This window comes from Rutidosis leptorrhynchoides, unplaced genomic scaffold (assembly GCF_046630445.1).
Source record: "Rutidosis leptorrhynchoides isolate AG116_Rl617_1_P2 unplaced genomic scaffold, CSIRO_AGI_Rlap_v1 contig130, whole genome shotgun sequence".
In the NCBI taxonomy this organism is placed as follows: Eukaryota; Viridiplantae; Streptophyta; class Magnoliopsida; order Asterales; family Asteraceae; genus Rutidosis; species Rutidosis leptorrhynchoides.
Window position 1 is genome coordinate 20,171 of NW_027266383.1, and position 72,089 is coordinate 92,259.

General features: G+C 33.8%; 6 protein-coding genes and 3 pseudogenes across 6 annotated transcripts in view; 6 read left to right on the forward strand and 3 right to left on the reverse strand.

Annotated features, from left to right (window-relative positions):
* Positions 1-5,449: 5,449 nt before the first annotated feature.
* On the reverse strand, positions 5,450-11,612 carry LOC139881205 (uncharacterized). The gene is made up of 14 exons (XM_071865722.1): positions 11,094-11,612; positions 10,390-10,476; positions 9,862-9,962; positions 9,654-9,704; positions 9,288-9,459; positions 8,864-9,184; positions 8,318-8,521; positions 7,712-8,215; positions 7,364-7,573; positions 6,832-7,020; positions 6,566-6,726; positions 6,318-6,470; positions 5,932-6,013; positions 5,450-5,848 (listed from the first exon to the last, which is right to left on the reverse strand). Exons 1-14 carry the CDS (start codon positions 11,610-11,612, stop codon positions 5,450-5,452), a joined length of 3,153 nt encoding a protein of 1,050 aa, XP_071721823.1.
* A 7,167-nt stretch (positions 11,613-18,779) lies between these two features.
* Positions 18,780-23,385, reverse strand: LOC139881207 (phosphoglucan phosphatase DSP4, amyloplastic). The gene is made up of 14 exons (XM_071865723.1): positions 23,360-23,385; positions 23,196-23,274; positions 23,048-23,092; positions 22,173-22,275; positions 21,941-22,017; positions 21,755-21,831; positions 21,515-21,595; positions 20,916-21,048; positions 20,663-20,722; positions 20,140-20,196; positions 19,953-20,045; positions 19,747-19,806; positions 19,408-19,515; positions 18,780-18,917 (listed from the first exon to the last, which is right to left on the reverse strand). The coding sequence occupies exons 1-14, from the start codon at positions 23,383-23,385 to the stop codon at positions 18,780-18,782; spliced, it is 1,137 nt and encodes a 378-aa protein (XP_071721824.1).
* Positions 23,386-27,332: 3,947 nt separating this feature from the next.
* LOC139881208 (uncharacterized) lies at positions 27,333-29,972 on the forward strand (annotated as a pseudogene).
* Positions 29,973-31,325: 1,353 nt separating this feature from the next.
* LOC139881209 (SEC12-like protein 1) lies at positions 31,326-33,421 on the reverse strand. Its single transcript, XM_071865724.1, is given in 12 exon segments — positions 31,326-31,510; positions 31,599-31,669; positions 31,759-31,878; positions 31,978-32,011; positions 32,014-32,088; positions 32,180-32,204; positions 32,206-32,253; positions 32,331-32,430; positions 32,556-32,647; positions 32,760-32,892; positions 33,051-33,151; positions 33,254-33,421. Coding segments are annotated over 12 exon segments (1,152 nt in total).
* An 11,308-nt stretch (positions 33,422-44,729) lies between these two features.
* On the forward strand, positions 44,730-47,771 carry LOC139881210 (probable U3 small nucleolar RNA-associated protein 7; annotated as a pseudogene).
* Positions 47,772-48,985: 1,214 nt separating this feature from the next.
* LOC139881211 (probable phytol kinase 1, chloroplastic) lies at positions 48,986-51,766 on the forward strand. Its single transcript, XM_071865726.1, has 6 exons — positions 48,986-49,297; positions 50,803-50,870; positions 50,959-51,090; positions 51,205-51,320; positions 51,402-51,516; positions 51,586-51,766. The coding sequence occupies exons 1-6, from the start codon at positions 48,986-48,988 to the stop codon at positions 51,764-51,766; spliced, it is 924 nt and encodes a 307-aa protein (XP_071721827.1).
* A 2,269-nt stretch (positions 51,767-54,035) lies between these two features.
* LOC139881212 (general transcription and DNA repair factor IIH helicase/translocase subunit XPB1-like) lies at positions 54,036-61,015 on the forward strand (annotated as a pseudogene).
* Positions 61,016-65,304: 4,289 nt separating this feature from the next.
* LOC139881213 (glucosamine inositolphosphorylceramide transferase 1-like) lies at positions 65,305-68,783 on the forward strand. The gene is given in 5 exon segments (XM_071865727.1): positions 65,305-65,613; positions 65,846-65,968; positions 66,837-66,911; positions 66,913-67,005; positions 67,101-68,783. Coding segments are annotated over 5 exon segments (2,283 nt in total).
* Positions 68,784-70,888: 2,105 nt separating this feature from the next.
* Positions 70,889-72,089, forward strand: part of LOC139881214 (3-phosphoinositide-dependent protein kinase 2-like) — a 3,119-nt gene continuing 1,918 nt past the window's right edge. Inside the window, 6 exon segments of the mRNA XM_071865728.1 lie at positions 70,889-71,035; positions 71,709-71,735; positions 71,737-71,788; positions 71,791-71,889; positions 72,065-72,079; positions 72,082-72,089. The exon segment at positions 72,082-72,089 is cut by the window's right edge and continues 27 nt beyond it. Coding sequence (XP_071721829.1) covers positions 70,889-71,035; positions 71,709-71,735; positions 71,737-71,788; positions 71,791-71,889; positions 72,065-72,079; positions 72,082-72,089 — 348 coding nt within the window.

The window sequence follows — 72,089 nt, forward strand, 5'->3', positions numbered from 1 at the left end:
TTGATCTTTGTTGTCTTTATTACGTAACAACTATAGCTTTTTACCTCAATAAGTAGTATATTTTCTAGTACTTAATTAGTAGCTATGTTTTTTTTTCCTACATATCACATCCACTGACTTGTTGATTAGAGTATACTCCTATATGTTAATTAAAAAATACAGTAATTGTTTTGTTATCCATCTAGACTTTTTCAAGCATAAATTAAGATATGTTGTTTGACTTTATTAATATCTGTATCATCGAAGATAGATTAATTATTTTGTCATTGTCAATCGAAAGTTTTTTATGTCTTTTATTTATTTATTTCCTTTGAAAGAGTAGGTAATTATATATGTAGACGATCGATAAAATGTTGATTGTTTGTTTGAAATCCTAATCCAGATCGATCAATCAAATATATATACTCTTTATTTCCGTCTCAAAATAAATATAAATTTGATGAATTAAGGGTCTGGTTTTTTAATTTGGATGATGTGCTGTACTGTAGGTAATTAAAATTAAAAAGCTTTATTCATTGATTGAATCTGGGAGAAGAGAAGAAGTACTTTTGCTTTTACACGGAAAATCATGTGGATTGTGGAACGTAAAGCTTACGTTTTTCAGACAAAAAGGTTCCTCCCCTATGCCACCGTCGCACGCGCTATTACAGCGCTTGTACTACACTACTAGTTCCATCCTTTTTATTTTTTTTACACCTACTGTGTAATAAATATTGTTTTTATTTTTCAAGTCAATCGGTTTATCTATCAGGAAGGATTGCCTTCAAATAATTTAATGTTAGGTTGGAGAAGTTACACTTACAGTCTTATTACAGCTTTCATGTAATCATAATAAACCAGATGATAACCTCAAAATAATAATAATAATAAACCAGGTGAGTTTTTCCTTTTTAACCAGAGAAAACTGTCGATTTTAATTCGAGGGGTTTAAGTCATTTTAAATTTCAATCAATTCAAACATCTTTTTCAATTCGCAGAGCTTGAATCTAATCTAATTGTAGTACAATTTTAATGCTTTCATCATTAACAAATCATAATGATATGTCTCTGTCATCTATAGAGTAGTCCAGTGTGGTGATGGACACTGTGAGAGATAAGTGAGGTTTAGTGTCCTATTAAATTTATTATTTTTTGAAAAACTTCTTAATCATTAGCTCATTCTTTTCAAAATTCAAAATAATAAAAAAACCTGTCTATTTATCATGAAGAATACGCCCTTTTTTTTTCTCCAGAAGAATAAAAAAATAAAATATTCAGGGGTAAAAAAAAAAGTTTAAATAAATGAAAAATATAATGTATCTATATAAAAATTATGTCCACATACAATTAATTATCAATGAACATAAATATGATGTTGAACGTCTTAATTCTACACTCGTTTTGTTGTAGGGAAGTGAAAGAAGGGGTTTTTTTTTTTTTTTTGATGATATAAGGGTTTTTTTTTGGGATATTAATCTGTAGTGTGATATATACTACATATATATGTCGAATATCGTACCGGGCACAAGACAACACAAAGAGAAGAGAAAAGGATGGTATATTGCATTGCATTAATATGTCTTTCTTTGTTCAGAGTTGTCTGCATTGGATACCTTTGCAGAGTAGAGATAGCAGTAGACAACGTTCGTTTTGAAAAAGAGACTTGAATAGTACACCTGTCCAATCACGTCTCCCTTTCTATCTCCCTCCTAAAAGAAGAAATTAAGTACATAAAAGTTGTCTGACCCACCCAAATTAGAAATACAATTATACAAAACCTAAATACAATATTATCAACAATTATACATTTATACGAGGCCTGCTCTAGTTATTAAACTTAATAATTCTTGAATTTATTGGACGAAAAATATGGATCCTATGGATAGTATTCATTTAATTTAATGAGTTAATGAATGAAATAATGTCTATTTATTATATATATACTAACTTTTTTTTTAAGAGGATATATATATACTAACTTGAGTGCATGATTATGTAGATTAAGTAATGTATGATTTTTATTATTATAATCAAATTAAATGAATCTTTTCATGTGAAAGTGTCCTCCAAACCAACTCCCATGCATCCGCAAAAACACCTCCGAGCCCGATCTATTCTACTACGTACTATTAATGTAGTTCGTAATCAACGCCGGCCATTTTCTCACTAATTAATCAGTTCTTTTCTTTTGCCATCAATCAATTCTAATATTAATTTGAAAACTGATTATAATCGATTCGATCACCATAATCAAACCGAACTATATTGAATATTATTGTCTGTCAGGGATCAGGTAACTATTATTTGATTAGTTTAATTGCTTAGTTAGGAGTAATTAATAATCATGGTTAATGATTAATGTCTACGCAAGGTATATATATATATATATATATATATCTCAAAGCAGATCTACTACTACTACAATAAGTACAGTACAACTTTCATTTATTCCTCCTGTCAATGGTAAGTTTTTGTTCAAGGAGTTTTGATTTTCTTGATATTTATATTCTCTTTCTTCCTTCATATATTAATTATACTGTGAATTAAGAAGAGTTCATTACAAGCTAGCTAGCCTTGGATTAGTTTTATTAATTATTTCTTTTGTTGTTATAAAGAAGGAACCCTACGTCAAGGACACAATCGATCGCATGCTTTTTGTTAATTCTGACTAATCTGCTTTTTGGTTATATATATATATGGTCTCTTTTCATTTGTTATTATTAATTAAAAGTATAAGTGCATGTAACATTGTTATTTTAAGTGGCATTTATTAAGAAATATACTACTCCCCGTGGATTTTATAGGATTTTTTTTTATTATTATTATAAATAGTTGATATTTTTAAAATTTTATTATATTTATTTTTATTTTTTAATCAACTTCTCTTTCACACCCATTTTTTTATAAACAATTAATAATTTATTAGAAAGAGAGAAGGGATGTGATCGTAAAGTAAGGATATATAGATTATGTGTTGAAATGGATGATTTTACTGCATGTGAAATGCTTCAAGATGATAACTATTCAAATACAGAGATAATAATGGATATATACTTTAATTTCGTCGATTAATCCTATATATATATATACACGAACATATATATTATCTAATTTTGTAATCTTAATTATACTGGTGATCATTCTGAGATTCTTGTACGAATAAACATCAATAGTATGGATCTTGTGGGGCAGCTACATTAACAATGTGTCATATATATAATGTATGTCATATATGCAAACAACATGTATTATTATAAATGTAGCATTTGATCGAGTGTCACTACTTATGCTAGTCCCTGTCCGTCGAAGGAAATGAATAGAAGAAAGATTTGAGGAATCAGGAATGTCTTGGGGCTATTAATTCTTTCTGGTTGAATATATCAGATTTAATTATTTATACGCTTTAAACTTATTTTTTTAAAAAAGGGTTAGGGTCCATTCGTTTTGCGGTTTACGGATTCTCGAGCATGCTTGAGCATGCTGAAGCTTGTTCCAAACTATCTCGAAAAACGTATTTTTTATTAAAAATGGCAAAAAAACACGTTTTTCGAGACAATTTGGAGCAAGCTTAAGCATGCTCGAGCATCCGTAAACCGCAAAACGAACGGACCCTTAGTGTTTATTTAAATTATTAATGGTATAGCACTAAGTATTCAGTCAGACCCAACAAGACCTCGAGAGCCTAATTGTACCCGAAAAGACTTGGAAGCCCATAAAGGCTTGGAGGAACAACGAAGCCCAAAGCTACACAAATAAACATCAAGTCAAAACACACGTGCGCATATGACCGTCTCATTTCAAACCCCTCGGACAACACGTCCTACATTACATACGTTACTTTCCGTCGGGGCATTAATTCCGAAGATCACGCTCTCAATTAACTCTACAACGACTCTCTTATTGCCATATAAATAGATGCGTGCCTGCAAATTAGAATTCAACTCACAATTATCTTACTACACTACACACACTCTAGCTAAATACTCCGTAATTTCTCTATTTCACCATATAATCATCTTTCTATTATCGAATAAAGTCTCTTGATATGTTCTGGATCATCGGTTAACTTTTCAATTCGATGGAATCGTTGACTTATAGTAGTATAACTAAATGAAATGACACCTAATCTATTAATTTGTAAATTTGCCGATCATCATGATCAAAATAATATGGGCAATATGTCCAGCTGTATCAAATACAGTTCTGTTTGGTATCTACTTATAACTATAGATTTTTATTATAACAAAAAATTCAAGAGATCTCTTTTTTCATTTTGGTCAAGCAATAACATGCAAGTAACATGCTTATTCCCCACACTAATTTAGATGATATATATATATATATATAAAACATGCATGAAAGACATTTTCACATGGATGATTTGGTAAGGAAGGACATATAATATAGTATCTAGCTAATTAATTAATATGCAACTACCATATATTACTACGAGTACTATTTAATTTAATTATAGCACAATCATATGTGGGGGTAAGAACAAACACATGGGGCATCCTATGATGCAGCAGTATATATCAGAACCAGTCCGTCTACTTAGATTCAAAATTTGATACTAACATATGCTAGCTTCTTATTAGTGTCATACATAATTGTCACTGTTCATACATCATCACATGTGGATTATTGGTAGATTAATTATTATATGGACCATAACAAATTTAGCGATGTAAGTCGAAAGTCCTAATTACTCGTTTAATCGAATAGCGTCCTTCATCTATTTCAACTGAACTAAGTTCGAATGTTCGATCGAGTTGTTAGAATGAATTCCAAATTTAGTTCACAATGCCAATTGTACCGATATATATCAGGTCAATTCAGGTTTGTATAATTTTTTCTGATTATACGTTAGCTTTGGATGCCTCATAATCACCGGCCGGGTAGCTTGGATATAAAATACCTTGCTTCCAAGTTGAAATAACACAATATCTTCTCCAAATCACCTTGTTTTAAATCAGCAACATAGAAGTTTTAAGTCAAAATTTAATAGTTACTGCATAACAAAAAGTATAATTTCCAGCAAAGCGAAGGTAATGTAGTAACTGAAGGCAGTCGCAAAATTTCCCGCCATTTCCAATAAGTAGTATATACAAAAGATTAAAAGAATATGTGATCAATCTACACTAAAAGAACTATATGTAAAAATCTATGATGAACGCTCTCTGAAGTGTGCAAAAATGAAAACTTTAATCGCTGGAAAAATTTAATACTCCACCTTTACTTTGCCAGGATGCTACGTATCCGACTATCCGTCTCCCGGCCACTTACCCCTGCATGAGAGTAATCCCAATCCGTCTTAAACTACGCCATTAAGCCTCCTCCTATGTGCAAGTCTATTCTCAATGTTGCCAAAGATAGCCAAATACCATATATTATCGTTAAAATAAAAGGTACTCGCAGCCGTGTTAGAGTCAAAGTAGTACCAAGTTAGAATTTTGGCAAAAATTGTCTTCTATGAGCTTCTACGTCCGAGTGACTTCTGCTTGTATCCATTCCTTAACCTTTCCAGTAATTTTTCTTTGGTTTTCCTCTTCTTGTCCATTTTTAGTCTATATCTTTCTTCTCTCTCCCTTTCGTAAATCCCTTGCCAATGCACTTCTCCGGTTAACGGCCACAACCACTTCTCGGTGGGATGGTCGCCGTCATCGGCCGCCTCAGCTAGATCTTCATCCATCGTTTTTAACAATGTGAAATTGAAGTATTTTGCCCAGATAAATCCTTTTCGGTTCTCAATTGGGTGCTGCTCTTCTAGTATGCCGGACTGGGGATTAATGTAAACCATCTTTCTTGCACTATGGTAAGCCCATACATTGACCAAAAGTTCCATCATCCGACAATAACAATGCTTGCTCTGATCATCGTAAATAAAAAAATAAAAAAATTGATGGATAGGGTAAATTTAACTAGAAATCTGAATCACACAAGGTTTTTTACCTCAAGCTTTGACGAACTCAACAAACACCTATCAACTTCTCCAGTTTTGGCATGCAATATATGCAGAGAATCAACAAACATCCTGCAGTTCATTGAAATATTTCCCACTCATGATTTCTCATCCAATAAAAATTTCATTCAGACTAACTATTCAATTTCAAGTGACGTCTAAGGTTTTTCCACACCCTTTCATGTAGTAGACATTCAACAAATCATTTTGACTAATTTACCCTTCTAATGAATCAGTAGAGGGATATCTTAGAAAATTATAGAGGCATTAAATATTCTTAAAGGGTATAGCAGGAAAAAAAAGAATAAGTATCCTTAGATTTCTAATGACAGTTAAATGTAAACGTGTACAAAACTACAAAATACAAACACCTTACCTTGAAAACATTATGAACTCCAGAAAGGAAGGAGTTGGCATAACCCAGCTATGCAGGGAAGACCAGCGACCCCCATCCTCTGGCATGGGAGGAAGTGCTTCTACAGAAGCTGGCAAGTCATACATACGGCGGAAGGCATCTTGAAATGCAGTCCTACATGTATTTTTGAACCAAAGCCACATTTATTTAAAAATTAAGGTATACAAGCAGAATCTTAAATGTAGCAATATCTGTGATTGACTCCATACCTACAATGCCCTCCATTTAAGATGTCACACATGGACCAAAATGTAAGCCGATCATTATTGCTCCCACCATCCAAGTCTAGTTGTGTCCAAAAGTAAATTACATCTTTACTATTTTGTATCCCGTCTTCGAGAAATTTTTCTGCATTTTTGGATAATGAAGCCTGCTCAAGGAAGGACCAAGAAACTAAGCACAAACTCTGAATATGGAAGATACTAAGATAAAATGGTAAGATTACTATTTCAGTAGCTCACTATTATTGAAATACCTTTTTACCAGTAGCTCGCCATGATTGAAACCCAATCCAAGGTCTCCTGTGAATTTTATCCACCTTATTTGCCACAGCAAACATTCCTCCAATCTCACAGAGGATATCCCGGTAGTAAGAGTCGTTCAAAAGAGGAAGCCTGCCGACTGCATCCACATCGTCCGATCTCAACCTCCTTGCATTTGTTGACTGACATACAGGAAGGAGATAAAAATATCACCATCAAGCATCAAGAACTAGTCACCCATAACCAGTTTTGCATACATAGGCAACGCAGGATCATAAAATCTCCAAAAACTGAAGTCTCGTATATTAGTTGAAAGTTGAAACGAACTAAGAAATGTAACAGTGATTTGAAAAGGAAAACGCAAAGACAAATTGTTATGACAATATAAAATGGTGCTCTGAAAAATGAATTGTTAATCAATTCAATTTTCAACCATTGGAAATGTAAATAAGTAAACAAAATGAAACTGAAGAACGAATGACAAATAGCATGAAGAATATTAAAGAGAGAAGGAAAATAACTTACAAGACTTAACCCACGGTATAAAGAACCGTGGTGCAAAAATTGCCATGTCCCTCTTCCTACATATATCTCATAAATGCAAACTGGCTGGCCAGTCCTTTCTAGTTCTCCCTCATCTCTTTCATTCAGTTCAAAGTTTAGCTTCTCAGCTTTTTTTGCATTTTTATATATCTCATCCCATGCGCCAGTATTTCTCTCATTTCGGTCCTCAAGCTAAACATCAGGAAATAATTTTACATGTCAGATGGTTTTCCACAAATATAATGAAAATAACAAAAAGAACGCAACAATGAGGAAGGACACTTGCATACACCAAGATAGAGAGTACTATAAAGGTGAAAGCTGAAATACCTCTTCCATCTCCAATCTCTCGTATTCTTCCAAGCTCTCCATTTCGCCCAAAACAGCCCAATCTTGATCAGTAGGCAAGTCTTCCCCTACAACCTCAGTTGCATTTTCCGTGACATTAGTCAATCCAAGAAGCTTGGTAACATTTTTCTCAAGGGCATAAACAATACTAGATTCTATCTCAGTGTTATCGGCATCAAGCATTTCACCAGCTTTCTGATCTATTTCATTCCCGAAATAATTCCAATTCCATGCCATCTGTTGAATCTCAGAAAAAGTACTGGGCAGCAAGACAGTAGATGGAAAGTCGAGGACATTCTCAAGGAGCCTTGCATAACCAGTTATGCACTCTGATGCCAGCAAATCCTTGGCAAGCAGTTTTCCATGGGACGCAACTACTTGGCCGATTTCAGAGAGTTTTCCATCTGATATTATGAGGGAGAAAGAATTCATCAAAGCATCAGGATCATGCTCTCGAAACAATATGGCATGGACTCCATCACCGACCTGCAATGTAGGTGATCTCAGAAAATTATGTGGGAAGCAGAAAGCAAACATATCATCCTATTTGGGAGCTGAGGCAGAAATACAGGACATAGCCGGACTCACATATTTCTTTATAATAGGAAATTCGGGGGCAACTACAGGAACACCCATCGCCATGGCTCGAATAATTAATGAGGGAAAACCCTGTTCGTCTTGGGAAGAACCGTAAAGAACAATGTCAGCCATCAGCAAAGCATGGTTCGCGTCACTATTCACACCATAATGCCGTAGAGATCCCTCCAAAAGTCCTAGGCGTGAAGCAAGGTCCTGCATAAAGTAAAGTACGGATTCACTCGTTAAAGGTAAAAACTAAAAGTGGATGGACGAAACAGGACTTTGTCATCTGACAGGGGAAGCTTACTGAAAAGCATTACATCAGTGTTAAGTGTCAACTAGGTGATGAAAAAAAATGTTGATTTCCACAATGACGCTAATGACAGTACTTCGTTCTATGAACATTTCTAAAAGACAATTGTTCTTAGTAAGAAAGGAATAGGGATATGTCCAATTGCTTCGCATGGGAATAGGGCTGTGACCATGATAAAATGTGAATGGTCATAGTCTAAGACAAATACATAAATCTCGAAGAAGCAATTGACAACGAATTACCTGTAGAGCATCATCATATCCATCACTGGAATTACCAGAGAGAAATATGAACTTAAATGATCCTCCTGCATCTTTTCTCCTTGCATGTTTGATGAGCAAAGGTGCTATGGTATGCATTGCTACGGCATAGTCCCATGACAACTCATCATAGAAGAAAGAGCTTCCAACAACCAAAACCACTAGGTCATCTTCATTGAATCCATTATTCTTCCTTAGTTGGTCCTTGGAATGGGTCTCACTGACGGCTTCTGCAGCCCACACATCTACAGGTGATCCAGGAATCACAAAGAAGTTTCCAGTATCAAGCAAGCTATATAACATCTGATACAAGAAGCAACAAAGTTTAGAAGTAGCATAGGAATGTCTTTTAAAATGACAGCTCAACTAAAAATGATGCGTATAAAAAAATGTGGTCGCAGATTACCGGCAGAGTATAATCTGGAAATGCAACAACTGTAGCCCGACTAAAAGCCTTCTCCCAATCAAATATAAGATGCTTCCAACCCATCTCTTCATATATCTGAAGACGGTTTGCAAGTGTATCTTCTTGGATTATCCATACAAGAGGTACTGTATGAAAAGGATCCTGCATAAGGCTGCATAAATATAAACTCACTAACCATAAACATTGTAACCCACTCAAAGGAGAATAAAAATTGCAAGAAAACTTTCAACGTGTCCCAACCCAAGTGCATTCATGAAAATTCAAGTAGTAAAGAACACTTGCAATATAAAATCTCTCAAACAAAAATCAAGTTTCAGCTGCATAGTTTATGTCAGACCTGCCTACCTTGAAATGGCATCCTTTGCTTCAAGAGAATTAACAATAACACCCTCGTACCTGCAAACCAGAATGAACAATGTGATTCCTGCACGCATATAGAAATCAACAAACAAATGGCCAACAAAACTTTGAAAAATGCAACTTCTTTTTCAAATGGAGAAACCAGAACATGAAGCAACAATAGAAATAGAAGACTGGATACAATAGGGCATACCTCGACCAATCAATATGGCCATGTAGCTCTGGACCCAAAAGTGAGACCCCACTTATTTGTTCCCACATTGAACGTGCCGGACCATCCTTTACAACATAAATCTGGCAATGGACATTACGAGCGTATATCAAGATAATCAGAATCTACAGTAGAAAACAATGCTCACAATACAAAATGTTATTAGTTTATCAATCCACAACTAAGCATGGTTTCTTCAGACGAGACACCTACATATGTTCTACACTTATAGCCACTAGAATAAGTCATTCAAAACTAATGAAGCTTTCAAATTACAATACGTGCAGAGGATAAAAGGGCAAACCCCGGTGCGCTAAGGCTCCCCGCTTTGGGGGGTATGGGGGAGGATGTCATAGTACGCAGCCTTCCCCTTGCAATTGCAAAGAGGCTGTTTCCGTGACTCGAACCCGTGACCTCCAGACCACAAAGGAGCAACCTTAATTACAATACGTGCAGAGGATAAAAGGGCAAAATTACAATACGTGCAGAGGATATTGAAGAGAAATTAACCTTAAGAAAATAACCAATTTTCTGCAGATTATTCATCACGGTAATCAACATCAACGAATTTGCGTCCTTCTTCATGCTCCCCAAGACCTGAAGAAAGAATAGTAATTATAAGGACAATAAACAATTGAACAAGGTTAAAGTAACAGGTTTGTTCTTTTAAAAAAAAAAGGTTAAAGTAAGAGGAAAATGATGTTCTCGATTCGTCGTTACAAGACACTAATGCATTACACTGACAATATGCAGACTGTTTTTGATTCGCGCCATAAAGAGCCACAAAAGGAAACAAACTTAAATCCATCAACAAGATATCATTAAATGATCATACCAAGCACAGTTAAGTTCAATTTCCATAACTATATCATTGAAATCTACAATATATATAATGTCGATGGATACTGCTATAGCAACCAACTAAAAATTTCTAATTATAACTGCCCGGTTGGTAGTTTGTGGATGCAAGCAACATATACCAATCTACAACTCGTGGAGCCCACAAATTCTTATAACATCCATTAGTGCCAAGCATAAATACTTGGAATGTAGCTGTATGCGTTCATCCGATTGGAACTTGCTTGCGTAACTTGATCAAATTCAAAACTCAGAGTTGGCAACTCAATTTAGTAGGCCTACTCACAATACACTAGCATTGTGATTTGACGATCAGTTAGCAGCTTAGTGGAATATCAGTAAAATAAAAAGCTTACAATAGCTAGTCTGGGCTTGCGAATTCCGATCCTAGGCTGCGATCTAAGCTGATCAAGGCCATGACCAGCAGTGATACTCTTCAATCTTTGTCCCGGCACGAATCTTAACGTACTTCCGATCCTCAAACCATCCATCACCGATCTCCCTCTCTTCTCAGGACCTTGTCTAAACACAACTGACGAAATCATGGAGCTCTGCAACACCATTGATGCGAATGCAAAGACCCCTAATATAACCATTATATAGAAAAAGTAGACGCCACGGAAGGAGAACAACAAATTGAGCCCCTTGCGGTGGCTGGTGAGTCGATTAGTGTGGTAAGATCTGCCGCCGCCGCCACCACCACCTCCACTACTGCTACGCGGAAGTGTGCGATCCGAATAAGGAGGAGATGTTTTGGTTCTACTATTGGGATTTCGTTTGAATGGGAACCTGTCCCGGATCGGCCGGAATCCACCGGCAGCAGCGCCGTCGCCTCCATTGTCGTCGATGTGGCGTGGAGGCGAGTTGCGGCCCATAAGGATCAGAAGATAAAGAGAATGATGAAGATTCCTTTGTTTGATCTATAATTTTATTTTCCTCAGGAAAACGAATTGATTTTGTTTGTGATTAGTGTTCGTCTGGGCGACTCTGTCTCTGTGTGTGTTTAAGCAGAGAGAGTGTTTATGTAAATGGTGCATTTACGAATACGTATTAGTCTAAAACCAAAGCAAAGAGTCCTTTTGTTTGTCTGTGTGTTGTTTGCATTACAATATGACTCCAAACAAAGTTTTTTTTTTTTTTTTTTTTTTTTTTTGAGGATCTCCAAACAAAGTTTAAGTGTCACATTTAACGCTTAAAGAAGGTAATTGTTATTAGTAGTGTAGTATTTAATACCGTGTCACTTAGCTTACCAGATCTATTTTTCTATGGGTACAATTTAGTAAAGGATTTATAGCTTTGGACGAAAATATGATAATATAATATTCCATAAATTAATAATTTTAATAAATTAATATAATTTTATAAATAATTAATAATTTAAATAATTAATAAATGTTAACAGTTTGATGATATGAATTTAGCGAGGTTTGATTGTATACTCGATGGCTGAAAATTAAGAAGAAAGTGTCGAGAAAGATCGAAAAATTGTTACATATATTCTTCACCTTAGAAGAGATATTGCACATACTTATTATTTGTCGGTCTATCTATATGCTGAAAATGTATTTTTCATATAAAATTATGAAGACCGACATTTTTCATATAACTCAACCGAATACATGGAATTAATGTATATAAATACAATTACTATTAATTAAAATAACAGAAATAATATTAAGAATACAGTTTATGAAAAAAGTTTTGCGGTCCAAAAAAAAGGATTTGTCGAAGCGGACACCTCTTAATCTTAATATAAAAAAAGAGCGGAAACGAGTAACGCGTTAATGAATTATAATTAATAATAAAATTGTTTGACTAAATGAGCGTGAAGATGTTACTTTGAAAACGACGTGCATGCAGAAGGACTAGAATCGTCAGGACAAAGAAGTAGTAGGACACATGACCTTATGTTTAAATAATACAGATATATAAGATAATGTGTCTGGCAGGCAGGCCAAAACACGTGTTGCATTTAAAAGGGAAAACCATGCGTTTGGTCCTTATATTTAATTTGAAAATCTATATCGTCTTTAATGTTCTAATTCGATACAAGGGTTTTACGTTTGACGAACGTTAGGATATTTGGTCCCTCTCACTTAACGTCTGTTAAAAATGATGACATGACATTTTTTGTTGAAATTTGAATAGTGAAGAACATTTTGAGAAAAACTATTTTCTTGTTATTGATTTCAACTCAATTGATTTTTATATTGTCTTGTATTTCCTATTTATATTACAAGTTGTAATGTGATGAAAGACTATTACACAAAAAAATTAAGTACTAAAGTTTAATCTATGCCACATACTTATTGATTACAATCAAAGACATACTTAGCATGATCTCACCATGCTTTAGAATGACAAGGAGTTGTTGTAGGATTGTGATGGAAGATGTTGCTTGCAGCACAAACAACAGCTGAAACATAAGCAATATCTGCTGTGTAAACTTGATTGTTGTGGCAGATTAGGCCGAATGGACGGAGGAGGCCCAATTGGTATGAGCAGAAGCAGTTGGGGTTGGGCTGAGTAGCAGACGAAGCCCAGCAAGCAGCAGAGAAAGCTGCTTTGCACAGTCACCGTCGCTGATTCGATTCCAGCCAACTTCAATACTCTCCTCTATGCTTCCATCGATCAAACCCAGAATTTCAACATTTTTAACCAATTATATAACAATACGTGTGAATAACGTGTAAAAAATTTGACATGTAGCTTAAATCGGTTAAAGTGGCGTTCTTCGGTTCGATTCAGTTCGGTCTTGACAAAATTGTAATCGTACCGAAATAAATTCAGGATCGGTATTAACCGATTTTTGTTCGGTTCGGATATTTTACCGAATTAATATTAAAAGTTTTGAATTGACAATTTGACGACTGAAACATTCATTGAACCGATTTAAAATTTAAAACAACTATAATCAGATGAAAAGCAAATGCGATAATACATTTACAAGTCCCTATGTTCAACAAAAAGAACTCTGAAGGTCTCAGTGTCAAAAAAAGAGCCCTGGAGCTCCTTGTGTCGAAATAAATATGGTTTGAAAGGGCCTGTGCCCATATTACTCGATTTCTTGATGACGTGTCGCTTACATGTAGTATAAAAAACAAACATGTGTTGGATTTATCTCCAGGTTAGATAAATTTTACCACATAATAGTCCATGTCATTTATTTGAACCAAAACCAAGATTAAAATGAACCCAAAACTACTTATTGAATCAGTTCAGACGAATGATTTTGCAAGCAGCTCATTTTTATTTCTGTTGTAATTAATTGATGGAAAAAAATTAGCAAGATAAATTGAACTATTATATATGCGTCCCAACAATTCCAGTAATTGAGTTTTGTTTGTCCTCCTCCTTAAAGCGGGGAAAGTTTTAGAACAGAGTTGTTTAAGGAAGTGTCGTAACAAAGAACAAAAGGAACGACCGGAATTGCAGGTCGCTGTAAAGCCCCAACGTTTGATCAGATCTGAAGGAAGAGACTACTCCACCTGCTCGAGTTTTTTGCGTCTCACTTGCGAATTGAAAAATAGCAAAACACAAAAAAAATCGAGACTAACCCTAATTTGCAAACTATTATCAAACTTTTATACTTGACGGAAGAGTTAGAGATTAGATCCATGAGATATCAAACTGTTATTAGCTCAACTTCAAAAAAAAACTGTTATTAGCTAAAGACAGAGAGAAATTCCGAATCGAAAATGAGCAAAACACAGAGAAATCGAGACTAGCTTTAAGGCTGGATTTTGAAATCAGAAGCCATGATTACAAAATGAAATTCGAATTAGATCGACGAAGAAGAAGTCTTGTTTGGTTGACAGTTGTATACAGTATACAGAGATTTAATCAACATTACCTTGTTCAATTTGTTTTAACTTGTTCAATTTGGTGCATAAGGGGGAAGAAGATGTAGGTAGTTTTAGGTTTAATTCGATTTTTAGTTTTGGTTCAAATAAATGGTATGAACAAAATTTACGTCGAGATGAATCCAAAATGTCCTTTTTTTAACTACACATATTCGACACGTCATCAAGAAATCGAGTAAAATTGACACAAGCCCTTTCAAACCATATTTTTTTCGACATAAGGAGCTCCAACACTCTTTTTTCGACACAGGGACCTCCAAAACTCTTTTTATTGGACACAAGGACTTATAAATGTATTATCCCAAAGCAAATAAACCAGATCATCATACTTCTTCTTTTCCATTTGGAATAACATATTAATAAGACCATGTGTCCAACAAAAAGTACTCCGGAGATCTATGTGTCAAAAAAAGAGCGTTGGAGGTCCTCGTGGCAAAAAAAAATTAATTTGGAAGAGATTGTGTCCATTTTACTTGATTTCTTGATGACGTGTCGCTTATGTGTAAATAAAAAAGCGACAAGTGTCAAGACTCGGCTCCACCTCAGACACATTTTATAATAACTGTCAATGTTATTTAATAAAACCAAAATTAATAATCGAATAAAAAACAACATGCTAAACCGAACCGAACTAAATCTCTTTCTTCACCAACTAAATCCCAGCCAAACGACAAACACGTCGTTCATCTTCCCCTCTCAAATCTTTACGCCTCTTTTGAAAAACAAACCACAAAAATCAAATCTCAACCCAACAAGTCTTCTTCTTTATTGATTTGAATCGAATTTCACTTGGTCTTTTGCTATTTTTCGATTCCTATCTCTATTTCTTTTGCTAATTTCAGTTTGATGACTAATGCCTTCTGATTTCAATTCAAATGAGACGCAGAAAACTCAAGCAGCTGGAACTTTCTCTTCCGTCGGATATGTTCAAACGTCCTTGTTGGATGGAAGTCATTTATTGGGATGTGATCATGTGTCAAGACAAGCCACTGATTCTTGTTGTATTTATAAGTATTGTTCTGGAAAATTATCCAATTACGTGCCTGAGAATAATGTTCTCATTGAGTTATGCAGGCTGATAGAAATTATAATAAAAATGTTGAAATTATATTTTGGTATTTTTTTATTTTATTTTTCACTTCAATTCAACTCAAAGTCCAAGCAAATTATAACAGTCAATTTTCTTTTAATTGCATGTGAAGCTGTCACTATAAAAGATGAAGTTGTGTTAACTATTAGCATGGTTCTTCCAAATAAGACGATCAATATTAACATACAAAACGATATCATATTATAACCAATACGATTTGTGCTATTTGTAATATCATTTTTTTTAAAAAAAAAATTAATATTCTCGAATTAAGATAGATTATACAAATTTAAAAAGGAAGATTTCGAATGAATTTAGGATAACCTTTTTTTCCTACAGATTCATGTATATGAGTATCAATTTTGTTGGGATTTTTTATTTGAGATTATATCACATATAGTATCTAGAAGAATTTGAATGTATAAATAAAATAGATTAATAATGTAAGATGTCGGAATCAGTGCTTGACCATATAGGAATTTGGTGAAGAAAAGGAAAAGAAGAATCGTTTTAATTGGTGAAGAAAGAGGTGAGATCCAAATCGATTTAGGTTTTGGATTAGATACGATTATCGGTTCAATTAAATGACATGGACAATTATGATAAAATGTATCTTTGAGTACGGACACTTGTCCCTTTTTTATTATCTCATAAGCAACACGCCGTCAAAAAATCAAACAGAATGGATAAAGCCCTTCCAAACCAATTTTTTTTCGACACAATCTTCGGAGCACTTTTTGTTGGACACAGAGGCTTATTAATATGTTATCCCTTTCGAATTTTCTGTCACATCACACAAGGCAAGGAGTAAACGCAAACAATCAAACTCGGAAAATCTCATCGGTAGGTAGTCGATCGTTGGAGAGAGCGATCATGATTGAAGAGTTTGTTATGGTGGGCATCAATATGTCAGATCTAGAGGTGGACGGCATCACTTGGTTGGTGGTTGAGATTGAGAGATTGTAAAAGTTCAAGAGTGTTGCAGCTAACTGAAGAAAGATGACGACAGCGATTCCCTTGGGCGTGCGTGAACGAGAGAGAGGCAGAAGAGGAGATGAGAGGAAGAGACGGGTTGTGGATTTGCTTAGTATGGAATTATTTAAGTGATTTGAAGAAGACGATTGAGAGAATCCCTTGTTAGGGTCTGCTTCGTATGGAATTATTAGTGATCCGAAGAAGACGATGGAAATATTAAACTAAATCATGATAAAAACTATCAATTTTTTATACAGATCATGTAAAAAAGTGGGGGTGGACAAAGGAGAAAGAGAGAGGCTTGTGGATTTGGATGTGGCCAGCGACAAACTAAACACACTATAAAACCCTAATTTTGACAAATTATAGACTTAAGTAATTAATTGGTTAATAATTATGTAAACTTAAATCGGTTCAGTTTGTCGGTTCAATACTCATTATAGAGGATAAAACCGATTTAAGTCACATGTCAAATCTTTTACACATGTCGTTATATAATTGGTTAAAAATACTATGTCATCATTTTTTAACGGAAATTAGACGAGAGAGTTCAAGTACTCTAACGTTCGTCAAACGTAAGAACCATGTATCCAAATAGATTATTAAAAACGATGTAGGCTTTCAAATCAAACATGAGAAATCAAATACATAGTTTTGCCTATTTAAAAATGAAATTTGCATATTTTAAAATAAAACAAATACTGGAATCTTATATACAATAGAGAAACACTCCTCAATTTGTTCAATTTGTTCCAATTGTAATTTAATTGTAAATTTTATTGTCAAATCAACATCCGACACATGGCGTTTAATTTAGGAATTAAGTTTTTGAGTTTAATTAGGAATCAAATTATAATTTTAAATCAATATTTTTTTTCTATTTTAATTAAGAATTAATTAAGAAATAAAAAACAATCCTAATAAAATTCTATCAATTATTTATTCCTAATCATATGAGATTCCTATTCTCTTTTATCTTTCACTTATTTTTTTCTAATATAATAATTTTATTCCTAATCAATTTTCTATCTATTATTTAAAAAATTATTTCTAAAAAAATTATAATACACTATATATATTTTAATTGAAACGGACATGTATTATTTTTCCCTATTCAAACGGACATATTATTAAAAAAGTTATTTCTAATCAAATTACAATATATATTATTTTTCTAATTTTTTATTATGCTATTATTCCTAATAAAATAGACTATATTTTTTTCTATTCTTAATTAAAACAGACATATTTTATTTTTCAAACAATTAATAATTTAGCCTAATTAAAATTCATTATATTTTTTTTCCTATTTATAATTAAAACGGACATATCTTCTTTTATCCATTCAAACGGACATATTGTTAAAAAAAATTCTAATCAAAATATAATATATTATTATTTTTCTAATTTTTTGTTAAACTATTATTCCTAATAAAAATCCCACTATTTTTTTTCCAAATTCTTAATTAAAATGAGTGTATCTTATATTTCAAACAATAGGAAAAATTGAATTGATTAAATGCAATTATAAATTTTATTATCTAATCAAATCTTGATATGTAATTTTTACGTTTTGCTACTTTTATTATTTTTAAAAACAAAATAAAATTTTGATTCTAATGGAATTGTAGATTTTGAAATAAAATCAAAATAATTATAATTGATATAAAGTTAAAATAATCCCTTTTGATATAATATTTGACATATATTTAATAATGTTTAATATAAATAATTATTATATAATTATTATAAAATATATTTAAATTATTAATTTTCAAATGTACGGACTTTCCGTCCAACGGACGGGCCCATTGACTAGTTAAGAATTAAGAAGCAAAACAAGCGACACTGGAATTGATTGATACTCCCTCCGTCCCAAAATAGATACAAATTTTTACATATAAGTAGTAATAAATTAATACAACAAGAGTTCAGAAAATGAAAATTTTACACAGATTATGTTTGGAACAAGAAACTACTATGAATCTATGATATGATACATGGTTTTATTGAGAAGAAAAGGGTGGTTGTTGATTATTTCGTGGTAGAAAGTGTACCTATTTATTATTATTACCTCTTCTTTCTTGAGAATCACCTACATTTAGTTTTGCTATTCACACGTTTTCTTCATCCGGACAAGCTTCAAGAAACTGTCTGATCTTAGCTCGGTCATTTTCAGTGAGTTGAGGGTCATCAACAGTCAATCTCTTCCTCACGGTTGCACTGTCGCTGCTTGAATCATCGTTCAGAACCTTTTCAAAGAAGAAAATGCTATATCAGTAGACCATGTTTGCAATAAATTAAACCTGACCTTAACTTCAAGCATCAAACCTATCACAGAGGAGGTGTTTCCAAACAATTTGTAACCAAAACCAACCAGTTCAACTACTAAAACTAGTTCAATCTGATTTTTTTTCCTGAAAAAAATTCTCCAGAAATTGGTTTGATTCAGTCGACCGAACCACTAACTGTTTTTGAAAATGGACAACTGAAGCCAACTGATTAAACCGACCAAAACATTTTGGTTTGTTTTTCGGTCCAGTCAGTTTTGGCCTGTCGGATCTTTACACGAAATCGTTCCATGCAAAAAAGATAAGCACAAAAGAAGTCTGTAATTCAGTGTCTCTTTTCAGTTCAAATGGTTAAAGGGGAACAGAGACCATCACAAAGACGAGAATAGTAGAAAGAAACTCTTGGCCAGAAAGAGTAGAAAAGAATATTATTAGGATGGCCATGACTTACCTGAACATAATTGTTAACATGCCCGTCTTTGTTGGGTTTGGTGATAGGCTCGTGTTGGTTGCATGTCCATTGACCGTCGATAATATATTTGTATTCGTAGTGTCCTTCCTGTTACATCCCAGAGTTGATTACAAGAAACTCAGAATTCAGCTAAATTTCATTTCATTTTTATTTTATGGTCTGCACCTTGAGTCTAGTCATCACCCACAGAAATTTTAGCTGTAGAAACTGGAAATATGTGATAGCACTTGCATAATATCAAGACTAAGTTTCAGGCTCTATCTATGTTCAAAATACAGAAAATTAAAATAAGAGCATTTTCAGAGAGAACAAACTTACTGGCAACTCCCTCTTGAGAACCCAAGCACGCCGTTCCTTGTCATATGTCAAAGGTATTCTCTGAAAACCACATTGAAAAAGTGAATATAGAGTCAGTATAAAGCATGAATCAAGAATGTATCGAAACAGAAACTTTCGACCTTTCAATTAAAGTACCATTAATATTCTTACGAATCGAGCATCCAAAAAGATGGAAAACAAAGTACCTGGCCCCATCCTATATCTAGTCCAGATATTTCTGCTGTGGAGCATTTGTTACCCCATGCCAAAGTCACACTCTTCCTCTTAAGGCCTGTAAGCTTTTAATGAGAAAACAAGTCATGGAGCATTCTGCCATAAGTGCAGTGACACATCATCACGTAACTAGTCATTGATGAAGGAAAGTTGGCTCACAATATCAGCTGTGGCACTTTTGATGGCATCAATTTTTGGGAAGCAAGGGCGTTTACTCTGCAAGAAAAGAAGAAGAAGAAGATTAAATTCAGGGACCTCTTGATGATATGATTATGTGGTGACGCAGAAACACCGTCAATCATTTCTTGCATATATTTCATAAAACCCAGGAACCTGAATCTCAGAGAATTTTCTAACTGCCCTGATAATATAAGCATTCAGGCATCACATCATAAGCTAGTACGATTTACTCACACACTTTTTAACCAGTTATGGTTTCTTGTGAATGCAAACAGAATACACTAAGGAACAGCCAAATGGAAAAGCTAATATGGGTATAGTAAGTCATATCGGGAAACCTGATAATTTGAGAACATTTGGAACTCAAGGCTCAAAAACAAACCATAAAATACTTTCAGCAAAACATAATATTGAACACAAGATATAGTATTCTAGGTAGAGTGTATACAAGTACACACTACATTTGAAAATGCTACCCTATAGATTGGAAAGAGAAAATTACCGTCAGCAATTTGTGAGCCTCACTTAGTTTATAGCCCTGAACCCAATACATATAAGCCAACTGCAATGCAACACAACATCCAGCACATAATTGATGTCAGATAGATCAAGTAAGAGTATGATGAGGATCGGACTTAAACCATCAAATTATAATGAAATGTGATCGCACCCCAAATAATTTAATATTCATTATCATTTGAGCTGTCCAAACACTGGACATAAGCTCACATTAGAAACAAATTTGACATTCTTACTGCTACAGCAGGAGCTCTTCCAAGTCCGGCAGTGCAATGAATATATGTCACCCCTCCATTTTGCTTTATGGCCTTGTACAATGTGCTAACGACAGCAGGAAGCCGCATCCGTAAATCAAATGCATCAAAATCCCTGCTAAGTTTGGCAGTTAGCATGCTCTAAACATTTTTACCCTTTCTGATAAGGATGAGAATTCTATTAACAATAACCAAGGAGACTCAAAAACTAGTATTTATCAAAGACGATCACAAAAGAAAAGCCACACAAAGTTTTGCTACCAATATCAATGCTCTTTGCTGCAATATTCTTCCTTACTATGCAGCCATATAGGCAACGTCGGGATGATTTAGGACACAGTGATTTGGTATGGATATTAGTTCTTATTAATTGAGAAAGTTTACAGCCGAGTAAGTAGTGATGTGCTATATTCTTAGCTTCAATGTTCCATGTTATACAAACAGTATGTTGTGCACAACAAGCCAAAAACCAACTAGTTTCAACAGTGAAAGCAATCAAACTACATCAAATGGCACTTGTAAGTCAAAACTTGAAAATCTTACTTTTGGACCATTAAAGATCATAAGCGATTTCTCCTAACCTTATTCGAGCACGTATGTGATGAATGTCATCAAAACTCTTGGCATATCCTTGAATAGCCTTGATGTCTACCGAGAAATATCTGGAAGTTCTAGTAAAGGAAGAACTGTGTCCTTAGCTTACTTTAAAAACTTACTAAAAATCACATATATAACATCAACGATCCACATCAAGTATCTAGAAATCATAACAACTTTAATATTACCAATGTAGAATGTAAAAGAGAAATACTTTAGGATACTCCAAATCAGAATCCTGCTGCAGACAAAATATGGTTTTCACTCCAATTTTTCGAAGCTTGTCAACATCTGCGGGAGTCTAGTGAGGAGAACAGAGAGAGCAGAATTCACCAGCACATTTAGATTAGATAGAGAATATTCCAACAATCAAGAAAGAATAAAAGGGAAAGAGAGAGGGAGAATATCACCTGAAGGCATGATCCAACAATCAAGTCTGGACAGATAAAGTTGTAGTTCATTCCTAGTTCATGCCTGTAAGTTAAAACTGCAATTGAACGAAATATACAGGACGTATTATTAGTTCCTGCATGTATCCTTGCAATGCACGTCAGAGATACGGACCAGACCATGCTTCTTGCAACGACAGTTTTTTCATACTTAATCATCGTTTACACGGAAGTAAAAATTGAATCAAATTACCAGCTCCCATAGCCTCTGTCATGTTAATACTATAAATGTCTGACTTTTTCTCCTCTTCATCAGTGCTGCTCACATTTTTATTGGAAGTGGAGCCCGAAGTAGCCTAAAGGGAACAACACACAGACAATATGAAGATGGGTTTAAATTAAGCCATATAGAGATGCTAACTGCTCAAAAATAGACTCTTGCACACGTGAAATGGGCAGATTGACTAGCATTCGAGTTGTGTATGTGCTTAATCAGTAAAATCATATTTCTTTCTTCTTCTTTTTTGACGTTGTAAAATCATATTTCATTGCTTTAGAAACCACGCTTTTCAGAGAATGTCAGGCAACTATTTTCAAATTTTGTAAAACCACAGTTCCCATTCAATATCATTGATAATGAGCAACATATACTCGTTTCGCACATGTAACAGTTAACTCTAACCACCTGGAAAATATAGCATCAAGATAGTACAACACACTATACAGACCACACAGTCGATTTTACCAAGCTACATGTTCAATTTCAAACAGTAACCCAAAATAAAAATAAAAACGCATTCAATCAATAAATATCTGAAACACTTTTTTCCTTTTGTCTTTATCCCATAAGTAGTGTCACGATTCAAATGGTGAAGCAGACATAGTCATTACAAAAAGACAAGATAGCAAAGAACTCAACAAAGAGTATCAAAAGAAATATTCTACATGTTAAAATAAATCAAGATGTTTGTTTAAATAGCTTCCACCCAATAATTTTTATAAAACAGAATATTCTTCAATCAATATTGTCCATATTTCAGCTAAATTTTGAGCTCATAATCGATCATCTTTACCTCAAAAGCAATCCTGAATTATCATTAAAAGTTAGTGCTGCTAAATTACCTTAACATTGACCACCAAATTACGATGCAGATAGCTAGAATTTATCATTCCCTGAATAAATGAACAAAAGCAATCAGTGAAATAAACACACAATCACAATATATCGAAACAACAAACAATTTTTCCATGTAACCACGCATGGCCGTCTTATTACCACCTTATTAAAAGAATGTGGAAATGGTTTCTTTTCATGCTGCTTAAAGCAGCTCTGCGATGGTAGCAAAGCAGCTGATCTGGAAACAAATCGAAACAAACAGTAAACAAATGGTTTATACAGACAACGATCGATTGAAGAGAAGAAATATCGATTAGACCTACCTTGTAAGATTTTGCAGGCAATTCATGGGATGGGATCCGAAGAAGAAGATGAAAATTTAGTAGACTGTGCAGTACACGTGAGGAGGAAAGAAAGAAAGAAAGTGAGATTTGATATTGAGAAATGATATTTTTTTCGTGGGCCGTCAATTTATAGGTGTAGGTATAAGTCATAAAAGGGTATTAGCTTTTGTGATATTCTCGACTTTGACACTAAAAAATTTCCCTCCAAATATGGCGGGTGGGCCGAGCCGATTCGTTTTAAGTTCAGGAACCGACTCGCTCGATTTAATTGTTTTCTTTTGCGATATTGATTCTCCATTTTGCTACTTGTATTGTATTTCCCTCCAAATAAATAGTAGTATGAAAGATAGGCCGGGCCGAGGCATTTTAAGTACAGGAACTGACTCGCTCAATTTGATTTTTTAAGCCCTGGCCCACCAGACCCAATTGTTATATGGTCCACGAACTGCCATGCTCCAGAAGATCCGACATTCGTGATCATAAAACCTTCGCTCCTACTATGATCCTGTTTGTCTCTTATAAAAATAAATTTATAATTTGGTCCTTATTAGAATATATTGGGGAGCCTATACAATCCCTAAACTTTCTTAAATTTCATTTGAGTCTCTTAAATTTTCAGTCCAATAGTAAGAACGTTCGTTCATTTACGTTCTTACCGCGCTACGTTTTATCTCCCTAACTTGATTTAGACTATCTTGCATACAAGTTCGCTACAAAAGTTCGTTCAATTCCACACTTTATTCTCTTAACATTTATCTTCATATTGACTTGTAATTAAGTCCGATCAGATTCTATAAACCAGAAATTCAAAATATAAAATGTACATTGCAGATAAGATTACTTACTAATTTAAAGTAGATGACAAACTAAATATGTAGGTCATACTTAAATGCCAATTGAAGAGTCCCGTGCAACTAAACAAAATCATTATTCAAACTAAACAAGATCATAATTAAACATACAAATTTTTTTATGCACAACTAATGTGTAGAACCAAATAAAGAATTTTCTATTGTACTTTACTAGTCAATGGGCCCGTCCGTTGGACGAAAAGTCCGTACATTTGAAAATTAACAATTTAAATATATTTTATAATAATTATTTGTATTAAACGTTATTAAATATATGTCAAATATTATATCAAAAGAGATTATTTTAATTTTATATTAATTATAATTATTTTGATTTTATTTCAAAATCTACAATCCCATTAGAAACAAAATTTTATTTTGTTTTTAAAAATAATAGAAGTAGCAAAACGTAAAAATTACATATCAAGATTTGATTAGATAATAAAATTTATAATTGCATCTAATCAATTCAATTTTTCTTATTGTTTGAAATATAAGATACACTCATTTTAATTAAGAATTTAGAAAAAAAAATATAGTGGATTTTTATAAGGAATAATAGTTTAACAAAAACTTAGAAAAATAATAATATATTATATTTTGATTAGAATTTTTTTTTTTAACAATATGTCCGTTTGAATAGGAAAAAAGAAGACATGCCCGTTTTAATTATAAATAAGAAAAAGAATATAATGAATTTTAATTAGGAAAAATTATTAATTGTTTGAAAAATAAAATATGCCTGTTTTAATTAAGATTAGAAAAAACTATAATCGATTTTATTAGGAATAATAGCATAATAAAAAAATTAGAAAAATAATATATATTGTAATTTGATTAGAAATAATTTTTTTAATAATATGTCCGTTTGAATAGGAAAAAATAATATATGTCCGTTTCAATTAATATATATATAGTGTATTATAATTTTTTTAGAAAATTTTTTTTAAATAATAGATAGAAATTTGATTAGGAATAAAATTATTATATTAAAAAATAATAAGTGAAAGATAAAAGAGAATAGGAATCTCATATGATTAGAATAAGTAATTGATATAATTTTATTAGAATTATTATCTTATTGTTTTTGAATTTTTAATTAGAATAGAAAAAAAATATTGATTTAAAATTATAATTTGATTTTTAATTAAATTCAAAAACTTAATTTTTAAATTAAACGCCATGTGTCGGATGTTGATTTGACAATAAAATTTGTAATTGAATTGTAATTGGAAGAAATTAAACAAATTAAAAAAGTCTCTCTATTGATTGCACTAGTCAGTGGGCCCGTCCGTTGGACGGAAAGTCCGTACTTTTAAAAATTTAAATATATATTATATAAAAAATTATTAAATCTATCAATTTTTTTTTTTAACTTTATATCAATTATAATTATTTTGATTTGATTTCAAAATATACAATCCTATTAAATTTAAAATTTATTTTTTTTCAAAAATAATAAACATAATAAAAGGTAAGAGTTATGTATCAAGATTTCATAATAAAATTTATAATTTCATCTAATCAATTTAATTATTTCTATTATTTGAAAAATAATATGTGTCCGTTTTTAATTAAGAATGAAAAAAATATATAACGGGCTTTTATGAGGAATAATAGTTTAAGCAAAAATAATATATATTATAATTTAATTAGGAATGATTTTTTTTTTCATAATATGCCCGTTTGAATAGGAAAATGGTAGATGTACTCGTTTTAATTAGGAATAGAAAAAAATAATATGAATTTTATTAGAAATATTTTTTAAAATAATAGATGAAATTGATTAGGAATAAAATTATTATATTAAAAAAATGATAATTGATAGAATTTTATTAAGAATCATTACGTTTTTATTGTATTTTGATTTCCTAATTAGAAAAGGAAAAAAAATAATATGATTGATTTAAAATTATAACTTGATTTCTAATTAAACTCAAAGTTCTTAAATACATGTGTCCCCGTCCGTTGAACGGAAAGTCTGTACCTTAAAAAAAATTAAATATAAATTATAAAAAATTAAAAAAATAATATATATATTTTAATTTGATTAGGAATAATTTTTTTTAGCAATATGTCCGTTTGAATAGGTAAAAAAGAAAATGTGACCATTTTAATTAGGAATAAAAAAAGTAATATAATGAATTTTAATTAGAAAAAATTGTTAAATAAAGAAATTAGGAAAAAAATATGGTGTATTATAATTTTATTAGGAATATATTTTTATTGTGTTTTGATTTTCTAATTAGAATAGGAAAAATCATAGACTTATAATTGTAATTTGAAACCTAATTAAACTTAAAGTTTTAAATGAGGAATATAGTTTAATAAAAAAAATTAAAAAAAATTATATATTATTATTTGATTAGAAATAATTTTTCTAACAATATGCCCGTTTGGATAGGAAAAACAAATGTGCCTATTTTAATTAGAAATAGGAAAAAAGAATATAATGAATTTTTATTAGGAAAAATTATTTAATAAAAAAATAGAAAAAATATAGTGTATTAAAATTTTATTAGAATTTTTTTTAAATAATGGATACGAAATTGATTAGGAATAAAACTATTATATTAAGAAAAAGTAATTGATAGAATTTTATTAGGAATCATTATGTTTTTATTGTATTTTGATTTCCTAATTAGAAAAGGAAAAAAAAATATCATTAACTTAAAATTGTAACTTGAAACCTAATTAAACTCAAAGTTCTTATATACATGTGTCAAATTACTATTCGTTAATAAAACGCCATATGTCGGATGTTGATTTGACAATAAAATTTACAATTGAATTAAAATTGGGACAAATTAAAAAAGTCTCTCTATTGTCTATAAGATTCCGTATCTAATTAAGCGGCACACTATAAAATACTACACCTTCACTTCACTTCACTTGACTTAATTAAATATATATACAAATTAATTTTTTCCCTAAAACAGAATTTAATTAATTAAATAAATCACCGTGATAATAGCAACAAAAAAATTGATATATTCGTGTAGATTGGGATTTTGAGTTCTATAGCAACTCAAACACGTCAAATTTATGTATAAATAATGCACGTTTTCATACAAAAAACTCGCTAGCTAGACCAACAAACAATGGCGGCAGTGATAATGAATCTGATGAAGATTCGAGCTCTTATTTTCCTTCTTCTCGTCCTTGTTTCGTTTGCTTCTTTGACGCCGAGGAAGACACCTAGCCTAGGCGTTACGCTGAAATCAAAGACGAAATTAGGAAAGAAAACGAGTCGAGATAATACTAATATCGATTATCAGATTGCTAAAAGGGGGTTTAAGACATATTACTATGATCAAACACTTGATCATTTCAATTACAAACCAGATAGTTACTCTACATTCAAGCAGAGGTACATTGTTAATTCTAACAGTTGGAAACCGTGCAAATTCGCACCGATTTTCTCCTACCTTGGAGAAGAGTCTTCTATTGATAATGATATTCATGCCATCGGATTTCTCCCTGAAAATGCTCCTAAGTTTGGTGCTCTCTTAGTCTATATAGAGGTGAGTACTTTATAGAATCTAGATTGTATCTCGTCTCAAAATACTTGTCAATTTATTTTACACATTAATTTTGTGTAGAAGAATTGACGATTATTTTAGGACGGAAATTTATATGATACGTTATAATTCATACCTATGGAATATGAATATATTAAAATTTGAAATTATTGTAGCATCGGTACTATGGAAAATCAGTTCCATTCGGATCGGGGGAAAAAGCATTGAAAAATGCTAATATTCGAGGATACTTCAACTCGGCACAAGCAATGGCTGATTATGCCGAGATTCTTGTGCATGTGAAGAAACAATTCAATGCAGAATCTTCTCCCATAATAGTCTTTGGAGGATCTTATGGTGGAAGTAAGTTGACTTAATTCTAATAATTATAATTGAAATTATTAAGTAATAATCCACTCTTTAATGTTTTATGAACATTAGTGTTGGCGGCATGGTTCCGTCTAAAATATCCTCATATCGCCATTGGAGGATTGGCTTCTTCAGCTCCGATTCTGTATTTCGACAAGATTACTCCGTCGGATGGATACTATAAGCGTGTCACGGAAGATTTCAAGGTAAAAGAAACTAATATTTTCTCACTATTGTTGACAATATTGTAATGTACTAATAATATTCCTAATGAATAAATGAATGAATGCAGGAAGCTAGTCATAGTTGTTATATAATTTCGATGAATAATTAAAACGTTCTTGCAAATGATCGTAATTTGTTTATAATTAATCTGTTTTAAAACTAGGCCACTTCAGAATTCTTCAGATTTGAAAGATTTCCTAGACACATTGTATTCGGCGGCAGCTCAATATGATAGTCCGCCCAAGTACCCTGTGACGAAGGTGTGCGGCGGCATTGACGGCGGCAAACATGGAAATGACATTCTCGGGAATGGTCGGCTATTACGGCGAACGTTCTTGATCCATTCTTCTCTGATGAGACACTCGATGGCTGGCAGGTATTTAATTATTCCCCTGGAATCGAACCCACGTCCTAACACAAGAAGAGTAAATGGGGTCATGTCATGGTTGGCTATAAATAAGTAGAATTAATCTCTTACATTTTACCATAAAAATAATTCTAGTTCATAATTAATGTCTAGCACCACCATCCACGGATTTAATTATCGGTAATCAGGATTGATTAAAGAAAATTGTTTTTTTGAATATCGGTAATCAGGATTGATTAAGAAAATTGATTTTTCGAATGTAGTGTTGTAGTGACATGGTGATCCCGATCGGACGTGGCAGCAATGATACGATGTTTCCGGCATCGCTTTTTGTACTGAAGGAATATGAACAGTATTGCAAGAATACTTACGGAGTTCTTCCTAGGCCACATTGGATTACTACTTACTTCGGTGGCCATGTAATTATTAATTAAGCACCTTAATTAATATTTTTTTAATCATCTTTAATTAAAGATGTTTGGTAGTAACATATCTTCTGCAACGGCCTCTCTAATCACTCCCTGTGTTTGCATTGTAGCGTATACACGAGGTCCTCAAGAGGTTTGGTAGTAACATCATCTTCTCCAACGGCCTACGTGATCCTTACAGTACTGCCGGGTAATTAATTAATTAATTGACTAATTACACTACATAAAAGTGATTTAAGTCAATAAATTACCTAAATAGCAATTAATCTTTTAGGGTTTTGGAGAACATATCCGACAGTCTGATAGCACTTAAAACCAAGAACGGTAAATATCGTTTCCTTCCATCTCCTAGCAAGCATATGAAGATATTGCTTAATACTTATTCTTCCGTCCCAAATTAAATGTTATTATAAACATAATTTTTTATCTCAAATTTGATGCAAATTTTGACAAATTTAAGGAATATTAACTATATTTTTCTATTATATCCTTACCAATTTTATCTTCACCCTCATGTCTTTTATGCACCCTCCCTCACCAACTTCACCCATATATTTCTCATTAGAGATTTTTAGTCTATACAATCATAATTATGTTGAAAAATGAGCTTGTAAATATATTTTTTTAATTTATATGAAATATTCTAGATTAGCATCTAATTTGGGACGGAATAATAGTATATATTCTACTGAATATTGATTTTGCAGGATCACATTGCTTGGACATACTGATCCAGATTGGTTGATACTACAGAGGAACATTGAACTTAACATTATCAACATTTGGATTCTCCAATACAATCAAGATATGCTTCGAAGCAGCTCTAAATAAATTCATTTCTTGTTTGCTACGGAATTTTATTTTTCTCCTTCCTTTTTAAAAATATTTAGAGAACAAAATTATTCATTGTTTTAAACCATTTCCATTGAAATTTCCACAAATTTTATCATTACAGTATTATGATTAAATCAAACTTTTTGTTAATTCCCTACCCAACCCAACTATTACAGCTTCTAAAAAAACTATCCCAGCTTCCTACATAATCAAACCTCTCTCTCTCTCTGCTTTACAAAAGTTGATCAAAATTAATATTCCTCATAAAAGCTATCTTAAATTAAATCAAATGAAGACATCTTCGCAGTTTATTTATTACATTAGCCTCTTGGCCTGATGGTTATCGGGTAGGCTTTCATCCTAGAGGTTATGAATCTAGAGCCAAGAAAATCGATATGTATATTGAGCTTTTGTTGGTCGTCAAGCACAACATAGAGAAATCTCTGCATTACGAGTAGCATCTTCCTCATATCCTACTACATGTTGTAGACTTGCTGAGTTATTTTTAGAGAGCTGTAGGCTTGTTCAGAATTTTAAAGAACTATTTTAGCGAGTTATAGACTTATTGAGTTATTTTAGCGAGTTGCAGGTTTGTTGAGTTTTTCCATAATTTTTTAGCGAGTTGTAGGCTCGTTGAGATTTCTTCCGAATTGTTGAGTTATTTTAGAGAGTTGTAGGCTTGTTGAGATTTTCCCTAACTTTTTAGTGAGTTGTAGACTTGTTGAGTTATTCTAGCGAGTTGTAAACTTGTTGAGATATATCAATAAATTTTTTTAACGAGTTTAAGACTTGCTGAGTTGTATTAGCGAGTTGTGGGCTTGTTGGATTTTTTTCATAATTTTGTTAGCAAATTGTAAACTTCAAAATTGTAAACTTGCGGAGATATATCAATAAGTAGCATTCCATTAAACTAGAATTTTCATCAATCAACAATAGAAATTTCAATTCTCAAAAAAAAAAAAAAATAAATAAATAAATAAATAGCGAGCTGTAAACTTGTTGAGATATATCAATAAATTTTTTTAACGAGTTTAGGACTTGTTGAGTTATATTAGCGAGTTGTAGGCTTGTTGGGCTTTTTTAATAATTTTTGTTAGCAAATTGTAAACTTGCGGAGATATATCAATAAGTAGCATTCCATTAAACCAGAATTTTCATCAATCAACAATAGAAATTTCAATTCTCAAAAAAAAAAAAAAGAATAAACTATTTATAAATGAAAAGCCACAAAATTAAGGAACAATAACAAATTCAAACCAGTAGTTTGGCATATAAAGACCAACATGCTAGCTTATTAGTTTTTTTGTCCCAGAGTTTGCTACTTCTACTTCCGGCGGTTGTAGGAAATGTTCACAAGTCTACCGGTCCAAAAGGATCGTCAGAAAACTGAGGATCGGGGACAATGTTCTTTGACATGATAGGTTGGTATCTCCCGTCAGGAAAGTTCCAAAATGAGTCGGATTTCTGGAAGAACACATAGAATATAGCAGCAGAAACCAAAAATAGACCAGCAAGCAGCACATAAATCTGCCACTCTGCACATTCCCAACAAAAAATTAGTCTTTGCTTTCAATTTGTGAAAAAAGGGAAAAAAGTTTTTTTTTTTTAAAAAAAGCAAATTACCTTTCCAATCTACGGGGACTGTGAGCTTGGTCACCATAGCTCCCCATTCATCGGATGTTGTCAGTACAACCCTACAAAATATATTAAAGAGATTTAGTGCCCAGGTTTACCGTATTAGATGACTACACAACAATTAATGACTTATAATCTTTGAACTGACCTTTGATTAGGACAGAACTCCAGTGTTTCAATGTTTGTGCCCAAGTGGAGTCGTTTACTATAGTGAGAGATCTCCATTTTCTTCACTTCAACTACAGAAATGTCTCCGTCTTTGCTTCCTCTGTAGTAAAAAGCAAGTAAGGTTTCAATATGTGCTCAAAAGATGGAAGATTAGACCTAAATAATAAGCAAAATAACAATGCTAGAACTGATAACTTACAAAGCAAGATATTTCCCATCCAGGCTGACGGACATGGCTTTCTAAGTAACTTCTTATATCCAATTTTTTTCCAAGTGCTTATATCATAGACTGTAGTTACAGCTTTATCACCTGTTTTATAGGATATCAGTTGGGTTAGAATTCATATAGAACCATGCATATACTAAAATGAAGATGTGAGCTGGATTGAATGTCTGTCTACCTTTCTGTACTGAACAAAATAAAAAAAGGTTTTGTCCCATCCTGAGAAAATTGGCATAATTCAATCTTTTCATCCTGTGGATTAAACCACTGTCAATATCTGTCGTGAAATCGTATAATAGCAACAGGGTGCTTAATTTATATGATCGTACCAAATCTCGAGTCAAAGAAGTTAACGGAACTCCATCTTCCATATTCCATATTCTTGCAGTCCCATCGGTTGATGTTGAAGCTAAGAATGCCGAGTCAAGACTAAAAAATAAAGAAACGGTTTTCAATTGATATCCAGAGTAAACCATGAAGTTTCATTTCATCTCAGAAAGAATCAACTCCAGAAACAAGAATGTAATCAATTTTATACTTTTGGTCTGTTGTACCTGAAATCCATATCGCGAAAAGATCTGTGAGCCTCTGATTCATCTAAAATTACACGCTGACTTGGCCACTCCAAGATTCTGAGATGTCCATCCTACAATAGTTGATTGCAGTTAACTCAATTCAAAAAACCGGCTGAAGGGAAATTTTAAAAGAAGTATAATACTCGTTGTTTATACATATCGAAATAAAAACTTGCTGCATACCATACTACCAGCAGCCAATTTCTTTCCATCAACGCTGAAAACTAGGCATTTCTGTTGCCCAACATCTCGGAGAGGAGGTATATAAATTGACGATAACTTCAAGTTCGTCTCTTTACCATACAAAAACAGCAATCTGAATGAAAACCACATGAGTATCGATACATAAACTGTCGAAAACAGAGAAGTAGCAAAATGCATGAACAGTATATATAAATTTGGCGCGATGGAGCCATTTATGATTGAAAATTTGAAATTGAAGGTTTTAATCAATAGGTAGTGGATTTAACTCACTTGCAACCACCATTGCTAGTGGAGCAAACGACGTCGTCTCCACCAGGGTGTACAGCAATTGTCACGGGGTCACCTTCACTTTCCTCAAACTCGTGCGTTGCCTGATCATCATAAAGTAATACATAAATAAAAACACAACACCTTGAAAATTAAAAGGAGTTGACAACTCCAAATGGGGAATAAAGAGACAGGGAAAGGTATACCAGTGGGGAGAAAGAGAGAGAAACGGTTTCAGGGTCGAAGGAGAAGATCTCAAGCTTAGCCGGAGAAGAAGCGTCAATTCGACACTTGCCGAGTACGACCCAGTTGATTTTCTCGGGTTTTCGGATCCAAGCCCCGCATCTGACGGACAATTCCTTGGAATTTCCCATTAAAATCAAACTCTATCTGCTCTGATTAAATGTATGTATAGAAAGAGAAAGAAAACGAAAACTGAGTTTTAGAGAGAGATGTATACTATAGTCCTTTTGCCGGCAAGCGACGACTTCGAAGAGTATTTATATATTTATAATAAATTAATTAATTAAATAAATAAATAAATAAATATCTTTACAATGGAATTGGATATTCTCTTTGTACTGTGTATACGCGTGAACTGAAAGGAACAAGGACCCATTTTACATGGCTATGCCCCGCCTTTTCGGAGTCGTGCTATTTTGTACATTCAGAACTTATACATCGATGTATATCCTGCATAATATGATTGTTTTGTAGGGACGTACGTAGAATCGAATTATGTAGAAATGTACATGAATATATAAAATCGAGATGTGCATATAGTTACTCTGACATTTTTGCAACTGCAACGATACGTACAAGTAGTACTAGTATTTCATTTCATATTATCGAATGGGTTGACTTTTATTTTATATTTTGATTTGCCAAGTTGTCATCTCTATGTCTTAGTAATTAGGGATGAGTATGGGTTGGGTTGGGTTGAATTTTCGAAAATTTTCTTGTGATCCAACCCAACTCAACCCGTTGAATAATTGGGTTGGGTTAGATAATTCATGGATCGAAATGGATTTGATAAAAACGAAATAAAAAATTTTAATTAGTTTTTGATGCACTGCAATCACCGTATAACAAATATCATAATAAATTTTAAAATATTATGATAGTATAATTATTTATACATATATACTGCCATAAATTTTCATCCAATTAATAAATAATATTTACACAACATTATGTAAGCAATCTAGACTTCTTGTTGTTAATATATTGAAATCATTTTATATGTATATTAATATATAAATAATAATTTATTTAATAAAAATATGGGTTGATGGGTTGGTTGGATATTTTTGTCGAATCCATGACTCAATCCACAATAAAAAAATGGGTTGGATTTCTAATTTTTTTTTTCAAATCCAATCCAATCCAAATTTGATTGAATTGGTGGATTGAATTGGATCATGGTCACACCTATTAACAATTATGGTTGTATCGAATTTCGAATATTCCATTGTCGATCCCTCGGAAGGGATCGACTCAACTTTGTAACGTTTATTTTTTCACAATCAAAACTAAGCAAGATAACAGTTCCTTTTTTTATTAAGTTAAAGATAGCAATTCATTTATGTCAACTGGAAATAAAAAAAAAAAAAAAATTTCAAATGGTCTAAGTTTTCCTCGATGGAAAAAAAAAAGGTTGACATATTACTTTTTCATTTATATAAGAGGGGACCCGCGCAATAGCACGATATTAGTTGAGTTATTTTATTACAAACATGCGGGAGTAATGGTATTTTCCGTAAAAATATTATTTGGTATGTTAAAGAAATATAAGGACTTATATGTAAGTTTTGAAAATATAGGGCTTTCCAACATCTGAGCCGTAGCCCACTCGATTGGTGGTGGTTTTTTTGCATTTGTCATTAAATTAGAAGAACTACATGGTCATTTCAACTTCTAATCAGTATATTAATCGAACCGGATATCATGCCTCTCTATTCATGTCTTTTTTCTTTCTGTTCGCTCTGACCTTTCCAGACTCTTCCAGAAACTGACGCCAGCAGCTTGCGACACCGCCCACGTCCACCGCCTTTTCTAGAAATTTGCGGTGAATTTCGGTTGCTTTCGTGGAGATTTATAAGGTGGTCAACTTAGATTTTTCATATTCAAACCGTTTGCTGTAGATTGAGTTTTGAAGGTTTGGATCTGAGTTTAAAAGTTGTTTGATTTTCATTTTTTTCGATCCTTCAATAATATGCTTTATGATAATCATTTGTGTGTAATTTTAAATGGTTCTCGTTCAGTTTAGGATGACGTAATCCAAGTATGACTAATCTGCAGCTACGAATTTGACGACCGACCAATTTTTGTGAAATTTTAATTTTGCTAATCTCATTTGACTGTTACATAAAGGTAACTTTATGATGATATTTTTATTTTTGTTCATTCTTCTCTGTGTTCAAAACCTGCCTTTGGTGCATTCCTTCAATTTGCATCGAAATTCCTATGTTTTGTCATGCTAATCTTGCTCTTTTTGGAAATATCAGTTTCACATATATATGTTATCTTCATCGATGGTTTCCCTTCTCTCTGTTTTATCTGTTGAAATTGAAATTTGAATCTATATTTAAAATTCTTTGCTGATTTAAGTTGATCCTCTGTGATGAATTGATCAGCGAGCGAAATTCAGGTGGAGACAGTGGATCAAGTTGAAGATATATATCTGAAGTGGTTGTAGTATATCTCCATGTAGCTTTTGGAGAGGAGGACATGTGTTAGCATATGTTCGGTGGCATAGTCTGTATCGATCATGTGTTTTGTCGATGCTAGCTGTCTACCAAGTGTAACTAAGGTTGCTAGATGATGCACGTGGAAAATAATTATTTGCCTTTTTTGTAGGACTGAACTGGTTTGTAATATTTGTTTGAGGACCATTCTATAATTAAATCCAAAAGATATTTTTAATTAGTGAGAATGGGGTATGTTTAATTAAAAGGAAAGCGTGCTTGCTTTTCTAGCGCGTGCGCGGCGATTGTTTTTTCTTTTCCACCGTTTAGTCGGGTCTCTGTGGCATCTGATTGGTTGAAATTCTCTTTTTTCATATTTCTACGCGCGGCTATAGGAAACTTGCCGCCTGGGGCCTTCTTCACCCCCCCTCCCCCAATCATATATTGTTACCGATTATTATATATATGCTTGTTAAAGATTTATTTTAATGTGTAGGATGTAAAGTACATCAAATAGAATCTCCGATATTACACTAATCGGAAGTTTAGAACATTACTCTAGAGTACAAATTTTGAAAAAGTCAAGAGGTTTGATCAATGGCTCGTCTTTTGGTATGAATGTGGTGCAATATTAGCTATATTTTCCAACATTTTAGTCGAAAAATTCTCATGATTTTTCAATCATGAGTACTTTAGTGCACACTTTGATGCTGTAAATATTAAAGTTCATGATGTTTGCCATCAACTTCTTTTCACTTCATCAAATCCATATTAATACTTGATTCGAGATATGTACACAATATACTAGGAGTCCATATAGGAATGACACTACAACAAACAAATGATTTTTGTTTCGAAATGTGAGTGAACGATATAAGTGAGACTAGATCACATAATTCATAATGAAATTTCAACTCCAAGCCACATAGAACAGGTAGAGAGCGGGAAAACTTGATAAAAAAAATATGAATAACTCTAATAAAAAATAAAGAGTGTCTTGAACTTCCAATTATTATCCGACAAACACAAATTTAAGTTACAAACTAACTTAACTAGACAATTATATCTATTCGAGAACTCCACTTCTCTACAACCCAAACCCTCAAGACCAAAAGCCTCCAAAACTGCCTTGATCCACCAATACCCACACTAACCTCCGTATTCTTCAATTCGACGAGTTGTTGTCAGCACCACCACCTCATCGGTTTATGAGTATAAGTGATATTAGAATGAGAGGAGCATACACTCTACACTCCTTTTCCCTTACTCAAAATGAGCCAGATTATAAAGTAAATGTAACAAAGTTGTACTTTTTCCCCCTTGACCAAAGTTTTGACCCATAAGGTTTATTTTGGCAAGATTTTGACGAGATAACCTATGAAGTGTATGTTACGTAAATTTATGCCTTTATTTGGTCGAGATTTTATGTCACAAGATTTTTTTCGATGATTATTTATGAGGCATCTATTATGAATAACGATGCACTCTATATAATCTATCAAATTTTGTCCCATTATATTTTTTTAATGGTATTTTTATGTTTTTATTAGATTTTCTCTCGAAGAATTTTACCGATGATCGATGAAGTTTATACCTATATGGTTCATTTGATGAGAAGCATCATATTTTATATAAATATATCTTTTATCTTTCAACCGATATTTTTTCCCATTAATTTTTTTTTGAAAAAATTTTTAATAAGACGACATGAAGTTGTTTTATTTGTGTATGCTATAATTAATATATTCTTTTTCTTTCACCATATTTATATTTTTATTGATGATGTTTTAACGTGGTGTTAATAATGGACGAGTGGTAAAATGATATATCTGGATGTCATATAATTCATCATCCCATGACTCATCTCTCCACCATCTAGTTATGCATAAGTGACACTAAGCATGCTTTGATGATCGATACGTGTCAAGACTAATGATAAAGTATGTTCTCCAAATCTATAAATGGACCTCATGGTCATGTTGTGTGAAGAAATGAAGGAGAAAAAGAAAGAATAATAAAAAGGACTATTTTAGTCCGCCATCTTTTATCTTTTCATTAAGTTATCCGAAAAGTTTCCTACTTATTTGATTTTGGTCATCCATTTATTCCATCACAATACCAATATATTAGTGATTCTCATTCAGTTAATTCAAAATATTATTAAATTAATCAAACTAATGCTATTAAAAATATTTCATTAATAAATATTAAGTTCAAACTAAGGGTGCATTTGTTTTTTTTAAGATTAAGATGTCTGAATCTGAATACACATCTGAATATTAAGATGTGATATCTGAATGTGAATAGAGATTTATTAAAACTGTTTGTTTTTTAAAAATCTGAATATATCTTAATTATATTTTTAATTAATTAAAAAACTATGTTAACTAATTAATTATTGGGTCTGTGAAGACGTACAATTGGTACAGCAAGAAAAAAAATTTAACTAATTAATTATAGTGATTAATTAACATCTGAATTCTATTAAGTTGGGAAAGTGTCACTTAATAGATAAGATCCTTTCAGAGATAATAAGTGGATTTTTTAATTAAAAAACAAACACTCTTAATGGGCCAAAATCTGAATCATTAAAATTAAGAGATGTATTAAAACTCATTAAGTCCAAACAAACAGAACCTAAGTCATCCTTGAAACTGAGCCCTTTAGAGCAGAGCCCTTAAGGACTGGGATTCTATAAGAATAAATCCTAACGAGTTAAAATTATAAAAAGAGCTAAATTTTTTATCGTAAGTCCGTCCTAAATTCTTAGGGATCGGTCCATTTTGAGACCTTAGAGTATAAATGGCATTTATACTTAACTAGTTAAGAGGACAAAATGGTCTTTTGTATTTCTCGCACCATTCACATATGTGTATGCCTCGCGTCAGGTATGATTATCCATTTTCTCCCGACTATTTGATTTCTCTTTGTAGCTTTCGCTCATTTCTTTTCCTTAGATCCAAAAAAATAACATTAATCGACGCCGACCGGTTCAAAAAATGGAAAAAATCGACATCGATTAGAACTTGTTGATAGAGATCGAGCATGGATCTGCAGAGAGAGCGAGATTTGGTGTTGGAGAGAAGAGAGGAGCAGATAACCTAGGTCAGTCCAGTCTCAAATTCCATATCTCTCATTTTTCATTAGTGTTGTGTTTTCAATGGATATGTTTAGGGTTGGGCATAAACCGACAGATCGAACCGAAATCGGTAAAATCGAATGCTACGGTCGGTTTTTTCCCAATTCGATCGGTTTCCGGTTCGGTCAGAAATATTTAGCGTTTTTCGGTCAATTTTCGACCGGTTATTTTCCGGTCGGTTAACTGGGGAAAACCGACCGAACTGATACATATATAATATTTGTCTCATAAGGTTTAATAATGGGCTTTGGCTAAGTGGTTAAGTTTTTAAACATGCTGGATATTGACCCTTAGTTCGATTCTTTTATCCACCATGTATGTTTTAATTTATTTTTTATCTTAAAATACATTTGTTTCAAATCCACATCGACCGGTTTAAAAAATTTACTACTCTTTTTGAATTATATACAGTCATATCATTTCTTTTAACAATACAAATTATAAACCTTTAACTAAAAGGACTTGGGCTTCTCAATATTTTACAATTGAGTCCTAAAATTTTGTTAAAATGGTATAGAAGTTATTTTTTTAATGGCTGATGAAAACCGGCCGACCGAACCGGAAACCGACTGGTTTTTTCGGTCGGGTTTTGGTTTGGGCTTTTCACTTCCGGTTTCCGGTTCGGTTTTTATTTTACAAAACCGAATTTGATGGGTTCGGTCTAAAAATTGGTCGAAAACCGACCGACCGGACCGGTGCCCATTCCTAGATATGTTAATTTGTTTCTTCAATAGAGACCCTTAGCATATTCCGACATCTTCCCTATACCTTAAAACGGAAAATCTTAGCGCACCGAGATTTACGTAATCAGAGAATAATTGTTGAAAGGGGGTATTAGATTCTTTAAGGCTTGCAACTTAATTTCTAGTTCCATAGTAGATTTTATCTTTTTATGGAATTATTATGTTCGTTATCTCTAAGTTTAATGCTATGTTGTTTCAATTAATTTCTAAGGCCGATCCAACTCAACATTACAAGGTCCAAAAGCATCGGGAAATTATAATTGTATAATTTTTTTTTAAAAGGTGGCCGGAATAATGAGATTTCGGCCGGAGGTGGACGAAAATACAACTCTCGGGTTTACGAAACCCGGATAGTTAACGCTAATTATCGGATTAGTATTCCCGGGTTTGTCATTACCGGGAGTCAATTTTCGGGTTTCCCATTCACGGGATTAACAGTCAATCTCGGGTTTCTCATTCACGGGACAAGGGGAGCGTGACACGTGGCAAACATGCGTGCCTCCCTTGTCCCGGGTTTTCCATTCCCGAGAATGACTTTCTCTAATTTTGTTTTAATAATGACTTTTTCTAATTTTGGTTGTTGCTGATTTCAATTTGTTGAATTAAAAAATGAAAGACACGCCACTACAAAACAAAAAAAAAAGTAAAAGAAATTAAAAAATAAAGCTGTAGGGACGGGATTAATTAATTAGAATTAAGCTGGCATCATCGATCCCCACTTGCTTGATGCTGCACAATAAAGTGCTTACCACTATACGAATTGTCAATCAGATTAACTTGCCATTAAAAATTAAAAAAATGGAAAAAGCTATTCCCGGTTTTGGGATTCACGGGACAAGCTTTTCCGGGTTTCCCACTCTCGAAATTCAAGTTAATTAATGACGATTAGCAATTCCGATTTTGAGAAACCCGGGAGTAGTAAACCGTGTCCACGTTTAACGGTTCCATTATACAACAGTGCATTGCCCTCAAAAGCATTGAGCTCATCTCCGTTCATCACAACTAAATAAGTATGCCATTGTATTTGATCATCAAGAGACGCTATCTCATCTGATTTCTTCTTTAACGGTAACGTTATTTTTACAATATCTAACATATATACTATCTAGCTAACGAGCTTTCTTTTGCGACATTGTTAATACGGAGTTGTTACCTTTCCACTGACCCTTATAAGTAGTTTTCAGTTTTCCGGTGAAGGGTAACAATAAGAAGTATAAGTATCTAAGGGCTCTAATGAAAGTAATTTTATTTATCAGTGACCGATTATAACAGTTTCTAAACCTTGGTTCATCATACGGGAAAATCACAAACCCAAAAAGTCCAAAAACGGAAAGCCAGCAAACCCAGTCTCTGCTGCCGCCGTTTCAGCTATCCACCGTGTCTGCCGCCGGCGGAAGTTTATTGCTCCTCCCCGGCAGTCGTTCCTTCAAGCCGCTCGTAGAAAACTTTGTCAGCATGAGGTTAGCTCCCTCCTCACTCAGCTCCTTTGACTGTGGTTCGTCGTTTCTGCTATTTTTGGCTTCATATCTTATTTTTACTTGAATTTTGTAAACTGAATACAGTTGACATTGGTTATTGTTAAACTGAGTTATGATTTTGGACTTTGCTAGTTTGGTTATTGTGAAATGGTTTTGTATGAACAGAATGTAAATGTCGATCACTGTTAAAAAAATTGTGTTAATCGGGCACCAATTTCCGGTATTATGCTGCCGTTGAATGTGGTTAATGGCTCTGAGTTATGAAGCGTGGTCGGTTTCTGTTGTTAATGGGTTTTCTTTTAAGTTTTAAGAAGTTTGTTGGCTTGAAGTTCGAGTCTTTAATATTATTACTAGTAGTTTATAATCTTTTTTTTGTCTTTGAACTAAATTATTAGTGGAATGACGTTGTATTGCTTATCATGTCTTCAGATTTTAGAGCTGCATCGCAAACCATGATGACAGTAACGGCTAATAAGGGGAAAGGATGTGTACCCCAAGAGCCAGTAGACCAGCATGTCAGATCTTTAAGTGAAAATTTCGAGGACAGAACCATGGATGCTGGTGAAGGTTCAGGTGTTAATGCTACTGAGCAGACAAATCCCAGTGATCAGGAAAGAGTTGAATGCGGGGATGAAACCGAGTATTCAAGTTCATTCGGAGACACAGACTCTGGCACTGATAGTGGATCAATGATTGGAGATGGTGAAGTTGAATCGCCTTTTTTCGTTGGCGATGAATTCACATCAGATTTCAATGAACTTGGTAGTGCATCTCAAATGAGGTATGCTTTACCTGGGATTTTCTTCGTTTTATTACTTGTGTATATAATGATATTGCAAAGTTAAGATATTGCCGACCAGACTTTGAAAAGCAGAAGCACTTGATCTTTGAATTAATATGTTTATTGTCTTTGCAGTAGACTAAGCTTGAATGTTCATTTAACACAATCTTTAATCACATAAATTTGTTTATTGTTCATTCCATCTCTAGGAAGAAGAAGTTGACTGAGCATTGGAAGAAATCTGTGCGTCCTCTTATGTGGCGGTGTAAGTGGTTAGAACTAAAAGTCAAGGATTTGGAAGCCAGGGCGCAAAAATATGATTGGAAAGTTGAAGAAATGGATCGAGAGAGAAATTTTCAGACTGGAAATTTCACATCATATGATTTTAATACAGAGTCACAATCATTTTCTCATCAAATGCAAAGCGATGAAATCATGAAGAGGAAAAAAAGAAACCGAATTGAAGAGACGATTGACACATCAGCTTATATGTCAAGCCATAATATTTTCTCTTATCATGGTATGCACGTCCACAGTGCATTATTGTTGTTGTGATTATTATGCTTTACATAATCCTAACTCCATTGTCTTTTTCGAGAAGATAGAAAGTCCCTTGCTGTTGCCGAGTCTCCTCCTGTTGACAAATATGCTGGCAAGTTAGGTAAGAGTTTTGAAAATGTTTCGATGTTTGAGAAATAAAAAAAAGCCCCACAACGGAACTCAATTTCCCAACTTTATTTGTGGTTGATTGCTTGCAGATGTCAGGAACGACAATGTCAATAATGATGGATATATGTTCAATGATGGGGTTTCGGCTCTTGAGTTAACAGAAGGCGAATTATCATTGGTGCATATCCTTAACAAGATCGGCGAGCTACTATCACAAGCCCGAGGTGTGAAAATCCGAGCTGATAAGGTAGTGAGTGAACATCCTGCAAAGTTCACTGCAATTAATAGACTGAACTTAATGGCTCCTCACTTGGAGGCATTTGCACCAAATTCTGGAGATGGGGATCTTTTTATGCCTGAAAGTGGATTTACTATTCGTGGAGGAGAGGTTAGCCAAATTCCAGATGGAATTGTAACGAGCAATCTTCCTGGCCCTGGGAGTTTACGCGAAACAGTAAGTTTCTTTTAACTCTTAGCTTTAGTTTTTTTTTGCTTTGTCAGAGAAGAAGAAGACTTGAGATTTTGTGTGTTAGCCTCAGATAGCAGCAACCAAGGAAGAGCTTCACAACTTTGAGAGAGTTTTGAGTCAAGTTACAGAGAGGCCTCCTCATCCTCCTCAGGTCCTCAGGATGACTCCTCCTTCCGTCCCAGCAATTAAAATGGAAGCAGCTGATGAAGAAGCGCCATCTTCTCCCGTCGGCAATAACAACAACAACAACAACAACAACAACAACAAGAGAAAGAGGGAAAGTTGAAGATCCAGGGTACAAGTTTTATTTGTAGATGCTGTTCTATTATAGTATTCTCTCTGTCTGCTAATACATGTTTTTTTAGCTTTTCTTCATACATTGAATAGGAAATGTATTTAGACAATATTAGTGAATATGTGCATCTCTTCTTGAATGTATCTAGAAAAGCTAAAGAAACATGTATTAGCAGACGGTAAGAGTATTTATTACTAGTAGAAGTAGAATATGTAGTTTGGAGAATATTTCATAATTTTCTGTAACAGTACTTGAGTTTCTGGATTTACTATCCTAACCATTTGTTGACAAGAAGTAGAAAAAAGGAAAAACCTTGTATGCTTTCATCAATCTGGACCGTATTTCTTTTTCTATCTCATTGCCTTTTCATACATTCGCTATATTTTCTTAAATGGAGGAGATACAGTATAATATAAGCCCCATCTAAGGACAAGGAGATGTTGACGTGTCAATCAAGATACTGGTTGTATCTTTTCCGTTGTTGTATCGGTTCACGATCAAAATTTAAGTATGATTATACGCGACTGACAGATAAGCCGACGTTAATAGCAGGTCTAATTCCGCGATAAAAAAGCTCTGTTTCCAAACAGATTTGTCCATCAATAATGGGGATCACATTGGTTGGAATATAGGCCGATACGTCTCCAGCTTGTGTTTCAATGACGGGTAAGGCGGTCAAGCTACCTGCACCTGTCTGGTCCGATCGTTTAGAAATTATTTTCATCTGGGTCAGGCTAAATTAAGCCAGGCCGAAAGCCGGGCTAGACCGGTTTGGCTCTTTTTCATCCTACTATTTATGTACTCGGTTCAGACCCGGTTCATACTTCATAGATTTTGTGCGCGATTATGTTCGGTTCAGGTATCCCAAATCAATTGGATATTCGACCCGTTTAATCATATATTGCTCGAGCTAAAATCACAAAACCCCTCTCTTGCAAAACCCTACGCAGCTTAACAGTCTCTTTCTGCCCGATTTGTGAAGGTCTCAGATCTGTATGCATTGCAAAATCCATAGCCTAAGTACTCCTATGTTTAGCTTGCTTATAATCAGATAAGGCGTTGATTATCTTTCCAACTGGATTCTTCACTGGTTCGCTTGTTATTTGAGACGCGATTATAGTCTATTTGATGAATATTTGGTTTCCTGTTTTTGGTTATGAGCTTAGGTTTCATTTTTTGCTTCTCCTTGTTTAGAGAAGAGTGGAGGTCAATGTGAAATTAGATGTGGAGTCTCTACGTTCTTCTAGCTGTGAATTCTAGTTTAAATGCTTTTTTTTTTGTTTTTCATCACTGCAAGGATGATGTACAGTATTGGATTTATTGCGCTCACTTAGGTCGATAATTGTCCTATGATAGCTGATAAGCTTGTCTGTTTTTGCATTTTTTGCAGTTGAAGCATTACAAGGTTCTGAATAATCAAGATGGGGGCGAAAGAACAAGACAGTGCTCCCGAGCTGGCTGTGGCTCCTATCGAACAGGTACTCTTGATTTTTCTGCTTCTCGTATTGGAATTTTTCCTCCGAAACAGCTCCTTCAGAAAGCTGATGTCTCCAATAAATTAGTTTTCAACTGTGAAGTACGATGTCAAAATGATAAAAATAGTCTCTGCCTTCCATGCTCTGTGATTTTCTTGTAACATGGCTTTATACTATCCGGTAGATGCTATCATTGGTGTTAGAAGCCAAATGTAACTACATAAGCAACAAAATGCATTTGTTATTAATACCAGCAGAACCAAACATGTTACCAAGCTTACATCGAGCTATTCCTGATACGAAATTTGTCTTATTCGTAGGAAATCTCTGACGAGTTGGACACAAAGGTGAAGAAGTATCTGAGAGGAGGGAGTGCTAATCTGGAGGTAAGCTCACTGATCAAGATTCTTGCAATTTATGTTATTCTACCTTTCATTGCATTTACGGTCTTACTTCAACTTCTGCAGACTTTAAAAGACAGAAAATTAAAAGGTCAACTTGCAGTTAGAGAAGAATACTATGGAAAGTCTGCAAAAACAGCTGCAAAGGCTGACAAGGTGAATTTTTTTAATGCGACTCGCAAGTTGATTTCATAATTATTCTGGTCGGAAAATGAGGCATGGAACTCCAAATTTTTTCTCGTAATCTGCTCCATGGGATTTCGGAAATATTTTTATGCATTTTTTCTGACAAGCTGAAATTTGTTCTACTTAGTTTCTTATGCCGAGTGAGGGAGGTTACCTGGAGACTGAAGGCATGGAGAAGTCATGGAGGATCAAGCAGGAAGATATGCGTCCTGAACTGGATATTTTGAGTGCAAGAAATCAATATGACATTGTCTTACCAGGTGCATACGTCTGATTATTGTTGGCAATTTGTTGTGTGAATGTAGGACAAGTTTTAGGTAGCTTTTCTGGTTATACTTATTTTTACCATGCGCCGACTATCTGGACCCATGATATATCTATTCTATTTACTTTCCGACAATTATTGTCCTTAATTTATAGACCACTTTTTGGTTTATGGACTAATTATCTTATTTTTTTCATGCATGATCATTCAATATGAATTTGCAGAGCTTGGGCCATACACAATAGATATTACTGCTAATGGTCGGCATATGGTAGCTGCTGGACGTAAGGGCCACTTGGCTATAGTAGACATGATGGCTTTGGATTTGATTAAAGAGTTTCAGGTACCTTTAATTTTACAATATTCTCTGTTCCTGAGTGGCTATCTATTGGGTTAGGATTTTATCTGAGAGTTTGCATTATCAATGCTCTATGAGATGGATTTGCTTAAGCTAATTGTAACATTTTCAGGTTAGGGAAACGGTACGTGATGTGGCTGTCTTGGAGAACCAACAGCTGTTTGTTGCTGCCCAGAAGAAGTAAGTAATATTTCATGTTTGGCTGTTATTTCATATATGTATAATTTAATATGCTTCATCATCTTTTGAATATTCTGTTGATGTATTGTAAGAATTTTGCATTGTTTAGACTTATGATAGCACCCAAAACCGAGTGGTTGGTTGTCAGACTTGGTATAAACCGATTATGACACTTTGACTTTGACTAATTGATTGTTAAACTTTTGCTGAATGATGTTTTAGTTTCACTTCAACCCTCTACCGAGTAGAATATCCATATTATATGCTTGTCAGTGATAGAAAAGTTTCATGGTAAAAAAAATGTTTAGAAGATTTCCTAAATTCTGTTTCATTTATGGCAGGTACGCATACATGTATTCTTGGAAAGGCACTGAACTACACTGCTTAAAGGTAAGATTTCATCCTTCAACTTTTCCAACACCTTGAACTTTTTTTTTCTCTTTCTCAAATCACTTTTAGGATTATGGACCTTGTGCATTTCATCACTTTCATGTCCTTGGCTATCTCTGTCTGATTTTCATGAGCCAACTAGATTTACAACATGCAAATATTATTGTCTTATAGGAGCATGGTCCAGTTCTACGGCTTCAATATCTTAAAAAACACTTTCTCATCGCGTCCATAAACAAAATTGGTCAGCTACACTATCAGGATCCCACAACTGGTGAGATGGTTGGCAATATCAGAACTGGTTTAGGCCGTTCTAGCGTAATGAAGGCGAATCCATTCAATGGGGTCATAGGCTTGGGCCACTCAAACGGTACAGTGACCATGTGGAAGCCTACCGTTCCCAATCCTCTCGTCAAAATGTTGTGCCATCATGGGCCCGTCTCAGCCATGGCATTCCACCCTAATGGCCATCTTATGGCAACAGCCGGTATAGAAAGGAAGATTAAGATTTGGGATTTAAGAAAGTTCAACGTTCTTCAAACATTACCAGGCAATGCCAACACCTTAGATTTTAGTCAGAAGGGCTTACTTGGTGTGGGAGTTGGATCACATGTACAAATTCTAAGAGACTTATCGAACTCTCAGAACTATAGTAGGTATATGACACATAGGATGGTAAAAGGATACCAAATAGAAAAACTCATGTTTCGACCATACGAGGATGTTTTAGGAATGGGGCATTCCATGGGTTGGTCTAGCATTATTATCCCAGGATCTGGAGAACCTAATTTTGACACTCATGTTGCGAATCCTTTTGAAACTGCTAAACAAAGAAGAGAGAAAGAAGTCCAAGAGCTTTTGGTCAAACTTCCTCCCGAGTCAATTATGCTCGACCCTTCAAAGATCGGTGCCGTAAGACAGGTAGTGAGGAAAGAGAAGAAGACAAAGAAGGAGATTGATGACGAGATTGAAGATGCTGTTGAAGCTGCGAAGAGTGTCGCATTGAAGAATAAAACAAAGGAAGGAATAAGGCTAGTAAGAGAGCTAGCAAGCGAGAGGTGTTGGTTGCAAAAGCTAAAAGACCGTTGTTGGAACAACAGAATATGATTGAGCATGAAGAGTTGTCTAAAAAGAAGCAAAAAAGAAGCAATGAAGTTGTTGAGCTGCCTACTGCTTTGCAACGCTTTGCTCGCAAGGAAGCAGCATAACCATTATTTATTTGTAGCCATCCTAATTTGTAACTTTTACAGTATATGTATCTTTTTTCTCACCGAATTTTGAGGACCCAAATATCTTCGGTTTTGTGACAATATAATTTATTGTCTTAGCTTAAAATGAAATTGGCCTGTTAGTTTCTACACATGGATTTGCATTTTGCGTTACTCGATGTTCTAATACCGAATACAGATTACGTATTTCGAATTAAGACTTTGTCCAGACGCTCATTGTTTTTCTGTCAATTTCTTTTAAATTTATTTATTTTACTGCTGATGACCCAAAACAGGAAATAAAAATTCCAGCCATAGATTGAAATGTAAGGACCATTTACATTTATTTGAATTTAAAGAGAGTGTTGAATAAAGTCTTTCAACTTGAGCTGGACCGTACGTGGTACCTCTTCAAGGATTACAGTTTTTACTCCATGTGTTAATTTCCTTCAACAGTAATGTTACTGATACACTCAGCTGGACATTGTCAGTGCTGGATAAAGCCTTTCAACTTGAGCTGGACCATACGTGGAACCTCTTCAAGGATTACAGTTTTTACTGCATGTGTTAATTTCCTTTAACAGTAATAAGTGTACTAGTAGTACTTGTTTTTGGTAAAATTAATGAAAATCATGATTTTGAAGGTTACTGTACTGATACTGATAAATAAATAGTAAAATACAGTACTCCATCAATCTTCTCTGATTAACGGTCATATTTTTTATGTAAAAGTCATAACAAACGTGACAATTAATTAGAGACGGATATAGTTTTAACTAAATAAACAATAGTCAAATAATTTTAATTATATTTTTCTATTATATTCTCACTACACTCACCATCTTTACCCTCATGTCCTCGTGTACTCTCCCTCACCAATTTCACCCACATATCACATAATAATTTTTTAATCTATATAATCATAATTCTATTGAAAAATAAATTAAAAAATATGTTTTATTAATTTGTATGAAATCCCTTAAATTAATATCTAATTTGGAAGAGAGAAAGTATAAATTAATATATATATATATATATGTATGTACTAACTACTTGATTTTGCTATTTCGCTTGAATTCTTCTATCAATTAGCATCATGACTTTATCGTGTACAACTTAAACTCTAACGTAAACAAGCCTAATTTTCTTAGCTGTTTTGTTTGGTTTTAAATCCGTAATTGACGGGCTGATTGGCAATCAGTTAACAGCCACCAATGATCCTCTTATCTTCCTCCTCCTCCTCCAATATCCTTCTCTCTCACACCAATCTCGCCGCCACAAACCACCGTCGCCCACTCATTTCTCACTACCTCCAATCACCGCCACCTCGGATAAATCGACGTGTGCACCTTCACGCGCCATGGGAAACATCATTATTATTTCCACGTCCACGGACGTCAGTTACCTACGCTGCCACCGCTGGTGCTTGGTTTCAGGATGCTGGAGCGACGGCGGCTGTGATGGCGGGAGGGTACGGATTTGTGAAGGCATTTGATACTCTGACGGAGAAAGATATTATCCCACAGGTCTCTTTTATTTACCTCTCGATCTCTTGCTCGTGCATTTGTTGATGCCAAGTTAAAAAGAATAAAATATATCGTATATTATATGAACAGTAAAAATTATTTTAACTTTTACTAAGTTTGGATGTTATTATATCATCATTCTAACTGAATAAATGGATTGAAGTGGAATGAGGAAGGTCTGGGATGTAGGTGTAGACTTATTAGAATTCAACTCTATCTTTTCGTCGATGATATTGTTCTACAATATGTAGGACTTTCATTTCGAGGATTGTAATCTGGACTAATGACATGATCAAGACCTAAATTTCTATTAGTGATAATTTCTCCTTTTATAATATATATATATACTTCTAATCATTTTGATATAGATATAGTACTATATAAATAGTTATGAGAAGTGGTCAATCGCGTGGAGAACTGAGTGCGTAACATATATGAAGATGAATCAAAAGAGATAAGATATGTACAAGAGAGTTCGAATTATCAAAGCTCGATTTTGGTAAATTATGAATTTTTAAACTCGATTTTGTTTTGACTGAAGAAAAAAATAAAAATAGTAAAATTTGAGAATAGAAAAAGGAAAGTCTTTGACTTTACTTATTGGGTAAAGATTGTATTTTTATTTTTACTAATTGCTACTATACTATTCATTTTCCTTATTTAAATGGGAGTAGAGTTTGATCGTGAACCAAGAACGAGTTTTTATAACTCGATCTTGTACAGAAATATTACAAGATCGAATTTTTAAGATTCAAATTTGTACAAGATCGAATTTTGAAGATTCGAATTTGATGATGAGCTCACATCATGGTGCAATGATCAAAATCGAGTATTCAAAAATTCGAGTTTTCCTTTAATCTTGATTAATTAAGAATTAATCATGAAATTAAAAGCGAAATTCGAGTTTTCAAAATTCAAGCTCTCTATTTTTGTCCATAAAAAATAACCACTTATTATGTCTATCTTTTAGGGTTCGTGATTAATTTTGTAATTAATTCGTGGAGAACTAGATGTAATGTATGTATACATGGAGTTAAGTCAAGTCCTTTCTTCTCTATTCCTACTAGTAAATCTTCAGATCGACTAGTGTTGCTTGCTACTAATTTCATATATGCATTATTAGTATGATCGTCAGTAATATGTGGTTCTGAAATTTGCTAGTAATCCTAATTTCGAATAGAATTTATGATCAAGGGTGAAATTTTGAAGAAAATGTGAACAATTCATATCTTTTAATTTATTGTGTGAAGCTGAAACTCCAGTTTGAAGAACAAACTTTTTTTTTCTTTGAGAATTTGAATTATATACTCCTTGAAGTTTGGTGCTATATATTAACTGACAGGCAATAACTCAACACACTGACCTGTCTCCCCTTTTAAGGCAAGATTAATTTCTCTGTATGACGAACACATAAAACTTTCGGGTAAAAAATTACTGTAATTAATATATCTAGCTAGCTCTAGTATTGATCAATGTAGTAATTCTCTTGATAATGTTTGAAGCAGAAATTAAGCAGGAAGCCTGTGCACATATTTTCGGGGTTGCTCTTTGTGATCTCCTGGCCGATCTTTAGGTATTATATTATCCTTAATTTTCGATCTTCCCTACCAGCTGGTGTTTTGCTAGTTAATAAGCTGATCAGTTTAATTTATCTAGGATAGCACATGTACCGAGGCTCGCTACTTTGCTTCTCTAGTTCCTCTGGTGAATTGCTTGAGGCTACTCATCAATGGTCTCTCATTGACATCTGATCAAGGCCTCGTCAAGTCCGTGACCCGACAAGGAAACCCACAGTACGTACGCATATATTCCTATAATTTTCATTTGTAGGAAAGGGAAATTACAAAATGTCTTTTTCATCAATTATACAAAGGACCTCCTAGTTTTATTCTTTCGTCTACTTTCAGGGAATTGCTTCGAGGTCCTCTGTATTACGTTGTGGTGCTGATTTTGTGCGTTCTTTTCTTTTGGCGCGAATCGCCAATTGGCTTAGTCTCGGTGTCAATGATGTGTGGAGGAGATGGTAACATTATTTTCTCAACATTCCCTCCCTCACACAAATAATGAATTGGTCTACTTAATTACTATACATTACAATTTACAGGCATAGCTGATATTATGGGGCGGAGATTTGGATCGATGAAGATACCTTATAATAAAGAGAAAAGTTTTGCAGGAAGCATTTCCATGTTTGTCTTCGGATTCTTGATTTCAATTGGGTGGGTTCATCAGCTTTCACTTTTATTAATTCCTTTCCAATATTATTAATTTCTTTTTAATTAATGCAGGATGCTGTACTACTATTCAGTCATGGGATATTTTGAACTAGATTGGACACTGACAATACAGAAGATTGCTTTAGTTTCTTTGGTTCCAACAATGGTAGAGTCTCTCCCGATCAACAAGCTAGTAGATGACAACATATCTGTTCCTTTATCCACCGCCATTTCAACATATATTTTGCTTTAGTTCATTATGGAAGTAATTAATCATTAAAAAATCAGGAAAGTAATTTAGAAGAAAATGTCAGAATTGCCTCAATTAAGTTGTAGAGTAAGTCTTCTAATCAGGGCCGGTTATAGTCTTAGAGCCGACTCGTAAAACCTTTTCGCCTACACGAAAGCATTTTCCCTATCAAACGAAGCTTATGAAAACTATAAATTTAACAGCAATCTGTTAAAAAACAGATTCCGAAACAAACTTGTATATAGACTACCTTCTCTCGGCCACCAGAGTTACTAGCATGTGCATCTCCGACTAACTTCAGAGCTTTGGCAGACTGAGGCATTGCCTTCATCGCCTCTCTAGCAGCATACAAAGCCTCTTTTTGTTTTTGAAAATGCTAAATAGGAATGAACCAAACCTGAATTTTTCAATATTTACAGGGATCTTCCATCATTTACTCGCTAAAATAATAGTTAGCAACTTAACCTTTTCACTCGGATAGTGTACCTTGATATGAACGAAGATCAGGCCTCAATTCCAGAGCCACCCTGAATGCAAGTTCGGCTGCTTCCGAACGCTTCATTAACATTAACAGATTGCCCTAAAAGCATGTGGAATTAGCAGTCATCAATTCATATACATGACATGAGAAGGGAAAGATTAACTAATTAAACCTGCACAACACAAATATTCTACACTAACTTGAGAAGGGAAAGAATAAAGGTAGCTTACTATTACTCTGCGGATACTCTCTATCATGAAACAATAAATCGCCTAAAACAAACTGCATTAGTTGTTCAGCTCAATAAATTACTTTAAAATGCAAAAAATTCAAGTAATTATAGGAAGAAGAGAATAACCAGATTTTCTGCTTTCAGGTGAGTGAGGGCTGGTTTCGCCATTGACGGTAAAATACGACCGACGTCAAAATCAGACTCGTTTATTTATTTGTTTGCAAAGGGTTGGAAGTTCCTTTACACTCAGCCAAGGTGTCATTTTTATTCTCGATACGAAATCCAAACTCTTTCAATCCCAACTCGTCTATCCAAGAAAGAAAGCACTTGAAGTTGTCCAGGTTGTGTTTTCCGATTTTTTTTTATCAGATTTAGGTACTATTCCTTAGGTGAAAAATGTATGGTATTTTTATAAAAAAATTACAAGTGAAAATATTATTCCACTCACTTGAATAATTTTTAACAGAGAGTTAGTTTTTCCATTAACAAACTTTTGACAAGGTAAAAAAAAAAATGCCATACTAATTACGGTTCCATTTGTTTCGACTTTTGAAATTGTTATTTTTGAAAAATAATTCATATATTTTTCATTTTTTCAATTTTTGAAAAATAACTATATTTAATTTTTCATTGTCTTCATACAACAGACGTCCCGCCCCATACCCAACCGTCACCACCACAATCGTCGCCCATGACCTAATCGGCGGCGTCCATGGCCACCATGACCGTATCCCACTCACCACAACAATTGTTGCCATCAACACCATCTGGGACTACAATCGTCGTCAACATCATAATCGCCTCCATCACCATTGGAGGAGTTTTTCTTTCAATAAATCCTCATCTCACTATCCCATATCGACAAGTTTGTGTTTTTCTCTTCCTCCTCTTCCTTAGAAATATCTATCTCATTATAATTTCAATACATAATGTATTGGGTGATAAAGTGTACTTCAAAAATGAAGTCTAGGTAAAGGATTTTCTTAAAAAAGCTGTGTGCAACTCCTTTGATTCAATTATAAAAATAGGTTAAAAGGTGGACAAATTTTTTTTGAAAAAAATTGAGGTAAATACATATGATCTGTCCGAAAATTTATTATCCAAAAAGACTATTTAAATGATAATGATTAATTTGATTTTAATCATGTTTGAAAATTTATTATCCGGATAGAGCCCATCCAAATTAATTTTTTCCTTTAATTATTGTGTAATTGATCGAGACAATAGACAATTAATATTAATCATGTCCGAATAATCAACTCTCGAATATGATTAAAACTTAATTTTTTTCCTTAATTGTACAATTAAGACGCTTGCAAAATGAATTTTCGAAAAGACCATTGTCTACTTATTACACTATGAGACTACGGATGTATCGCACTCAACTTTGTTTGCCCAATAAACTCAACAAAGTGTAAGAGTCAATTCACTGTTCATTCCCGCACAATTTTCCCCACCTTAATCATGATTTGGTCCTTATGTTTTAGAGGACATATTTTATTATTATTATTTTTATTAGCTTAGATATATTTTTTAATGATAAAATTATTATCACAAATATGTGGGAAACTTTGTTAATCGTTAGAGCACCTCACGGATGGATGATGGAAGAGGTTCTTATCCATCAAGCTAAGTCGGTAAAACTTTTTTTTTTTTTTTCTTATGTTACTTACCCATCAGGCTAAGTCGGTAAGTTGATAAGCCTTGGTGTGTCACTAAGATTATTGAAAAATCATCAATAATATATTATACGGAGGAAAAAGAAATTGAATGATAGCGCTGAAAATGACGCACTATGAAAAATTCTTATGATATAATATATTTCTTAAATTTCCTTTTCTTTCATGTTAATTTCTTAAATTTATTAATAAATTTTAATTTTTCAAAGAGTAATTACTTTAATTGTGTTGTATATACGCACAATAATAATAATAATAAAATAAGATCCATTCTTTTTTCCGTCTAAGACCTTAAAAGGTGTTGAGTCGGCTGCTTCTAATATAACACATTCATAATAATGCTTCAATTGGGAGGTCGTTTAATTTACCCCAAAATGTGTTTCGTGTTTCCTGTTTAAATTCGTAATCCTTTCCCTTACCCTCACATCCAAGATTTTTTGCTCTGTGAATATATGATCAACTGATTTTTACTATTGGTAGTAGTAGTTGAGGCCTTAAGCATAAGAGTTATGGGCTTAGCCCAACATCATATTATAAATAGGAAAAATATTTGAATTGAAAACACAACAATTATGATTCATTCCTCCTAAAATATGTTCTTCTCCGATTCTACTTTCTTCAAAATCTCTTTATCTGATTCTTCGATCTTCATTCTTTCGATGTGACAAATTGATTGCTCTCAAATATCAGTCAAAACATGGGTCATGGATCTCATGGTTTGTGGTTTTACATTCGTAGAAGCTAAGCCTTGTTTCAGTTTCAGTCCGATTTGTTGATTTGATTTTGTGCAGGTGAAAAGGGTAGACCCAGTAAAAAAACCCAAGTTCTCCGTCAAGGTTCTTCGAATTCACATCCACCTAACTCACTTTCAACCGGTTAATGTGTATGTGTTTAATCTTTATTGTTGTGGCAGGAGGATCGCAAGAGCTCAATCCGTGATGAAGATTATGGGTTTTATCCAGACGAAGACGAAGATGATCGCAATGGTATTATTGTACTTGTGTGTGTATGACATTAGTTAGTGATCGAACGAAAACCGGTATATTTTATAAAATGATTTCTGGTCAATTGAAGGTGATAAACAAGTGGAACCGAGAGATTTTACCAAACTTGAACTTAAACCGGATCACCAAAATCGACCCCTATGGGCTTGCGCTGATGGGAGAATCTTTCTGGAGACATTCTCTCCATTGTATAAACAAGCTTATGATTTCCTCATCGCCATTGCCGAACCTGTTTGTAGGCCAGAGTCCATGCACGAGTACAATCTAACTCCACAAGCATTGTATGCCGCCGTGTCAGTCGGTCTTGAGACAGAAACTATCATCTCTGTTTTGGATAAGCTGTCAAACCACCCAGTTACCAAAAGAGATGATTGATTTTATTCATGCCTCTACTGCAAATTATGGAAAAGTAAAGCTTGTTCTTAAGAAGAATCGATATTTGATTGATACTCCATTTCCAGTTGTAGGTTTGCTTCTCCTTGGGCTCTGTTGGCATATTGAGGTTAGAAGTCATATTTAATTCCTGTCCTATAAAGGTTTTGAAGACGTTTCTCAATTCTTTACCTTTGAAGCTGTGGAAGATTCATTCGATTACTCTTGTTATATTTTGATCGTAGGTTGAAAATGTAAAGCAACGGTGCTTGCCAAATGCTTCAAATTATCCAATGTTGGAGGAATATGACTTTCGAAACGATACTGTAAGTCGGTGTACTCAACATTATCCATCAGCACATCAACATAATGCATCAGTCAAGCAGAATATGCAAAAACCTTATTTGTTTTATTCTCTTTATGGAGGATTTAAACACTTTTTCATTTGCAGGTTAATCCTGACCTCGACATGGAACTGAAGCCACATGCACAACCCGGCCATATCAGGAAAAGAGTCTTAGTAAAATGTTTGGAAATGGTAGCTGTCGTACCTCGATTTTTGAAACTTTTTTTTTTGTCTCGAATGATTCAAACCGAAATTAACGAAATGGTGATAGAGATCAAGACGAAATGACGTGATTGGACTAGCCCTTTAATTTTTTGGGGCTACTTTCAGATTTTGTCCCCGTCCTTTTGTATAAGTATACCCACTTTCTATTTTAGAAGAAAAGGGGGCCGGATTAAATTGAGAGAGAAAGCTCACTTTGTAAAAAAATAAAATTTACTGTTGTCTCTCTTGTGTTCATTCACGGCAAGGAAAGAAAAAGAATCATTCTCTCTTATATTATTGTAAATTATCATTCAATCTATTGCTAACAAACATCTTCTTGGGTTTAATTTACTTAATTTTCTTTAATTCCTTTTTAAAATCATCACCGTAAGTATTACGTTTATCATAAACACAATAGTACTACAATAAATTTTATGAACTAAATGTATCCTGACAACCTTTTGGGGAAAATGTAGTAGGAAATTAGGTATCCTCGACAATTATAAATAGGTTTTAGAACTTTTGATGCCTTTGCATTCTGTTCTTTTTGTAACAATCACACGCACACGTGTGTATATATATATTTTTTCCGTCTCAAATTAGATGTTAATTTAGGAGATTTCACACAAACTAATAAAACATATTTTTTAGTTTATTTTTTAACATAATTATGATTGTATAGATTAAAAAATCCTCATAAAAATTTGTGGGTGAAGTTGGTGAGAGAGATTACATGGGACATGAAGATATAGGTGGTGAGAATATAATGAAAAAACATAATTAATATTCCTTAAACTTGTCAAAAAATTTACATTTAATTTGAGACAAAAAATCATGTTTATATTAACATCTAGGATGGAGGGAATATATATATAAATCAGCATACCTGTGGGCGATATGTTATTTGATACTCTTATTACTAGCAGTAGATGGTGAAAATGAGGCTTCTTCTTCTCTCTTCTTGCTTATGTAACCAAAACATTAGCAAACCTGCTGCACCTTCTTTATTAAGCCAGCACTGCCTTCATTGATGATATCAATTTGTGAGTTGTTGCAATGTTGCTTTGAATTTGATTTGCATGAATTACAAGCAGTTGTTGAACAATTTGAGGTAGAGCCAAGATCTGGCATCATTGTGCTACCGTGTGGTGCTGGAAAGTCTCTGGTTGGTGTTTCTGCTGCAGCTCAGGTAAAGAAGAGTTGCCTTTGCTTAGCTAGAAACAAATGCCGTTTCAGTTGACCAATGGGCTTTTCAGTTTAAGCTTTGGTCAACTGTACGAGAAGACCAGATTTGTAGGTTTACATCTGATAGCAAAGAAAGGTTCCGTGGAAATGTTGGGGTGGTTGCCTTTAGTGGGAAGCGTTCAGAAGAGTCAGAAAAGATTATTGAAGAGATAAGGAATAGGGAATGGGGCTGCTTCTCATGGACGAGGTTATAGATGAGATTTTTATTATTATTAAATTGTTTTAACCTTTACAAGCCATAAGGATTTAGAGAGTCTTTATTTACATTATGTCCGTACCGTATCCTTCAGGTCCACGTGGTTTCGTAAACTTATCAGCATCACCAAATCTCACTGCAAACTTGGGCTTACCGGTACATATTCGATTTTTTCTTCTGTCCATAGTTTATTGTACTGCATCTTCACTTAGGTTCTGAGCTTGCTGATAAATTGAACTGCAGCAACACTTGTGAGAGAGGATGAAAGAATTACAGATTTGAACTTCCTTATTGGTCCCAAATTGTATGAAGCGAATTGGTTGGATCTTGTAAAGGGAGGTTTTATTGCAAATGTACAGTGCGCTGAAGTATGGTGCCCGATGGCCAAAGAATTCGAAGAAGGAAAATTCTAAGAAGAAGCAGGTTTGCTGCCGTCTGTTGATATCCTAGTATTGTTATACTTTTATGCTTTGAGGCGTTTCATCACTGTTTTAGATATAGAGTAGATTTTTTTTTTTTTTTTTTTTTTGGCTTGATCTCTTTTTGAATAAGGCTGTGCCTGTGTGTTTTATTTAGTTGCTTTAAAACCTCATTTGAGATGTAAACACCGTCTTTCTCCCAAAGGTATCTACTGTCAGTTGCAGAAAGCTTGATAATTGATTTGCTTGCAGAGTTCTTAGTAGGATTGTATTGTATGTTCTCTGTGTGTGTGAGAAAAGGCCAACCGGGCGCCTGGGCTCTATTTTTTGTCCCTTGGACCATACAAATATTATAGGCAAAGATGTAGTTTATTTCAACTGATTCATTAGGTTGATAGGATAAACTAGCTTCTTGTAATGAAGTTTGAAAGAGAAATTCTGCAAACATTCCTATGTTGCAAGAATGCTGTTTTGTCTTTTGAATATCTTTCTAGGGATCACTACACTGGTGAAGTTGAGTAGTCTTATGATCATAAACGGATTACACGAGTCTTTTGTTTACCACAGGTTGGTGATAACTCTATTGATATTCCTGAGGCAAATGTCATAATTCAAATTTCATCACATGCTGGTTCAAGGCGTCAAGAAGCCCAGCGACTGGTCGTATTCTTAGGGCAAGGGTTTGTTTTTGCAGTACTTTCCTGTATTATTCAAATGTTTCCTTCCTTTTAAGGGACAAATGAAAGAATATGAACCGTGTAGTTGAACTTTCTGTGGACACCAAAATATGAGAAAGCTGAATTGGGGTGTATTTTTATTGGGTCAACAGGATAAACTTGAAGACAGGATGGCAGGGGGTAAAGAGGAGTATAATGCATTTTTCTATTCCCTTCTTTCTGCAGATACACAGGTACTGTGTGTCTTGACTGTTTAAAATTTTCTCGATCTCTTGTAGAGATGGCTTCTGCTATTCAGTTCACTAACATTTACTTTACCGGATGCAGGAGATGTATTACTCAACTAAAAGACAGCAGTTCCTGATCGATCAAGGTTATAGCTTCAAGGTAGATCATTGTAACATGAATTTGGTTTCGTATGTGTATTTTTCACCATTAGAGGGGTTTAGTTTAGGTAGTGAATTCATCGAGCCGGGTGAAGTTAAACTTAAAGGCTATAATCCTTCGGAAAGTTACTGTGTTTGCATGGTGTAGAAAGCCATTCCTCATGCCAAAAAAAAAAAAAAAAAAAACCCCGAGATTTGGAGGTTCAATGTAAAAAATTGTTATGGTTAAAATTGTTAGACAAAATTGACAAATTGACAAATTGTATGGTCATGGTAGTTTGATCAAAGCGTGTAGATTAATCCATGTGACGGAATAAATCAAAACTTGTTTATATAATTTATTTATACTATAAAGTTTAATGTTGAATCATTTATTTGACAATTTGTGTCAAGGATGAATGAAAAATGGTAGTGCTAATATGGGTGTTTTGTGCATGAGTGTACTAAGTCCCACATTGGAAATTTCATAGAAACATAAACCATTTATATAGTAGTTTGTGTGTATTGAAATTTAAAGTGTGTTGTAGAGGAAGTCTACAAGGTTCCACGCGTGCACCACCACCACGCTTATTTTTGGAATGAATCCGGTTTGATAATTAATAAGATTTTATCTCTTAATTTTATATCCGTGTTTAAGTGGGATTCGTCCACTTGAAGTATAGCAACCGAATTTGATAGGGTAATATTATCCTAATTTAATTCGGTTTATGTCTCCTAATTATGATAGGATTTATCTTCCGTTTGAATGGAATTCTAATTGCGCAAGAACTGAAAAAGTTTGACTATTAAGTTTTGAATTGATCAGAGTGCACAGTCCTAATGCGTTTAGGATTAGGAGTCTTGGATTGCACTCCAAGTCAAATTCTTCTTGTAAAAACCGGCCCCCCCATGCCTATAAATACCTTGCTAGTTTGTGGGTTTATTAAGACACAGTTACAACACAGTTCTCAAATCTCTCTGAAAAACCCTTCTAGCAAAAAGGTTGGCTGATAACCCACCTGTCTTTCTGTCTCTCTTTTCTTGTGTCGTTGGAGAGTTTAAACTAGGGTAAGTCTCGCCCGAACTGCGATTAAATCTTGTGCTGGTTATTGTCGTTCATTCGGTTGTATCCTGGGAAGCTTTACGCCATTATAACCGAAGTACAGTACGGGGCGTAATACGCTTTAAGGAAAGCGATATGATCGTGCCTCCAAATCAAGTTTGCGTCTCTCTTCCCTTAAAAAATTTTTATATTTAATTTATTATATGCATGTTTATTTATTTGTTTAATTCGATGTATATATGTTCATATTGATTTAATTGCTGTCAAATTAAATTATCGATTCAATTATTATGATTCATGTGATCAATAAAATTCAGCGATGTATTTTTCAGAATAAATCTCCTCTATTGTGTTTCTATTATCGCAATTTTGCATAATATTTCCAACAAAAATCTCTCGAAGCCATCAATAAATTGCTAAAGCTAACAGAAATGTGAATATTGGAGAGTTCTGTAAGCTATTTACTTATGTCATGTATATGGGTTCGTGACAGGTGATAACAAGCTTGCCTCCACCAGATACCAGAGCTGATCTGAGCTTCAGCACTAAGGAGGAGCAATTGGAACTGCTAGCAAATGTTTGTCTCGTTGCGAGTGAAATTCCATTTAGACCCCTTATACGAAACCGTTTTAAACAATATTTTTTGTGCCTTTCAGGTTTTGAATGCTGGCGACGATGCAGTTGGTTTGGAGCAACTTGAAGAAGATGCAGATGATATAGCCCTTCATAAAGCTCGGCGGTCCATGGGATCTATGAGTGCGTTTTCGGGAGCAAATGGAATGGTTTACATGGAATACAGGTACATTAACATTACACTTGATAATTTTTAATGTCGATCCCACGACTAAAGAGCATAAGTAGTTGATTTGGATGCTTCTTGTTAATTTTTGCAGTAAACTTGGGAACGGTAAAAGCAAGCCCAAGGATCCTGCTAAGCGTCATCATTTGTTTGAAAAACGATATACCTAATGATTTCTGGGATAGGAGTTTGCCTCTTGTTGTGAGTTGTGTCAGAGAAGATAATATAGCTCAGACTCTGATCCCGGTACTGTGGAAATACTATGGTTTTTGACGTTGACCAAATATGCTTGACTTGACGTCTTTAATAAATATATGTAGTATATACTCTTATCAATTTTTTTTTTTTTTTTTTTTAAGTATACTCTTATCAAATCTACCATTCCATATTTCCATTCAATGGGTTTTTTTCAACTAGCATTCATTGCATGTATTAATTGAGGAAGAAAACCGCTCTCCATTTTCGGCTTTTGAGGTGGGGTAATCTTAAGATAAGGGCTTAGGTTTATTTGGGGGAAATATTCGATTGAACAATTTGGCATGCAATTAAATGTGGCAGTAATCATATAATAGACCAAGCAAAAAATAAATGTTACCTAACTAAAGTGCAATAGTATAGTTAAGAGCAAAATAAATAAAGCCAGCAGCTCTAAAAGTAATCAATACAGTACGTATATACGATGCAATGAAAGTAAAAATATGGGGATTTCTCCAACCGTCAATTATTACGAACTCTGTCTCAATCTCAATATAAATATTAATTTTTTAATATAAATTATATATAAAATTTCATTGACGTAGTAATATTTTAATTAAGTCATACCTTTAATTTAATTTCCTACTTTTACCAAATACGATCGATTTGCAAAACCCTATTTAATTAAGTTTGATTTCCTTCGCATAGCATTAGTGTATCAAATTCCTCCCTCGATTTCTCTCGACTCAAGCTAGCATTCGGCATATGTAAGTTCCATGCATTAAATTAAAATGCATGCCTAGCTAATTTACTACAGTAATTGCCAAAGCTAGAGTTAGGGCACATACATGCGTACAAAGACTTATTAATTATAAGTTATACGAATATGAATATTGAACGAGTTTCATAATTAAAAGTATTTCATTTAGTTATCAAAAGAAAAAAAAATCATTCATGACATATTTTTTAAAATTTATCTCTAAATTATTACTATATTAATTCGATCGAGACCCCCGCGCTGTAAATGCTTTCATTTTCAACATTCTTCGATTGATTACTAATTATAGGAATTTAAATGAAGCTTCGCCTATTTCCTCTTTGTGAGAAAGAACCATAGGATAGATAGTACGTACGTTTACTGACATTCATCACCTAGCTATATATAATTCTCTCATTCTGAGAAAATCCAATATCTCATCATTGAAAAGTTTTATTTACAAAAAAAAAATTACATGGAAAAAGATGGTAATTTCTATATATACAGCACAAGTGAGTTCATCTTTTGACGGAAAAAGGATTATGGGATCGTTGACAATATTTCACTGATCACAACTACTTACTCAAAAAAGGCTACTTCATCAATTTCCCTTTTGAGACGACACTATAATATATATATATATATATTTTGAAGTTAAGACGACACTTTATTAAACAATAGCCCACAAGGTATAGTGCACGCTATATGTAGAATTATAGACCATAGTTATGAATAAACACTCCCTAATCATGATTTAGTTTCACACTATATATATAGTCTATATTACTACTATTAGTTTATTACTCCCTCCCTTCCAAATTGAATAAAAAATTAATAAAATATATATTTTAGTTTATTTTTTAATATAATTATTATTGTATAGATTAAAAATTTTCATAGAAATATATGAATAAAAATGGTGAAATTAATGAATGAAAGTATATGAAAAATATGAGAGTAAATATGGTAGAAATTGTGAGAGTATAATGAAAAAATATAATTAATATTTTTTAAATTTATTAAAATTTATATTTAATTTAAAAAAAAAGAAAATTATATTTATATTAGATTTTTAATTTGAAACGGTAGGAATATTATGCGGCTGTACTTTTTTGCTTTATGTACAACACATTTAATTTTTACCCAACCGAATTTGTAGGGATACTCATTTAATTTTTTTATTTTTTTATGATATGTAGGGATACTCATGACCCCTTAAATTATCATTGAATTAATGATTGGATCCATCAACTAGCGAATGTCACTTCGTCCTCTTAAATTACCACTCCGTTTAAAATTTGGGTCCCGTTATTTAGAATTGATGACGTGGAAATAACGGCTCCGTTAAATACCAGACGTTTCATGAGGTGGCAAAATATTGGACCCACCCATCTACCAAAGAACTATAGGGACCAAACACTCAGTAAAGTAAAACTATATATAGATGCTAAATTTAATTTAATTACGCTGCGCCCCCGTCCTCCTCCACCACCAGATATGGCGTTCCTTAGTTGAGGGGCCCAACCATTAATTTAGTGATAGTTTCAAGGGTTAAAATGTAATTATTTCTAATTTAGGCCAACTCAGCATCTGGAGTATGAACAAGCAAGTCTCCCAAAATCTAGCTTACGACATCAACAACTCTTGCTGTACGACTTCCACGTGTTATGTAGAATTTATGTCGCTATCTTTTTCGTAGGTACTAGGTACACTCGCTCTCACGACCATGACTATCCGATGATTTGAAAGTTTTTTTCTTCTCTTTCTTTTTTAATTGAAACATCAGCGGCAAGAATTTCTTTTACCTCGTATTTTCACGATCTAAATTAGTGGCGCAGCTCCCTACGATCTAAAATATTTAATGAATCTATTTAATTTTAAATTTTTTTATATTTTATATAATTATTTTTTAATTAAATCCATTCAAAAATTATATTTAAATTCATAAATTTTTAATTAATTAATAAAAATTTAAATTTAAATTCATAAAACTTTGATTCCGCCACCGGCATGAATAATTTTATTAACTAAAATATCAGTGTACTTAACAAAAGATCAATGCCAAAGCCAAACATTCTTCCCTCAATTTATTCCTAGATTTCCTTTTTTTTTATCGAATAATTGCTAGATTTCTTATTTCATCTGGGAATATGATTTAGCCAATACAAAAACCAAAAAATAAAAATATATAAAATAATTATAATTAATCCGTAAATTTTTTTAAACGCATTTACATTTTCTTTCGGCATTAAAGATTTTATTTTAAAAAACTTCCTTTCTGCATTAAGATTTTATTTTCTTAAAAATCATAATATTCTCTCAATCTCAAAAAATACATGATGTTTGATTAATGTGACATGATATAATTAAATAAATTGAAATATTTTTTAGTTATATATGATGTTTTTTTCAGTTTTTGACAAAAATATCCTCATTACTCCATATTAATTACATCATATCACATTTATCAAAATATCACATATTTTGAGACGGAAGGAGTAGTAATTAGATAAATTTTGAATGGTAAAATTTACTGTAAAACTAAAGATGTCAATGGAGCGGATTCGGGACGGATGGTACTATCTCCACCTCCGTATCCATTTAGAATAATCACTCTACGTTTCCATCTCCATATTCGCGATAGATAAAAGATTACATCCGTTTCCGTATTCATGTCGGATAATGGATATCCATGGATTTTTTTTATTCATCGATTTTTTCGAAAATTTAAAATTAAACACGATAAAATAAAATCAATGAAAAATTATTTTATTTATTAAAGAACGATAACTATATTATTTGATAGTTACATTAAACATTTGTAAAATAATTGATGTAATTTAACGAGTAATAGAAAATCGATGTAGCTATATTTTATTGAATTGAAAAATAATATTTATACCTATTTTATCCAAACGGATATCCATGAATATATCCGTATATAAAAATTTATATCCGTCTCTACCTTTATTTATGAAATAGATAATTTTTTTTATTTATTTTCGTATTCATGAAAATCTTTTGTCCTTCAAATTTATTTCATGAATAAATTTTGCGGATCTCTGGGATTCATATCGAGTTGTCATCCTATGTAAAATTAGGAAGAAATATTTATTTACGCGTATAATAAGTAGCGAGTCTCATATTTAGGTGAAACGACGACACGTGTATATAAGTAGACACGCAGTATACCAATGCTATTCTAATATTGCCAAGTAAGTGAGTGAGTAACGCTTCTTCTGTTTTCGCCAAAAAACTTCCTTTCCTCGATCGTCACCTTAATTCCGAGAGAGATAAATACAGGCAGACAAAAATTAAAATTCGATCACAATTTTTATTATAAACCAAAACCCAAAAAGGAAAAAATTAAAATTAAATTGCAATCCCAAAAAGAAAAAAAAACGGTACACGGCATTCCACCGCGCGGGCGTCCCTGTAAAAATGGCCGTGTTCATAAGTAGACGAAATTTCACAAGTTTTTGATCACAAAAAACCCTTCTTATTATAATGACTTTGGCTGCCAACAACAATAGTGGCGGTGGTGGAAGTGGTTGTGTTGGCAGCGGCGGTGGCGTTAATGGTGGTTGTGTTGTCGCCAATGGGAAATGGCACCGCCACCAAGGGAGGCGGTTTGTTGTGTTCTTTATCAGCTGTTTCGCTTTGTATTCCGTTATTGCTGGTTTTTACATTCGTGTTATGTTAAAGCCTCATTTTGATTCTTCCTCTGTAATTGGTTGTCAAGAGGACAACGAGGGTTCTTGGTCCATTGGTGTTTTGTACGGCCAATCTCCATTTTCTCTCAAACCAATCGAAGATGTAGGTTTTTATTTCCTTCTGATTTTCTTAGACTTCTAGAGAGAAAATTAAAAATTGAAACTTTATTGAAAAATTTCAACCTCAATTCAATTTATGTATTTTTGACATCGGTACCCTGCATGCATGTTTTATGTTATGTGATTCTGACAGGAGATTGAATTCTGGGTTTTATTTTTTGTAATCTGGGTATTTCTAGAATTAATCAAAGTTTGAATTTTTATTTTGGTTGAAGGTCAATGTATGGAGAGATGAGAGTGCAGCATGGCCAGTGGCTAACCCTGTTTTGACCTGTGCTTCAGTTTCTGGTTCTGGTTATCCTAGTAACTTTGTAGCAGATCCTTTTCTTTATGTACAGGTATTATTTATCTCACAATTTTATTTTATTTTCAGCTCAATGTAAAGATCTCAGTGTTGTCTTTTACCAGAAGCTGAATAATTTAATCAGATCAGTTCTCTTTTATTTGTGCACCCTTTTCTGTTTTTTCTATGTTCATATGGCCATTGAGCTGTTCTGTAGTAATATATCCAATAGTTTTCAATTGGAGTCCATGAATTTTCTCCATTTTTTTATTGATCAAGTGAAGTGATCATTCAGAAATCAGCTCTCTCTTTAATTTCCAATACATGTGTGTTCAAGTAAATGGAAGCAGAGGATCTTCGTTATATCTGTTCAAGCAGATAGTCTTTGTTAATTATTTGTGCAGTGAAAGTAACTTGACAAATGCTTTTTGCATAAAACTGTTGTTCTGATTCCCTAACCCAAGTTTTTTCCTTTGCGCTCTATACACTTAGTTTGCATAAAAGTTGGATTTTTTAATTTATTTTTTTACTTTTGCTGATCGATTACTCGTGTAGTTCTGGGTTAAAGTTTAAAGTGCTTGAAAAGAACGATAGTTTTACTAAAGGTCTACATAAATCTGGAAAATTTGATGAGCATTTTAGTTATGTCATCATTGTATGTAACTCAAACTAGTCCGAGATTAAAAACAGAGGAAAGTTTCCGCTTTTTAACCTCTGACTGGTTCCACTTTCTGTACGTTTGGATCATTGAACTTCTTTTCTTGTGTTTCCAGCTTGTTAGTTCCAGTGAATTGAAATTTTGTTGTGGTATGGGAATCAGAACAATTTGTATATGCTTGATGCTTTACGATGAACGAGGACTGGAGTTCGAAACTGGTGAATTGTTGCAAGTTAAAGCTAAAAAAAGGAACTTTGTGATGCAGGGTGATACATTTTACTTGTTTTATGAAACCAAGAATTCAATCACTATGCAAGGAGATATAGGGTTTCAAAAAGCATAGATTAAAGGGAGTGACTTGGGAGCAATTAGGCATCGTCTTGGATGAGGATTGGCATCTCTCTTTTCCTTACGTCTTCAATTATCTTGGCCAAGTAAACTAATTATAATATCACTAATTCATAACTCTGATATATATTACAAAACAGCGACAATCTCTAATATTGATGGTGTTTCTTTGCTTGTACAGATATATATGATGCCAGAAGGAAGACAGAAAGGTGAAGTCCGTGTGTATCGAGCAGTTGACTTTCCAATGAGATGGACATTAGAGAAAATCGTCTTGAGAAAGCCACTCATTGATGCCTTTAGCATCTATCACGACGATCAATACTATCTTTTCGGTACCGATGATAGCGGTTTCGGAGCAAAGAAGAACGGAGAGTTAGAAATTTGGTATGCAAGCTCACCACTCGGTCCATTTAAACCTCACAAAAGGAACCCCATCTATAACATCGACAAGAGCTCAGGAGCTCGAAACGGAGGCAGGCCGTTCGTGTACAATGGAAACCTTTACCGTGTTGGTCAAGATTGCGGTGAAACCTATGGGCACCGGACACGTGTCTTCAGGGTGGAAATTCTCACAAAGGATGAATACAGGGAAGTTGAAGTTCCTATCAGCTTAGTGAATACTAATAAGAGCCTCAATGCTTGGAATGGTGCACGATATCACCATCTCGATGTTCAACAGCTGAGTTCCGGGGAATGGATTGGGTTTATGGACGGTGATCGTGTACCTTCCGGAGATCCTAGCCATCGATTTGTTCTCGGCTGGGCTTCGTTCGCTGCTGCCATTTTTATAGTTATGCTTTTAGGTCTCCTTGTCGGAGCGGTGAATTGTATTATCCCTCTCAATTGGTGTGCTCATTATTCCGGGAAGAGGACTGATTCAAGCTTGGTTTGGGAAAGATCGAACTATTTCTCTTCGAAATTGAGAATATTTTGTAGCAGATTGAATAGAGCAGCTTCCTTCATTCAGGGAAAGATAAAACCTAGTACTTACACTGGAAGAACAGTCATTTTCATGATATTCATAATCGGAGCTACTCTAATGTGTTCGGGTGTTAAATCCATTTTTGGAGGCAGTGGTGCTGAGGAACCCTACCAATTTAAAGGACATTTCTCACAATTCACTCTAGTGACAATGACGTATGATGCACGGCTCTGGAATTTGAAGATGTACGTGAAACATTATTCCAGATGTTCCTCTGTAAAGGAAATTGTGGTGATTTGGAATAAAGGGATCCCTCCAAAACTATCTGATCTGGATTCGGCTGTCCCTGTGAGGATTAGAATCGAGGAATGGAATTCACTTAACAATAGATTCAAACAGGATCCATTAATCAACACTCGAGCTGTTCTTGAGCTTGATGACGACATCATGATGTCATGCGACGATATCGAACGGGGTTTTAGAGTTTGGCGTAAACATCCTGACAGAATAGTGGGATTCTATCCTAGACTGGTCGATTCAATCCCGCTAACTTACAGGGCTGAGAAATATGCAAGATCTCATAAAGGGTATAACATAATCCTGACAGGAGCAGCTTTCATCGATACTCAGTTTGCATTTACCAAGTACTGGAGCGACGAAGCGAAAGCAGGGAGGGACTTGGTCGACGAATATTTCAACTGTGAGGACGTGTTGTTAAATTACTTGTATGCAAATTCTAGCTCCACTCGTACCGTTGAGTACGTGAGACCGCCATGGGCGATAGACACGTCTAAGTTCTCCGGCGTGGCTATTAGCCGGAATACAGACGAACATTATAAGGTAAGAAGCAATTGCCTCCAGAAGTTATCGGAAATGTATGGTAGTTTACTTGGTCGGAAGAATGAATTTAATGGAAGGAAAGATGGTTGGGATTTGTAAATAGATGATAGCGAAATTTATAAGGGAATGGAGATTTCGTGAGCAGCAAGGTAGAAAAACGAACTTTAGTTGTCCATTCTGTTTATCCGTGTTAGTGAAAATTTCAAATTTCCTGCTGCTTTAATTTCTGTTCCTCCTTTTACAATCAATGAAGTTGTTTTCTGTATAAGGGAGAGATATAGATGTACATTAATTGATGATCAGTTCTTTAATCGGAATTTATAATGGTAGTTTAATGTCTCCCTTTTTTCTTTTCCTTGCCCTCTTATGTGAATTGGATATTACCTCCGTCTCAAAATATATAATACAACATTATGTATTTTGAGACGGAGAGAGTATTTTTGTTATTAGAGATAATTAAGATTTATCAGGTTCATGATCATATATAAGGGAGAAGTAGCTTTAATTAATTTGGCAGAATATGCATGTAATACTGTTTTGTTGAAGGAATGGTGTAGAGGTATATAATTGAGTTTTGTGTTGTGTGTATTCATTTGTATTTCATCTTAGTGGGGATATGGACACAATGTCTGGTTCGTGTTCCCCTTACACATGCACAAGAGGCTTATCTATTTGCATGGAGGAATATAATATATTTCACTTCTTATTTTTTTAATTTATCTAGTGTAATTGGCTATAGATGATTTTAGAATAATTAAATAATGTTTGGACTCATGCTAAGGATCCTGAATTTAATAATCGGGAGTTATAATATAGATGAATCATATTTTTCTCATAGCAACATAAGACGATCATTCAAATCAGAGACATCTTTACATAATATACATTTTGTCGGGGGAAATGAAATGAAAATTGGATGGGTGCAAGCAAAGCAACAAAAGGCACGAGGCAGCTCAAACATGGAACGGGTTGCCTGATGTCTCCATCATGTCTTGGATAGAATTATCATGCACTAAGAATGATGGTTTCGGTTCTTACATTTTTGAGGAGAAAACATATATATTTTTCCCTCCCGTTTTACTTATAACATCTTTTCAATCTTTCATGTTTTTTCGTTAGTTTAACAAATATTCACGTTTTTTTTGCTAGCGACAAAAAATATTCTTCCGCCGTTAATTTCACCTACGTGGCACATATGTAATGTCAACTCATGCCTAGTCAGCTAACGAACTCATATAATTGCGACACGTGTCAGTGACACATCACAATTTTTTTGCCACATCACAATTTTTTGCAAAGAAAATATGGATGTTTGATGACGTGTCATGACACGTGGCACAAATATATTGGTCTGTTAGCTTACTAGACGCCACTAGCTGTCACATGTACCAAATTAACGGCGGAGGGATATTTTTTGTCGCTAGCGGAAAACGTGAGGGTTTGTTAGGCTAACGAAAAAACGTGAAAGACTAAAAATGTGTTACAAGTAAAACGTGAAGGACGAATATATACGTTTTTTCATTTCTAAAGTTGGAATATTAACAAAATACTCCCTCCATCCTTAAATAACTGTCATACTTAATTTAATTAAAGACGGGTGTAATTTTATGCGGCTGAATTTTAATCCTGAAAGTATCGAGGAGACGGACGCAACGGATTACCGTTTTGCGTAAAAAAAAAACTATGTACTCCTCTATTTAGTTTTTTATCTGAACTCTTATTTCAATAAATAAATAAATTTTAAAGAGAAATGTGATATTTAAATAAAGTAAAATAGACTTGCAACTTTTTTCTTTTCCTTTGAAATTTCCCATGCCTTCCTCTCCTCCATCAGATTTCTGTCGCATACTACTTCAGAAAAAAAAAGATTTCTGTCGCATACATAAACATTCTCTTTCTTTCTGGCATTGCTCATAGCAACACAAAAGAACTCGCAAGTTATTTTTTCTCTCCCTGATCGTTAATAACTACTGTATATACCAAATAAGCTGGTAATTCTTATGATTGATTACACACAAACATAGAAATCACATCGCTTTATTCTCTTTTCTTTATAGAAAACAGAGATGGAGAGATCCAATGGGGTCTATTTGACTATAAACTCCCATACCCAGATTACAGAAGTGGGAAATTCATAATTTTTTTTTGTTGGGTCTTCTTCAGATTACAAAAGAGAAAAAAAAAAAAAAAGGTTGAAGTTTGAGATGGAAATGCTGGCAGCGGAGAATGGTGGTGGTGGTGGTAAAAGCGTGCAGAGGTCGATGAGCTTTGCTTTTAAAGCTCCTCAAGAGAATTTCACCATCCAAGATTTTGAGCTGGGCAAGATCTATGGGGTTGGCTCCTATTCAAAGGTTTGATTTTTGTCCTGCTGTCTCTCTGTTTTATATGTTTCCTTTATTCCATTATTTGACATGGATTTAAAATAAATGGGACTTCCTTTGGGTACATATAAGCTTCATCCGCTTTATAAATGATTGACCGGGCAATGTTAATTTGGTGCTATGAATTGTAATTTAGGGACCATTTCTTTGACAAGGAGCTGTTTAATGTTGCGTGGAGCTATCTATATGAAATCATGTTTGTAAACTTTAAGCTCTCCAGGCAATTCAATTCATCTATGCCATATGCAATTTTTTTCTATCTTGTGCCAGATTGAGTTGGGTCCTCATTCTTTTTATGGAGCTATATTAAGACGGATAATAATCTGTGAGTTGCTAAGACTGACAAATTGATGGAACAGTCATAGTTTGTGAATAACAATTGCGATCTCGGAGAAGTCAATAACTTATGCTCTACAATGTCAGTCTCTATCCTGCTTCAAAGCTGGCTGTAGTGTTTTAGGGTTAGGATGACTTATTTGATATGGAGTATTTATTATTTTCTGGAATTGTGGCTACTGGGTACTGTCATATCACTATACATATTTGTAGTTTGTCGGTGCGTGTTAGAATGAGATGTTATGGAGAGGAAAGCTTGTTCTTGATTGCATCATCTTTTTTAAGTTGCTTTTATTTGTGCCATCAGGTTGTAAGGGCAAAAAAGAAGGATACTAGAGGTTGTATATGCCTTGAAAATCATGGATAAAAAATTCATCACCAAAGAAAATAAACAGCTTATGTGAAGTTGGAACGCATTGTGCTTGACCAGTTAGATCATCCTGGAATTGTGCGGCTATACTTCACATTTCAAGATTCCTTTTCACTATGTAGGTATTATTGGTCATATCCTCTCATGCTTTTGTGTGGCTTAAGGCGTTTCTTTACTCATTTTATTAAACGATAACCCTTTGTCTCCATGAGTTTATTCATTTTATTACTGGTAATTTTCTTGATGCAAAAAGTTTCTCACCATTTTTATTTCTCTGCATTATATTTGTGAAGACATGGCACTTGAATCCTTGAAGGT

What these genes read in the sequence shown, in the direction of transcription:
- LOC139881205 (XM_071865722.1), bottom strand. Translation starts at nt 11,612, where the DNA reads ATGGGCCGCAACTCGCCTCCACGCCACATCGACGACAATGGAGGCGAC. An exon ending in GCAAGCCCAGACTAGCTATT is followed by an intron (nt 10,477 to 11,093) that starts GTAAGCTTTTTA and finishes TTCTTTCTTCAG; the next exon opens with GTCTTGGGGAGCATGAAGAA. An exon ending in AAATTGGTTATTTTCTTAAG is followed by an intron (nt 9,963 to 10,389) that starts GTTAATTTCTCT and finishes GTCCATTGCCAG; the next exon opens with ATTTATGTTGTAAAGGATGG.
- LOC139881207 (XM_071865723.1), bottom strand. Translation starts at nt 23,385, where the DNA reads ATGAATTGCCTGCAAAATCTTACAAG. An exon ending in TGCCTGCAAAATCTTACAAG is followed by an intron (nt 23,275 to 23,359) that starts GTAGGTCTAATC and finishes ATTTGTTTCCAG; the next exon opens with ATCAGCTGCTTTGCTACCAT. An exon ending in CAGCAGGATTCTGATTTGGA is followed by an intron (nt 21,596 to 21,754) that starts GTATCCTAAAGT and finishes TAGAACTTCCAG; the next exon opens with ATATTTCTCGGTAGACATCA.
- LOC139881211 (XM_071865726.1), top strand. Translation starts at nt 48,986, where the DNA reads ATGATCCTCTTATCTTCCTCCTCCTCCTCCAATATCCTTCTCTCTCAC. An exon ending in ATCTCCTGGCCGATCTTTAG is followed by an intron (nt 50,871 to 50,958) that starts GTATTATATTAT and finishes TATCTAGGATAG; the next exon opens with CACATGTACCGAGGCTCGCT. An exon ending in ACCCGACAAGGAAACCCACA is followed by an intron (nt 51,091 to 51,204) that starts GTACGTACGCAT and finishes GTCTACTTTCAG; the next exon opens with GGAATTGCTTCGAGGTCCTC.